Source organism: Schistocerca piceifrons, chromosome 7 (assembly GCF_021461385.2).
Source record: "Schistocerca piceifrons isolate TAMUIC-IGC-003096 chromosome 7, iqSchPice1.1, whole genome shotgun sequence".
Taxonomy (NCBI): Eukaryota; Metazoa; Arthropoda; class Insecta; order Orthoptera; family Acrididae; genus Schistocerca; species Schistocerca piceifrons.
The window spans coordinates 323,709,581-323,781,669 of NC_060144.1; positions in this window are offsets into that span (position 1 = coordinate 323,709,581).

Genomic DNA, 72,089 nt, shown 5'->3' on the forward strand with positions numbered 1-72,089 from the left:
ATATTTCAAGACCACATATCATCGCAACAGTTACTGAATGATACTGTAGTTTGAGATTTAAATATGTGTGATTCTGAAAGCTTCAGGATGTTGGAGTCTAACGTTGCATTGGCTGTTAAGTTATAAGTGAGATTAGTTTAAACGGAAAAGGATTGTTTTTGGGTTTGGAGGGGAATGTGTCAAACGAACTCGTCAGACGTACGACAGATTAATAGGTAACCGCAGAATACCAAAGCATGAGTATCACATTGCCAGGAGAGTGGTCCTCTTCCTGAAAACCATTAGTGCGTCAAGACAATATATAACCTTGCTCTGGGCGACAATACATAACCATACCCTTTATGAATTTAAAATAAAGAATTACGGGATTTGAAGAATCATGCTCAACACTGTATTGTACGAAGCATGATCGGAAAATAGCTTACTTCAACATTATCGCTGCAGTGCCAAAGAGAACGCGGAAAGCTAGTGTAAAACATATATTATCATCCCATTACCAGTTTTACCTTCCTGCACTGTTCAAGAAATTGATTTGGCTTTAGTGTTGGGTGAAGTGGCGCAATGGATAAGACGTCTCGAATTTGTGTTATTCAGATCGTTGTCTTTGTCTGTTGCTTTCGCGAGTCATTTTAATGGAATGTCGGCATGGTATCGTCTTAAAACTAAAAGTGATCGCAGATGATTCGCATCATCATCCAGTTACCCTCCCTGATACCAACACCTCAATCCCCATATCTACAGCTACATATACATCCATACTACGCAAGCAACCGAATGGTGCGTTATGTAGGGTACCCTGTATCACTAGTAGAAATTTCCGCCGGCCGGAGTGCCCGAGCGGTTCTCGGCGCTACAGCCTGGAATTGCGCGACCGCTACGGTCGCAGGTTCGAATCCTACCTCGGGCATGGATGTGTGTGATGTCCTTAGGTTAGTTAAATTTAAGTAGTTCTAAGTTCTAGGGGACTCATGACCTCAGAACTTAAGTTCCATAGTGCTCAGAGCCATTTGAACCATTTTAGAAATTTCCTTTCCTGTTATCCTCGCAAATAGAATGAGGAATAAACAACTCACTGTGTGCCTCTGTACGAACCCTAACCTCTTTCATCTTATCTTCATGGCCCTTACGTGAAACGTACATTGGCAGCAGTAGAGTCGTTCTGCATTCAACCTAAAATGCCGGTTCTGAGCTCCTCGAAAAGAAAGTCGCCTTCCCCCCAGTGATTCCCATTTGAGTTCCTGAAGCGTTTCTGTATACTTGCTTGTTATTCGAACATACCAGTAATATACCAGTAACAAATGTAGCAGTCCGCCTCTGAATTGCTTCGATATCTTCCTTTAATCCTACCCGGTGCGGATCCAAAACAGTCGAAGAGTACACAACAATGAGTTTCACTAGTGTCCTACATGCAGTCTCGTTTACAGATGAACCGCACTTTCCTAAAATTCTTCCAATTAACCGAAGTCAACCACCCGCCTTTCCCGATACAATCTTTAATTGCCATTCGCAACGTTACGTCTAGATATTTAACCGACGTGACTCTCATACAGCATACTACTAATGCTTTACTCGAACGTTATGGGTTTGTTTTCTCTACTCATCTGAATCAACTTACATTTCTCTACGTTTAGAGCTAGCTTCCATTTATCACACCAACTGTTGTCTAAGTCATCTTGTATCCTCCTACAGCAGTGTTTCCCAACCTTATTAGATCATTACCCCTGAGTAGAATCAGGCATTTGCTAGTATTCTTGCCCTCCTCCCCTTCCTCAGCCGCCATCTGTCACCACCCCTCTGCCCCCATACTAACATCAACTTTAATATCTAACTAAAACGTAGAATGAAAGGCCTTGCCTTGAACACTTTTATTTTTAAAATAATGATCTACGAATGATATTTAGCTTTCGTGTGTGTGGGGGGGCGGGGGGGGGGGGGAATATTAGAATGAATGACCAAGGAATTCGTGGTGCATCGCAAGTGCCACGACTTCTTCTCAGATATGAGGGTAGACATTTTCTAAGAAACATCTCCCAATTGCGGCACTTGCTTGACCTGGACACTGCAACCTCTGTTTGTTCGTGAATCGATAGACTGTTGGTCTCCTTTCTTCAGAACTGGCGCAAATTTTTACTTCATGGTATTAATGCTTCGTGTCTAATCAGTCTAATAATAAAAATAATAATAATAATACTGCGAACAGTCTTATGTAGTTAATGCCGTGTCGTCTATTACTTCATTTATCTTTTCGAAGCTGTGTTACTTCAGGTACTATATACAACTTCGAGAAGACATATTTTTGAGATATTTAGCATTTGTTACTCACATGTCTCACTTTTATCACCGGCGATGCACGGGACAAAGCTCATCATATGAGCGTAGTAAGTGGACTTTGTGATGAACTTATATTATCCACCGGATTAATGCTACTAATTGAGAAAAAGGAATTATTGATAACTTATATAATCGGTATTAGAGTCTTACAAAATTCCTATTATACTAATAATCTTATAAAAATGATTTAGCTTAGTGACCCTTAACAGAATCGCATCGTTTACCTTTTATCCCTCAAAAAATTTCATTTTACCCCTCAGGGTAATTACTTTCGGTTGTAAACCGCTGTCCTAGTCACTCAACGACGAGACCTCCCATCATCACAGTATCATTGTACTATTTCTGTTTTGCAGCGAGAGCAGTTGAGAAGGCAGCAGTGCGAAGATGACGTAATGTGGCGTGAGGTACCGATGACAGATGGTTTGTTCGGTACGCGTATCGTGATGAAGACCATCAAAATTGTGGTCCTTCTCCGTGATTGGCTGATGCATTCGGAATTTGCACGCCAAAACGATTGTCTTCTGTTACTAATATCTGCAACACTAAAAAGCATATTTACTTGCATTTCAAAGAATCTCTCAATAGTGTGCTGTCATTCCATTGGTTCACAAATATTAGCAACCAGCAGAATAATAAACAACTGCTAAGCGAAAAGGCAGACGAAGCACTTCGGATGTCTTCGGATCACGCCTAAGTTGGATGGCGGGCGAAGTGATTTGGCTGTGAGATCATTGCTAGTTCGGCAGTGTCGGAGGACAGACATGTTGTCTGCCGCGGTCGGTGTCGGGTTAAGACTTTATTAGCAGTGTATGGTTATTTGAACATGTAGTTGAAAATTTTGGAAATTTGTGGTAAGGTCTTATAGGACCAAACTGCTGAGATCATCGGTTCCTAAGCTTACACACTATTTAATCTAACTTAAACTAACCTATGCTAAGAACGACACACACACCCATGCCCGAGGGAGGACTCGAACCTCTGAGAGGGGCAGCCGCGCGGACCGTGACGAGAGGCCCTAGACAGCGCGGCTACAACGCGCGGCTCATGTAGTTGAGAACAGTGTGATATTAATTACGGAAATACTCAGTTCATTAATTTGTTGAAGAACAGAAATTATTTGTGACTCTAAAGTGGAATGTAATTGTGCAGTTTGTCGTATTCTGCAAATAAAAAACGAGTAGCATCCCGTATAAGAAAAATATCACATAACAACAATTTCTCGCTAAGAGTTTCTTACAGCCTCAAGATGAGGGATTGACGACCTGTGTGCTGTTTTCTGCAGTGGTCAACAACTATAGAAGACTATAGGTGGGTGAGCATCAATTAGAATTTAAGCATTCCACCCAGGGCGGTGGAAGGAAATAGGCACCACGCGTGTACTGAGATCCTAATACAAATGAGATCAGTGACATGTCATGTGTGGTAACACAGAGGAGGTATGAAGGAGAGAAATTTTCGAGGGAAGCCGTTTATCATACGCACGTACCAATGTCTCCCTCTCAGCCTCTCCCAATCTTTTTCAACTTGCCGTATCATCAGCGAACAGCCGAACACTGCTGCTTACCTGTCCACCAGATCATTTATGTGTTTACAAAATAACTGTGCTCCTATCGCGCTTCCACGAGGTACTCCCGACGAAAACCTTGTCTGTGATGAACACTCGCCGTCTACGACAACATACTGTGTTCTGTTACTCATGAAGTCTTTCGAGTCACTCACATATCTGGCAACCAAATTCGTATGCTTCTACACTCGTTACCAGTCGGCAGTGTGGCACAGTTTCAAACGCATTAAGGAAATGTAGAAATATGGAATCCACCTGTTTCCCTTGATCCATGGTTCGCAGGATCTCATGGGAGGAAAGGGCTGAGTTTCGCACGAACGATGCCTTCCAAAACTAGTCTACACATGCACAACTGTATTAGTTGATCAACAGTGTAGCGGGCGCGTCCCTTCTGTTCTGTGTTTGCGCTGCAGCGGAGCTGCAATAGAGATTAGGATGACGGAGTGGCCGATTGATACCTGTGGAATCGTTCGAGCGTTGTCCGTCGACTACGTGATTTCCATGCAAGCACCTCGATCAGGGCGATTACAGCCCGTCATCAGCTGTAGTGCTTGGACGGCCGCTGGCTTACGCCGGGTGCGTGGCTGATTGATCCGCTAATTGTCAACGACATGAATCCCTCGCGGCCCCGGAGTAAATGGAGTGTCCTCGAGCTCGACAGACATTAGAGATATGACAAAGCTGCATCTAGAGTCTGACGTTCATAGTAGCTCTAGAATCCTTATATAGCTTACAACATGATACTTCATATATTTGTAATTGATACGTAACCAAAGTAATATGCATACGTATTGGTATTTTAAATTAATTATAAGTGCTCCGCCGTACATTTCTATCTATACCTATGTGAAAACTAATCTGAGGACTTTGACATATTTTTACTAATAAACAGCCTGAATTGATGAGGAAGGTTCCTGCATATAATTTATTGGCCTACGCCAGATAAATCCTCCAGTCATAGATACTTAGTGTTACCTGTGCGATGCTTGGGCGCGTTCCTAGTTATGAAATTGCTGTAAGATACCAAAATTCTTCGATAAGTAGCACGCACCACTTATTCGTAATTCAGGCTTTTACTACATTCACGTACCCACTCTGATAAAGGCATGATGCTAGGTGTTACTTCTCATTTAACTATTAAATGCTGCTTCTTCCCGTTTCCTTCGCATATGGAGCTTGGAAAGAATTTATTTAAGCCGCCGAGTGCAACTGTAACAAGCCTAATCTTTTCTTCACCGTCCATAAGGGAGCGTTACTGAGGAGTTCGCGATATATTCCTGATTTCGTCACTGAATTATGGTTTTGTAATACTGTAACCAGGCTTTTGTTGGGATTGTTAACGTGCATCTTCAAGCATCTGCCCGGTCAGGGTTTACAACATCCCCGTGACGCTCAGCAGTGTATCAAACAGACCCGTGCCCATTCGTTTGCCTTTCTTTGTCTACTTTGTACTGATATGTGTGCCACACAGCATTATTCAAGTATGGGTGACAACTGAAATTTGTCTCGACTGGCAACTATGCCTTCCCAGTACCCAACAAATCTACCGTAGAAGATACACCCTTGCTGGCTGATTGGACAACTTAGTAGGAGCAGGATCTGGGAACTAAACTTTAAAAAGGGATTAGTATCATCTCAAAAATAATAATAGCTTAGTTTTATCCGTTTTTTGGTTCCACAAGGCTCGCATAACAACGTCTAATCTCCTAATAACACCTTTATCTTTTACAACTAAATTTATTCCCATAATTAATTTAACCAGTCTGAATGAATCCCAACTACATCAGCTTCATTGTGCAGTTAGATACATTGGCGAGTGTTTACCACTTGCGTGCGCTTGTCTAATATGACGAAATAGAACGCACTAAGAAATGGATACACAATGTCTATCTTTACAGAAGGCAAAACATAAGAAGTGGGACTGACATGTAAATATGATGTTATCTGTGACTCTATGTAACTCACTGAATTACTACTTAATACTCTAAAATGTGTGTATGAAAATCCTTACTTTGTTCATTATTAGTTTCGGCTCATTGACGAGTCATCTTGAGATCAACGAAATTATTAATTAGTTCAGCTCGTATCAGCCGCCAGGCATTACACATCGTCATAATCTGCGTAACGCCTGATGGGTGATACACCCTGAATCAAGTAATTTTTATTAACCTGAATATGGTTCGTCAATGAACTGAAAACAGCATTCAGTAAATAATATTAGCTATCTAGGACTTTTATCCACACGTTTTAACATAACAGATCGCCTGTCTTCCGGTTTTACAATGTCAAATAACGACTTAAGGGGACATTGAATGTCCTATGCCGCCAATGTTAACTTATCGAATTTTGTGACCCATTATCTTGGAAACTTTTTAAGACAACAATTTACAATTTTCCATAATTATTGAATGCACCTTTCTAGATACATTGAACTAAAATTACTACTATGTTATCTTTTTTCCTCACTCAATTTTTTTGACAGAATTTTGTCGTAAATGAACATCAAAACAAAACAACTAAGGATATTTCAATTATTCTAGTTCCATATTTGTTGAATCTCACACTTGGCATGCTGTGAAAATTTCGTGACTCTACTATCAGTACTTTTATAGAAAACGGGTCATGTATTGGAAAAATGTATTTCAGAGATATTGAGGTCTAAAACATTTTTTATTGCAAATCATTATACAGACTTACATTTCTGCGTCTTTTATGCACTAGAATTGCCCTGGTCCATAGTGTCTTCTTCAGTATCACAACAGCCCAGTGCTTGCCCCCTCCGTTTCGTTCTTGCTTCTTTTGTCATTTGCTGAGCAGCTAATTCTGCTTCACATACACTAATTCATCCATTTCCGTCAGTCCTTTAGCTGGGTTCTGTCCAAATCTTACCCTTAACTTCTCCAGAACCTTAAGTCTTTCATAGTTCCCACCATTAAAAGTTGTTGCAGCATAGACACTGCTAACTTTAGAGTCATAAGGCCAACAAGTGCATTTTTAGGGACACAGTACCACACAACATTACTGAAGGACTCATTCACATTCTGGGTCTTTCCATCTAAAATCTTCTTTAGTAGTTTAGGATTTGCCAAATCACTGTAAATAGGTTTGACTGCCTCAATTATTGCCAAACGAAGAGAAAGTTTATGTGTAGATTCATGCAGGCTGCCTGACAATTCAGCTTGCCTTTATTTACACCAAGTGTTTGGTGGAGGTGGACACAAAGCATGACATTGCTTCTCATCGGTTGATATTCGATGAAAGAAAGTGCTCCACGCAGCTCTTTTCATCTTCTCTAAATTGTCACAGTTATCTCGAATGGTTTTCCCATAATATTCCTGTAATTCATCAGTTAATTTTTTCCTTAGTCTTCCAGCATTTCCAGTTGAAACTATTTTTAATGAAAGTATATATCCGGAACACAGTAAGAACTAGATTTAAAAGTAGGTTACCTACATTTTATGTCTTGAATGTATGGACTGTTTTACCATACAATCAGTAGGCACAAGACCCAGCATTTCACCGCCTTCTAGGCTGTGTAGTTCCCAAGACATAACTGCTCTATTGTTGCAATATACGCTTAGCTGCGAAATTTGACAGTCACTTTTCAACAATCAAAATATTATTGGTAGGTCTCACAATTGTCTGATTTTAGTGTATTATCTACTAAAATGTTCAGGATGTCCAAAGTACATTAAGGAGTAGAAAACAGAAAATGTCAAATTTCAATGAATTTGACATACAATGTACCCTTAATAATACATTAAAAATTTAAAATTCCTGTTCACGATGGTTTCGGAATATATAAGAGATATTACAAGAGTCTCACCTCCTTTACCTGTGACTGAGTCTGTATGGTAATTCTGTTGTGGACTGGCAAGACAGCCAATCCACAATGACGGATAGCCGAAAGGCACGCGTTTAGCTCACGCAGGCTGGCGTGAGGTCTGGAACAGGTCAAGGTCTTATAGTAGCAAAAATAGTACGTGATTTCTGGAATACTTAACTTTAATCCATAATTGGTGAACATCGGTCTGACGGTACATGCATCACAAGATAAATAGCAAATGATAATGGCGCCTTGCTAGGTCGTAGCAAATGACGTAGCTGAAGGCTATGCTAACTATCGTCTCGGCAAATGAGAGCGTAATTTGTCAGTGAACCATCGCTAGCAAAGTCGGCTGTACAACTGGGGCGAGTGCTAGGTTGTCCCTCTAGACCTGCCGTGTGGCGGCGCTCGGTCTGCTATCACTGATAGTGGCGACACGCAGGTCCGACGTATACTACCGGACCGCGGCCGATTTAAAGGCTACCACCTAGCAAGTGTGGTGTCTGGCGGTGACACCACAAATTCTATTTCATATCGCTGCAACTTGTTGCGCTTAGGTATTAGGCAATCGTATGAACAGAGTGGTTCTACTTCTGACTCACTCATATTGTCGTCGACGTTAATTTTTGTTTCGTGAAGTAGTTAATTTTACGTGAGAATGTATTTCAACTTCAGAAACTAGGTCTCTATGGGTTCTACGTTATGTGACATACATTTTTTATCTTCACTTGGAATGTCCTTACGTTATATGACTGTGAATCCACGGTTATTCAGAAGCAATCGATTTCTGAGATCTCACCAGTGCGAGTGGCGGACAATCGTCATCGTCCACTGCTTATAGGAACTAAATGGATCGATGACAGGAGACTGTATGTGGCTTCAGTCAAATCCCACAGTTTTGTTTATGATTACATAGGCATGAAGTGGACTGTTGGAAGATAATGGTCATAATGGAAAGAAAAGATCCGATTCTATTCGATTAGAAGATGAAAGATGCAGTTCAGAAGCCTTTCGCGGGTTTTCATTACGTTGAACCATGGAGGCTCACAATCGATTTCGTGTGCCTTGATTTTAGGCATTATTCACTGACGCTACTATTGTCAGAGCCATCGATTGTAGGTTGTCGCTGACTATCTCTGGCAGAGCGAGAGCTACAGTGCGCCTTGGACGATGTTGGTGGGGCAGTAAAAACGAGGCAACGAGTGACAGCGGGTTAGATGGCATTATGGGCTCAGTTCCAGACATGGTGGGTCAGTGGGGCGTTACATGCCGAGACTTATGTAACTGGTGAAGCCAGAGTCAATACACTGAGCTGAGTACGGCGTTCTTCTGCCTGCGCCCGCTGATTTGTTTGACTTTGATATTCCATGCTGTGCAGGACCGGGTACTGGGAGCCATACTGGATATTTCGGGGATTATCAAATATCTGCCACATCGTGGTTTTATGAGCAGTATTTTTCATACTGAAGTACCTGCCTCTGTTGCCTGCGTTTGATGACTTAATGAAATATTTTTTCGAGCGTAATTATCTGTTGCGTCATGTTATTTATGTTTCTGATCAGTTGAATATTTGTCTGTACATGTAACTGTGGCTGTATTGAGGATTTCTGTGTACCACAGAGCTTGATTATAGTACATTTGTGTTGTCTATACGCAGTGTGAAAGACTAAATTCAGTGGTTAACCCTAATGTCAGATTTCCCTATTGATATGGCCATCAGATTTCTTGTGCTGTAGTATTACGGGAAAGTGTTTTGGGAATAAGCCGTGGTAAAAATTTTACTAGCTAAATTGCGACCTTAAGTGTTTTAAAGGATTTTGCATTTAGTCTTTCATTTTATATTCTGTTGGCCATAACAGAAATTTCCTATATTTAACATACGTGTTAAAATTGTGTTGTAGATTTCCATGTCTAAACACCACGGAAAGAAGCAATGCTTGTAAGATCTAATTATTAAGTACCACCTCGTAGAGGAAAGCTTGTCACCTTCCTTACATAACTGTTTCGTTCGTGCAAGGTTCCTTGTCATATGGTTTGGCTAAATTACTTTCAGATCTGATTCTCTGGGCATTTATTAAGTTTTCCTGTATCAAATTGTATTCAGCTAAGTGGTTTAAGAGACTTTACCTTCGCCACTATTACACGTTATTAATATTTTGTAAATTTGGTTAATAGGAAAGTTTTGAAATTTGTTGACATATTAAGAGGCCTTATGCTGACCATTTCTCAAAAACGTGACTATTAATGTTTGCTTAACTTGTTTTTTTGGCCTATTTTTCACCTACGTGGTGTTTGTTAACATCCCTACTTAGCCTTTTGAGCGTTGCAGCTGGTTTTTCAGCGACTTGCAGCTGCGGAGGTTGTTGTTGTCCCGCACCGCCTTGGTGTTTATCGTCTGCCTCTGAGGTGCGTCTGCGATGCCTTAGCACGCTAATTCACGTGCGTTGCCCTCTAATTAACTGTAATTTAAGCGGAGGTTGTACTATTTATCGTTCTGAGCTACAAAACATTATTTAAAATTTTACTTTAAGCTGTACATCACCTTTGGAATATGTTTGTATTCCCTGTGTTGTGAATTATGGGTACTAAAGTTTTTTCTAAACTTCCTTAAGCACAACGTACTGTCTTGATTATTATCTTATACAAATATTTCCAAATCATTTAACCGTAATTAATGGTTTGATCCTGAATTAGGATTGTACTTGCCTCACGTATAGACAACCTTAATCCTTTTTGCTGTTTTGGTACTTGATTTAATTTTCTGTAGATTTTATGCTGTGTTAAGAGCGTGTTTTATTATTTTAAGAAAAAGTTAATGTTTCCAAAAATCTTTGGAAGCCCTTAAGTAACCTTTTCTTAATTTGTCTTAAAGATATCTTTGCTGTTGTCCTTTGAGCAGCTTCTTTTTTATGAAGAAACTACATTTCTTTTAAAAATGTTATTGTTTTATATTTATTCTGCCACTGTGTTTTGTGGCTTGTTGAGATAAAATCATTTGTTAACGCCGATTATTGCTGTACGCCGTTCATAATAATTTGTGGTTATCGTAATTACTCTTGCTATTATGTGGTGGTTAAATAAATGTAACCATTCAAACGACAAAGAAAGTTGCTATTGTGAGCTCGCCCTTACATGCCTTCCTTGTCCTACCCCGTCCTGTGTTTAGGGATGTGATACATATCTCGTGGCAATATTGAAAATCGACATGAAATATAATGAATCGATGAAGTCGGCAGTAGTAAAATTGAATGGAAAAGTTCATTAGCTGGTCTCTGGAAAAGTGCACTGCAACAGCCCGATTTTGGAGTTTTATATTAAAGAAGAATAAACGGGGAAACATTTTGATACAAATCGTTTTAATATTTCTCGAAGTATTGGCAGTTACAGTTTGTAAGTTTTTGATTCAATTCAACATTTTGTGGAAACAGTTGTTCCACTTTAACGTTAGTACCTCAAAACGTGGGTTTACAAGGATTACACTTCTTGATAGTATTGTCGTAATGAAGAACAATGTGAAGTTTCCAGCCACTGATTTGATTTTACCGATGATTTGTGGAAAACAAATTGCTGTACACCACACAGCATTCACCGTTATCTGTACGCTTAAAAAATTGTACTAACGTGTTCACTGTAACTCCCCCCCCCCCCCCCCCCCAACACTCCCTCCCATTTTATACAACTTGATTACTTTAAACTTCTCGTTTAGAAGAGTGTTTCAGTACCTATCTCGTTGTATTAGCGAATGTGCAGCATAGGTGAACATTCCTTCACAAATTGACTCCACAAACCAGCTGAACAGCAAGGAATATATGTTCTATTACAAAAGAATCCGTATCTGAAGATTGATATATCGTTGTCTTTGACTATTTAAATTCTTATACAGGGTTAGTAAAAAGGAAGGATACATCCATTTAAGGCTGACGGTATTGGTGACTTTGAATAGAAAATTTCATATCGATATATGCCCTATTTCGAATACTTTCCAAGATAGAATACATTTAGTAGCACTTTCATACGTTTTTCTTGAACAATTCTAAAACCGTGCCCACCAGCGAAAATGTATCACTGTACCAAAAAAATTAAACAACGTTAAATTTTCTACCAGAAACGTCTAATTCATCTGTTTCCCTAGGACTAAGAGTTTGCTTGAAGAGAGTGTGAGAATACAATAAATCTCGGGCGACGCGCAGGCGATGTAGTTTACGTTCTTTTTATAATCCGAATGGAAGAAGTTTCCCGACTTTTGATAGACTGCAACTATCCTATGTGAAAGAATTCGTCTTAGCTTGTTCTACACTACTGTAGTACACTGTAAACGATGACACAGTGTGAATTAGACAGAAAATAAGTAACAATGTACATTAAATATGTTCTATGCCGGAAAGTAGTCGGAATATGTGATGTGTCCATATGAAGTTTTTTTCGTTCAGAATGTCCAATGCTACCACCCCTTGAAGAGCGTACGTTTCCTTCTGACTCGACGTGTATTGATCTTATCTCTTAGATATGCCTGTGGACGAACTATAAGTGCTAAAACCTGTTTTCATTACCATCTTGACTTAATGGAGAAAAAAAGGGAATCCAAAATTGATCACAACGACAGCTACTTATTCGATGGTCACGGTATACTTTCTCATATACACTCCTGGAAATTGAAATAAGAACACCGTGAATTCATTGTCCCAGGAAGGGGAAACTTTATTGACACATTCCTGGGGTCAGATACATCACATGATCACACTGACAGAACCACAGGCACATAGACACAGGCAACAGAGCATGCACAATGTCGGCACTAGTACAGTGTATATCCACCTTTCGCAGCAATGCAGGCTGCTATTCTCCCATGGAGACGATCGTAGAGATGCTGGATGTAATCCTGTGGAACGGCTTGCCATGCCATTTCCACCTGGCGCCTCAGTTGGACCAGCGTTCGTGCTGGACGTGCAGACCGCGTGAGACGACGCTTCATCCAGTCCCAAACATGCTCAATGGGGGACAGATCCGGAGATCTTGCTGGCCAGGGTAGTTGACTTACACCTTCTAGAGCACGTTGGGTGGCACGGGATACATGCGGACGTGCATTGTCCTGTTGGAACAGCAAGTTCCCTTGCCGGTCTAGGAATGGTAGAACGATGGGTTCGATGACGGTTTGGATGTACCGTGCACTATTCAGTGTCCCTTCGACGATCACCAGTGGTGTACGGCCAGTGTAGGAGATCGCTACCCACACCATGATGCCGGGTGTTGGCCCTGTGTGCCTCGGTCGTATGGAGTCCTGATTGTGGCGCTCACCTGCACGGCGCCAAACACGCATACGACCATCATTGGCACCAAGGCAGAAGCGACTCTCATCGCTGAAGACGACACGTCTCCATTCGTCCCTCCATTCACGCCTGTCGCGACACCACTGGAGGCGGGCTGCACGATGTTGGGGCGTGAGCGGAAGCGGCCTAACGGTGTGCGGGACCGTAGCCCAGCTTCATGGAGACGGTTGCGAATGGTCCTCGCCGATACCCCAGGAGCAACAGTGTCCCTAATTTGCTGGGAAGTGGCGGTGCGGTCCCCTACGGCACTGCGTAGGATCCTACGGTCTTGGCGTGCATCCGTGCGTCGCTGCGGTCCGGTCCCAGGTCGACGGGCACGTGCACCTTCCGCCGACCACTGGCGACAACATCGATGTACTGTGGAGACCTCACGCCCCACGTGTTGAGCAATTCGGCGGTACGTCCACCCGGCGTCCCGCATGCCCACTATACGCCCTCGCTCAAAGTCCGTCAACTGCACATACGGTTCACGTCCACGCTGTCGCGGCATGCTACCAGTGTTAAAGACTGCGATGGAGCTCCGTATGCCACGGCAAACTGGCTGACACTGACGGTGGCGGTGCACAAATGCTGCGCAGCTAGCGCCATTCGACGGCCAACACCGCGGTTCCTGGTGTGTCCGCTGTGCCGTGCGTGTGATCATTGCTTGTACAGCCCTCTCGCAGTGTCCGGAGCAAGTATGGTGGGTCTGACACACCGGTGTCAATGTGTTCTTTTTTCCATTTCCAGGAGTGTATTAGAGATTGACATGAGGTATTAATGCGCAGCGCAAACACCACTTCTCACTCTGCGATGCTCAGTCTACTGCGCTGGACGGCGCTCTGAATAGCAACCAGAAACACGACAAAATAATTACACGTATAGGCACACCTTACCAAATAGTTAAAAAATCGTTTCAGCGATGTAGTACACCTCTTACGCACGACGCAGTAAGTGAATTATCAACTTGTATTGTTCACGAAGGCTGTCATACATAGTGATCTGAAGGTATGATGAATCTCTACCAGACAGGAAATTTCTCCCAGTACAGAACCAATCATCTCTTGAAACAACATCGCAATCTTAAGTCTGCGCCACTACATTAAACCTGTAGAGCGTCATCCCTCCAAAGTTGGTCGCGGCCGCCATACGGATACACCAACGAGACAACTGATTACGTCGCTCACAAGCAGCACTTAACCCGTTTCTTAACGAGCGGTTCCTCACATGTACATCCTTCTCCGCACTATACCAGTCAAATACTCTCCGCCTATATCCGAAGTCCACTTCCTTGAAACAGTTTCATTCCGTTTCAATAGTGTATTCGGAGCTGGAAGTTGACCTGCAGACAGAACACATCCAGTAGAATCGTACCAGCTCCAATATCAAAATCTTCTGCAGCATAACACCTAACCAAACGCCGTCATTGTCTTCACATTAGCATAAACAGGTTTAATTAATAAATTCCTTATCCGTCTTTCTTTGGCTTCCACTGCGTCATACGAAAAATCTGAATGGCTAAACAGAAACAGATTTGAAGCCACTGTCTGTCCACCCAGACAGAAGAATGAAAATCAATAAAAGCCGTTCCCCATAACGTCTCAGAAGCTAGATCATTAGATATTGGCTATCTACACGAGCTCCGTACGAGTAATAGACTCTGCCTAGTTGAAGTGGTATGTGTGCCTCTTCGACATACTGCCGATATCCATACAATACGTACAACCACATAGGAGGGATATCCCTTTTTTCTCACCAATTCTGAGGAGAACCTCCTCATTCCGTACCTTATTAATCCATCAGACTTTCAGCAACACATCGCAAACGCTTCCATTCTCTTCTTTTCCGGTTTTCTCACAGACCATGATTCACTGCCATACAATGTTGTGTCCCAAACGTACATTCTCTAAAATTTCTTCGTCAGCATACTAGGAGACTTTTCTCGGTCACGAATGGCCTCTCCGCCTTTGCCTTTTACGTCCTCCTTGCTTCGTCCGTCATCTACTGTTTTGCTTCCAAGATAGCAGAATTCCTTAGCTTTGTCTCCTTCGTGGTCACCAATTTTGATATTAAGTTTATCGCTAATTTCGTTTCTGCTTGCCGTTACTCATTAGACCGTTCGTTCCATTCAGCACTTTCCGTACTTCTTTTTCATTTTTACTGCGGATTGCAATGTCATTTGGGAATCTTGTCATTGATGTATTTTCGCCCTAAACTTTCGTCCCATTCTCGACACTTTCTTTTTTCCGTCGTCGTTTGTTCGATGTCTAGACTGAGCAGTGGGGACGAAAGTATAATTTACTGCCATACACTCTCTTTTACCCGATCACTTGGTATTCCATTGTTATTGTTCCCACTTGATTCTTGTGCAAACTGTGTATTATCGAGTGGAAATCGCAAGGGGGGTGGGAGGGGGATGTGAAGGCAGATGTCCCCAATGAGAATTCATTATTTAATTTACGAAAATGAAGAAGACCTATACCCGCAGAGTCTAAATTTTAAAACATAAAATGTCTTGAATGTTATCACAAGAATAACCTGATAATATCGATAAAATGTAAAGGCGATAGAAAATACCCGTATACGTAAATCGAGCTGTAAGATGAGCTATAGCAGTGATAAAATTAGAAGGTTTGAACTGAAATTACAAATTATTTTGAGACATTTCTTTCTTTGAAGATGTACGAAAATTGTCGTGTAACTGTCTTAGAACTGTGCAGTGCGTGGCCGAAATTGAAGGAATGCCTGCTGTTGAAGAACACATGTTAACACATGTTTGTAGCTACATAATCTTTCAGTATTTGCTGAAACAACTGAAGCGCGAACTTTGATGTATACCTTTACTTTGTAAGTAGGCTGTTTGGGTTTTCATGTTGGTAACGCCACGCAACGCTCTATATGAGAATCACTGACTGTGCCCTGTGCAGTCTGTGGCTGGTTTGCATTGTTGGAATTTGCTGTTGTAGTGTTGGAGGTTGGCTGTTAACAACGCATAGCGTTGCGCAGTTGGAGGTGAGCCGTCAGCAGTGGTGGATGTGGGGAGAGAGATGGCGGAGTTTTGAGAGCGGATGTTCTGGACGTGTGTCCATCAGAGACAGTAAATTTGTAAGACTGGATGTCATGAACTGCTATATGTATTATGACTTTTGAACACCATTAAGGTAAATACATTGTTCTCTATCAAAATCTTTCATTTGCTAACTATGCCTATCAGTAGTTAGTGCCTTCAGTAGTTTGAATCTTTTATTTAGCTGCAGTAGTGGCGCTCGCTGTATTGCAGTTGTTCGAGTAACGAAGATTTTTGTGAGGTAACTGATTTGTGAAAGGTATAGGTTAATGTTAGTCAGGGCCATTCTTTCGTATGGATTATTGAAAGTCAGATTGCGTTGTGCTAAAAATATTGTGTGTCAGTTTAGTGTTGATGAGAATAGGTAAAGAGCTAAACGTCTGAGTACGTTCAGTTCTGCTCAGCTGTTTGAAAATCAAATAATGTAAGAGGTTTATCAGCACAGTAATTCTTTAATTTTTCTAAGGGGACGTTTCACATGTCGACCCTTAGCCGAGGATACCTCACTAGAATCTTCTGATTTTTCTTGTAGTTTCTGTAATTAGTGTAGCTATTGTTTATTGCTAGCGCGTAATTATAGAGAGAATTTCCTTTGTAGTTGTAGATTTTCATTGTTGTACAGTAAAACAGTTGTGGCATGCATGTAGATTTGCACCAAGTATTTCGCAGCTGCGCTTGCAATTAACGAGGTATTATTTCCAGTGCTATGTTAATGTGTTTTCTTATTTTGCTCTTCAAATTGTGCTTTTCTGTGTTATCGTGTGAAATATCGTGACAATAATGGCGTGTGAAAAACGTAATACTAGGCTCCAAAGTAAACTAAGAAATGACAGTGAAGACGTAATGAATTAACTAATGTTCAAAGTAGTAATTTGGTAACTGTGCATACGGAAATGGGTAGTGAACAGGGAAGCATTATCGATCGATCAGTCGGCAACAGCTTACCTCAGGAATCCGAAATGACAGGACACAATCTCGCAAATACTGTAGATTCAGGTGTTGGTTCCTCACCGTTTTCTCAAATAAGTCAAGACACATTTTCTGCTTCTCAAAATGTGGATGTTGCATGTGCAAATGCCGAAAACCACTGAGGAACATGTTTCAGACACCAGTGCATTGTTATGACAATACAACAAATGGATCAAAAGCTTGAAAAGTTAGACGAAATGGAACAAAGTCAGAGACAAACACAGCAAAAGCTTCAAAAGTTAGACACAGTGGAACAAAATCTTCGAAAGTTAGACACAACGCTTGAACAAACACGTGAAGATTTAACTACCGAGTTACATAACATCGAAGCGAAATGTCAAAAATTCTGTAATGACGTAAAAACACAAATTTGTGAGCATTTACAACCTATTTTTTCGCGGCATGAAAATGCATTACAGACTCACGAAGCAGCCATAAAAGAACTGAAAACTATTGTTCATGAAAATCACGAGACCTTGCGGGCTAAAATTGACTCAGTTGCATCTACCAATTCGGTTATGCTACTTGCAAAAACTCAGGAAAACTTAAAGTACACAGTAGATACTCTGAAAATTGGTTCACAAAGACACATGGAGGAAATTAGCTCATTATCAGAGAAAGTAGACGAACTTTCGGATCAGCTAAACAATTTATCTACGAAGGTAGATGATAATGTGAATGACACAAGACCGGTAGTCTTTAATGATACAGAAGAGTACGAACAAATTAGGAAATTCAAACAAAATCAGAATCAAATTAATACGCAACACCAAAGAGAAATCCGGGAAGTACGAGATCAGTTGACACAGGTAATACAAGAATTACGTATTTCAGAGGACTCTCGCGCTCCAATACGGGATGAGGGACATAGAAATACGGAACAGCCACAAAATAATAACACAGGGCACTTAGAAAATTATGAAACAAATTGGCTAGGTACACCGAATTTTGAGATGGAACCGCCGAAACGACGTAAGAATGACCGACATACGACTCGCCGACATGATGATTTTGACTATAAGCTGTTTATTACTACACATAAATTCAAAACATTTAAGAATTCTGGCAACGACATTCATCCGCAAGCGTGGCTTCATCAATTCTCTCATTGTTTTCCTCCCAACTGGTCATTAGAGCACAGATTAGAATTTATGTGTGGCTATTTAGAGAATGAATCAGCTGTAAGAATGCGATCGGTCATTCACGATTGTCACAGTGAAGGAGAATTTTATCATGCCTTCCTCTCAGCATATTGGTCTCAAGCTACACAAGACCGAGTAAAACATAGCATCATAATGACTAAACATTTCGAACAATCTGAATTTTCCGGTATTGTGAAATATTTTGAAGACATGTTACACAAGGATCAGTACCTGTCAAACCTATACAGCCCCTCAGAACTCATCCCCATTTGCTTAATCATATATCCTGAACATTTACGACATATTATTTTGGCAGGACGTTGCAAAGACGACATTGAAGCTTTTCAGGGACTCTTACAAGAATTGGAAATTGACACTGGCAATCGTGGGACACGAAAGCAGGAACACAACAATTACAGGTCACATCTGTCACAATTCCCCGATAACAGAAACAATAACTGGACACGACAAGGCTATTCTTACAATGTAAATCGTGACCAAAACAGACACCACGCATATGACAACCATTGACAGAGTAGTAATAATTACAGGGAAATATCACATCTCCGCGGCAATGACTATCACAGAGAGAATCAGAGAAACAGACAATATGGGAACCAAAATAATCATTATCAAGGGAGACAGAATAACTTCAGATGCAATGGTCCACCGCGCAGTTATGATTCCAGGAGAAATTCTCCACCATATGACCGACAAACAAGAAACTATGTAAACTACCGACATGATGACAGCTGATATAATCATAACGACAGACCCGAATTTCATCAGAACTGGCGGGATTCAAACAGGGCAGGGCCCTCTCGACAAGGTGGATTTGTAGAAGTTAGGTCTCCTAATCCCAATAACGACACGCGCCAACAAAGAGACAGACAACGACTCGCACCGCAGGCAGCCACGTGCGCCAGCTGGCTCAGCGAAAAATAAGATAGACGCTAACCTTGAGAAAAATTTTAGCATTCCATACCGACGTATACAACATGATAATTACTTTGAAGTTGGAACTCTGTGCACTAGAAAGGGTAAAGGATTGCACCACATTTCACATGTAAAACCGTTTCTTGAGAGATAATCTCCTTTTTAGGTTAGTCTCTGCCATAATATTTTTCGCTTCATGTTACTAGTACGCTTTGTCACACTTAGAAAGTGTTAACATGCAACAATGTTTTTAAGTTAACTATCCAGTCAAGAACCTAGGCTACTTATTTAGACAGTAATTACGAATGCATTTTTATAGTGAACAGACAACACATTGTTGTTGTGTGTACATTCTTCTTTTTTGGTTGCATGATTATGTAACGACTATAAGGCTTACATACTTGGAACATATACAAGTACTGCTAATGACATTGTAATGCAACATTTTGGTTTACTTGAACAGACATTCTTTATACGAAGTACTTTCTGTGAGATTAAAGATGACTTAGTATTTGGTTTCTTTGACAGCTACATGATTATATCACGATGCTACTAATGTGTGACACAATTTACACTGTTGCTTTTGTGCTGTCTCTGTTTTATATCTGCACAGTTTTTCTGAATTCTTCTGGAAAGTAAAATATATTTTAGTAGTAACTTTTGTGGTATAGCTACAATGAGGCAGCCTTTTTTGTAGCACAACAATACTTTACAGTGTAGTACTTTCTTGATCACAATACTGTACGTAATAACTAAGATATCTATACGAATAGCATTTAGCTTTTGTTTGTTGCGAGGTAAGTACATTGACTTCCACCAAACTTTGCTTACAGACGACGATAATTACGAGACTTGGCACATTTTTTACCCTTAAGTAGTGACAGAGATTATGTTACAACAAGATGCACAATTTAGGGCAGCAGTACACGTATTTGAGTGATTAATTTTGTACTTAAAACATTTATTTTTAAAGATTTTTGAATTACAAAGAAAGTTTTCCGTAATACATTTCATTCTATTGCTGTAATCTCTAACACCTGAGGTTATAATTACATTAATCCTCAGGGGGATACACGCTTACTTTGTGTACCACGTGTTTGGCAAGCAAAAGGAGCCCTAGCTAATATGGTATTTGCTTATACAAATTTACACATCGGTACCATATTTCTCTAACACAGAATTACACATCTCTCTGATTATTTAAGACAGAAACAAACATTATTTTTACTACATCAGTGACAGATGTTTACGCAATTATTTCACACTTATGAAATTGTATTTTGTCTGTACTGTGTCAACTGTTCATATTTTTTTGGAACCATTGTGATACTGTGAGAGCTTTGAATGATGTGTTTCGTATGGGATCATGGTTTTTGAAGTATATTTGAGGTAGATGATTTGATTGAAGGTTTTGAAATTATTGTGGAAAGCTACGACGTTTTTGAGATTTGACTGAGGTTTTATGATGTTATTATTATGACGACAATGTGTATTATGCTGTTGAGGTATGTTTATGATCAATAGCTGATGATGCCGTATATGAGGAATGTGATTACATGTTTATATGTATATGAATTATGAATAGAAGTTAAGGACTCTGGTTTGTGGAAAAGGATGTGAATCGTACTTTAAGAGTTATGAAATGTGTGTATATGCGTGAATGTATCACAATGCCGGCGAAATTTTTTGGCCACTGGTATATTTATAGGATTTTTTTTCTACTCATTTGTAACGCAAATTCTCGACCTGTGAAATTTTTTTATATGAGACTGTCACTGTAGTGGAAACTGCTGTCGTAAATATTTCGGTAAGAAAGCTAAGTGACTTTGACATAATGCATTGTGGGCGTCCAGCTGTGCCAGCTGCCTGGAGAAACAGCCATTAGGTGGAGAAAACAGAGGTCATTAACCTCACTATTGACATTCCTTTGTAGAAAGCATTACAAGTACGACACGCTCATTACTTGGAAACATATGATTACTCGTACGTTGTGCTACTTATTGAAATGCATATGAATTGATGGGAAATATTTTTACATCTGCACACGTGATTATGACAAGTGTCTTTCTTCGAGAGTTGAGAGAATTTCTACTAACTTATGAAATGCCACATGACTACTGAATGATATTTTTATTCTTTGCTTTACATAGTTGCTTATTTCATTTGATATCTGGTTTCCAGCTGTGTTGCAGCATTAGTTTTATAAAATAAAGTTAAATGCATTTGCTAATGTGAACACTTTCTGTCAACAGATCTATTAAATAATAATTTTATGATCCACATTCTTCGAAAAAGGAGCACTTGGAAAGGAAATAACAATAAGAAGGGACTAATAACAGTAACTGCATACATAATTCTCTTTTCAAGTACTTGGTAATTTTTTGTGGAATAAGTTGTGGTGCACTACTTTAATGACATAGACACTAAGATGTGAACAGACATTTCCCTTATCTGCATTGTTGTCTTTAGTGTACTATTTTTTCTGCTTGTGTGTTTGTCATGTTTAGGTATATGTTATTGCATTTGCTGCTGCTGTTTGCCAGGCATAGTGCTACTGAATTTCACTTTGTATTACTCTGTTAAGCCAGTTTTACTACTGATTTATTTTTCTTGTTTGCTGCACATTGCCTTATATTACTTGTAATGTTGCAGTTCCTTTGCTAATTGAGGTATATCGCTGCTTGCTTTGCCAATTTGCATTTTTTGTCATTGCTGTTTGTGTTAGTTGTTTTGTGCTGCTGCATTGCCTTGTCCCTTAGTTTAGCATCTGAGCTCAGTAGATTTAAGTTAGCTTAAGAGGGGGTAGGCTATATAAGAGAATGAGTTGTGATCAATTGGAAGAAATGCATTGACAAGGTAGTGAAAAAATGTGAAATAAGAGGTAACATCTATAAAATGAAGTTTTGGGTTGGACTGCAGTACCAAATGTCACACTGAAAACAAACCCTGACCTGTCCTTTGTGTTATTCCACTATGTGTCTGTGTACCTTGTGTATTTGTGTTTTTCCTGTCTTTATGTGTTTATCTGATAAGACATATGCTGTAGAATTTTTCTAATACTCAGCAACTTTCACTATGATGAGGAATACTGTTATCCTCAAATATAATTTGCATTTATAATATGTTATTTACTTTGTAAAGATGTTTAGACATTATTTATTCTATATTGTTTCAATTCTCATGTGTGAAATTAATGTTTCAGAAACTATACTCATTATTTTATTTATTTACTTATGTCATAATTCCTGTAACACTGATGTATATGTTTATTTCTATTCTTTTGTAATGCCCGTATTACTACAAATGTTATCTGTATTGTTATGTTCTTTAATGATGTTTTCTGTACGTTTGTGATTATATTCACATGTTATGAAATTCTAATTGACATCAGTTCATCAAATTAAGTTACATTTCACTGCACACGTTTCTGTAGGTCATAGTATATGTACATTATGTGAAAAAAAAAAAGAGGACTGTTAGTGTTTGGATGTGTGTTAATAATTCAGCAAGGGACTGATTAACAGCATTGCTGGTTCTAAGGACAATTTTAAAAACTTTGTGAGTGCACAAGTGGTGGTTTATGGACTTGCTATATTGCCTGCAAGACTCTTCGAAGGTGATTGTGCACCTACACAGTCGCAACAGATGGCTGCTGGCCACCTCTACAAGGACTACAGTGGGTCTGCACCTTTGATGGCCCACTAATACCATTATTTCTATTAGGACTGCAGTGGGTCTGCACCTCTGGTGGCCCACCAATACCGTAATCTCTACCAGGACTACAGTGGGTCAGCTCTGTGATGACCTACCTACCAATATTCTTCAAAACTTCGACTGACTCTGCTGTAGGTTTGCTCTGTTGTGGCCCATTACCTGTCTGCATGTCAAGAGTCAGCAACGTCTTTCCATTGGAAGGCCAACACTACTTCTTTAAGACTGCATGGAAATCCACTACTTCCATGAACATTTTCTTTTACTGCTCAGACTATGTGCATAAAATTGTAATTAATACTGAGATGAATGACCAGGACTGTCTTTATGGACTGTGAGAAAATCTTTGCTTTTGACCAACAGTGTATGAATAAGTGTGTGCATATGATACCTTTGTTATTGTAATTATGAAAAAATTTTTCAAATCTGTATTGGCCACTGCCCAAAAGAATTTGTAAAATTTTTTGTGGGGAGCATGGGGACTATGTAAGTAGGCTGTATGAGAATCACTGACTGTGCTGTGTGCAGTCTGTGGCTGGTTTGCATTGTTGGAATTTGCTATTGTAGTGTTGGACAGTTGCCTGTTAACAGTCCATAGCGTTGCGCAGTTGGAGGTGAGGCGCCAGCAGTGGTGGATGTGGGGAGAGAGATGGCAGAGTTTTGAGAGCGGATTTTCTGGAAGTGTGTCCATCAGAGAGTGTGTCCATCAGAGACAATAAATTTGTAAGACTGGATGTCATGAACTGCTATCTATGTTATGACTTTTGAACACTATTAAGGTAAATACATTGTTTGTTCTCTATCAAAATCTTTCATTTGCTAACTATGCCTATCAGTAGTTAGTGCCTTCAGTAGTTTGAATCTTTTATTTATCTGGCAGTAGTGGCGCTCGCTGTATTGCAGTAGTTCGAGTAACGAAGATTTTTGTGAGGTAAGTGATTTGTGAAAGGTATAGGTTAATGTTAGTCAGGGCCATTCCTTTGTAGGGATTATTGAAAGTCAGATTGTGTTGCGCTAAAAATATTGTGTGTCAGTTTAGTGTTGAGCAGAATAGGTAAAGAGCTAAATGTCTGAGTACGTTCAGTTCTGCTCAGCTGTTTGAAAATCAAATAATGTAAGAGGTTTAACAGCACAGTAATTCATTAATTTTTCTAAGGGGACGTTTCAACTTTTAAAAACTAATCCAAAATGTCGAACCACATCTATCAATATTCCGCAAGTGGATTGTACATTTGGCACAATGACGACTCAAAATTTCAATATTTTTCTTCCAGTACCCACACCTGGTATAGTTTAACAACATTAGATGATAGTGCAATGACAATAAGCAGATGAACCATCAGTTTATTTTCGACAGATACATTCTTGAGCAATATTCATGCGTTCCTAGAGGCAAGTGCACTGTTCTTCTTGGCAGCTTGAAAAGAATTATCAATGTATCATAACCTGAAGTTAAATAAAAATTCAAACATCTTATCCACTAGGGCATCAAACATATCCTTCGGCAGTACTCCTTCATGACACTTTATAAGACCAAAAGGGTGTTATCTCTCCTGTATCTTCAACGGTTTCTACTTTCTTCTTTACTCAATATTTCATATGTTAGAATTTTTAGTGGTACACTACTTGTCCTGTTGACACAATGAATTCATTTTGTTGCGAATTTCAGTGGCAGTGTTGCAGAGTACATAACAATCTTCCATATCTTTAATGCTGATATCTCTGCGTTTGTTATCACAGAAATTGCAGTTTCTAATACCAGAATTAATGTCTGCAGCGTTGCACCTACTATTGCTTCGACACTCTCTTCGATTTTCTGTATTTCAGAATCGGAACAGCTTGACATTTACGAAGGACATTTCATGAATGTCAAACTAAAAATGCAGTATTTGTGAATTAACACAAGTAGAAAACACAAATTTAGTGACACTGTAATGTAAACCCGCAAGGCATAGTTTTCTATTGCAGAACGACAAAATGACTTAAGAATGGCCTAGAAAGCTAAAATTAACTGTGAACAAATAACATCAGTACATCAGAAGTTTGTTTATGTCCACCTGAATGTTTATTAGAGCATCATGCAAATATTTGAAGTAAATCAGTCAAGAATTTTTCTGAATTTTTGGTAACACAACATTGTCTCTTTATACAGTACTACAGAATCATAGATTTTATTACTATTTTTGTGAGACTATCAGCTCTGACATATTTATTTTGCTGTTCATTGTAAATTAGGGAAGGTAAAAGTAGGAGTTAACTTACTTTGAAGGAGGATTTGCTAGTCTTAGACTGTTTTATAGTCAGGATTTACTTATTGCATTCCTTTAGGATGGATGTACACTGCATTTGTTTGGTTGTGGGGTTCCGATATATTAAATGTTTAGTGTATAGTATAAAGTGAATATATTGTACTAATTGTTTAAGAAATATCAGGCTTGGTCAAGAGGGGCTTATATTAATTTGTGATATTTGAATGATATTTTGGTCAGATACCAATGGCAGTGTTTGTATTTGCTAATAGTATTACATTTTCTTGCAGTGCTGGAAGATGTACGAGACAAGAGTTCAGGGAGAGCAAGCAACAAACACAGTGCCAGTGATGTGGGGAAACCAACCTCTTGGTTTTATGCAGTAGACAGAAACATCCTGATGGGATGTCAGTACACTCGGTATATCACTTTTGACATATTTTGTTAAATACACATTTTTATTGAACACATAAATGTATGTATTTTGTATTTTTAATATGTTGAAGCATAACAGAAGAACTTCGCTAGCTACAAAATTTCAAATATTAGTAGGAAAGTGTGATACATTTAAATTTTCCTAAGAATTAAATGCGGCCGGCTGGTGTGGCCGAGCGTTTCTAAGCTCTACACTCTGGAACCGCATGACCGCTATGGTAGCAGGTTCGAATCCTGCCTCAGGTATGGATGTGTGTGCTGTCTTTAGGTTAGTTAGGTTTAAGTAGTTTTACGTTATAGGGGACTGATGATCTCAGAAGTTAAGTCCTATAGTGCTCAGAGCCATTTGAACAATTTTGAACCAATTAAATGCGTTATTTTTCATTTGTGTGACAGATATTGTGTGGAATTCTCTTTTCTTTTTTCACTTCAGTGTTATTCTGTAGTAATTACGCAATGTTTCTTTCCCCTGACATTAACAGTGTTCTAATTGAAATAGACCAATATAAAAGTAAGTAGGGTAGTGAAACATAGCAGGTAGCTGCCCATGTATAAATTTTTGCATGCTGTTTTACTATAACATAGTTTTTTTGGTGTGGTTGTGTAGTACCTTCGAATCTCTTTGTTTTCATGCACATTCTGTGTGTAAGTATTATTGTTTGGGAGTAAAGAAGAGATGTGTTGTGAACATGTCGTGGACAGACGAAAACTAATATTTTCAGAAAGTTTGTGTTACCATTGTTACTTGTGATTTGAATTTTAGCCGACATAAGGTAAACAATAAAAACTGGCTTCGAAATTTAAATCTGTCCTCGTTTCTTTGATGACATGCCATGTACAGTATTTAAGAAACTGGGATACTGTTACAGAGTAAGCTAGCTGCAGAGCAACGAGGGGCATTTCACAGACTTAACAATCCTGCATAAAAACATGCAGTCAATAAAAACTAAAATACAACTATTAGAAGTTGATCTCTAATCTTTGAACTGTGCAGTAGTTTGTGTTACTGAGCACTGTTGTAGAGACACAGAAATTCAGTAGATAGTGTTATTATCATATGAAAGGTAAAATTACTACTGCAGAACTGCTTCAAGGGGTGGAACATCATATCATACATTTATATCAGAGAACGAACGAAGTTCAAATCAAGACATGACTTCAGTACAGCAAGTGAAGACAAACACGTAGAAATATCAGCTATTGAATTAACAGGGCTCGATATCACCAAGAAATTAATCATTTTGTATGTGTATAGATCTCTCAGTGGTATTATAGACACTTTTTTCAGTAAATTAATAAAAGTGTTAGATAAAGTCTCAAGTACAAAGGCCAATATAATTCTATGTGGGGCCGTTAACATCAACACTAATATTATAAATGAATCCAGCAGCACATTCATAAATATCATTCAACATTTTGGCATCTCCCTATTGGTCAATAGTGCAACAAGGGTTACTGCAATGACTGCATCAGTAATTGACCATGTGGCACAAATATGGACAGGGAAAAATGTGATGTAGCTGTTAAAGATCTCCAACTATCAGACCATCTCTGTCAAATAACAAGAGTAAAATCAGGTATCGAATCATTCCCTGAACTACAAGCCTACAAATGACACCTATCAGAAATCAAAATAAAAGTTTTTCAAAGAAGATAGCAAAACAAAGCTGGGATAAAGTGTATAAGGAAACCAATGTCAATATGAAATCCTCTAAATTCTCCATATTATTTAAATTAATCTTTGAAACGGCATTTCCAAAAATATGCATGTCTGTATTAACATCTCACAAAAACAGACAGATAACGGCAGGTATTAAGATGTCCTCCCAAACACTTAAATACATAAGTTCACTGAAAAAGAGACACAATCATCCAGAATTCTTAAATTTCTATCATAGATGCAAATTGATTTATAGGAATGTGCTGATTGCTGCAAAAAATTCCATTAATGACAAAATAATATACAATGCAGAGAAAGGCAAAGTTGTCTCAGATGTTATAAAAAAGAAAATGGGTAGAGACAAAGAAACGCAGAATACCATACTGTTAAGGGAAGGGGATAAGGTAATAAATGATGCACAACACATAGCAAACTAAGTTAATGAGCATTTTTCAACTATTGCAGAGAAGTTATAGAAAAATTCCCCAAAACAAGTATAACACCTGTAAATAATGTTGCACTAAATAATATGATGTTACTTCCAACCACAGAGAATGATCTCAATAAAACTGTTCAAAAACTAAAAAATAAAAGTCTGTTCAAAAAAATGGCTCTGAGCACTATGGGACTCAACTGCTGAGGTCATTAGTCCCCTAGAACTTAGAACTAGTTAAACCTAACTAACCTAAGGACATCACAAACATCCATGCCCGAGGCAGGATTCGAATCTGCGACCGTAGCGGCCTTGCGGTTCCAGACTGCTGCGCCTTTAACTGCATGGCCACTTCGCCCGGCAATAAAAGTCTGTAGCCTTAGCTGAAGTATCAATGTGTGTACTGAAACAGTGCATAGATATTATACAAGGCCCCTTAACAAATATTATAAATGAATCCTTCACATCAGTGACATTTCCAGTGCAGTTAAAACAGGCAAGAGTTGTACCTTTGCTTAAGAAAGGTAATGCAGAAGATGTAGAAAATTACCGGTCCAGTTCCCTGCTGTCACCACTCTGAAAAACAATAGAAGCAATCATGAAAGACAGATTAATGAATTACCTGAATAAATACGATTTTTTAAGGGAATCACAGTTTGGTTACCGAAGTGGCAAAAATACAGGGTCAGGTATAGTAGAATTCACAAAGGTTGTACTTTATGCTTTTGATAAAGATGGGTGTGCCACAGGCATATTTTTGGAGCTTTCTAAGGCCTTTGATACAGTTGATTACAAGATTATATTAAATAATTTAGAAGCATTAAGAATAAGAGGGGTAGCTAGTGACTCGTTTTGATCATACCTAGCAGATAGGGTACAAAGAGTAGAGATGACACATACTTCAAATAGATCTAAACATTTAGTAAAACACTTATCAGAACCAAAATACATTAATATAGGCGACGAATGCTATTCCTGATATACATCAATGACTTTCCCTGTAATGTTACTCATGGCGAAAAAATTATCTTCACTGATGACAGCAATATTATAGTCACTGCGAAAACAGGAGAACTCCTTACAGAGAAAGCAAATGAAGCTCTCAAGGAAGTTTACAATTGGTCAATAACCAATAAAAAAGCAATGAACATTAAGTAAACGAATGCCACGAATTTCTGTTTCTAAGACGGACAATGACAATGTTAAATTAAATGTAAATGACACCTCTATAGACTGTGTAAGAAATGCGAAATTTCTAGCAATAAATATTGATTCTCAGTTGAAGTGGTGTGAACACACGAAGATACTTGCAAACAGAATGTGATCAGCATGTTATGACCTTAGTATTCTGTCATCAGTGTGTAACATGCAGTGTCTTTCAGTTACATACTATTCATATGTACACTCAATTCTTAGCTATGGCATTCTTTTTTGCGGTCAAATTCACAAAATATGAGCACAGTTTTCAAACTCCAGAAAAGAGTCATAATAATCATAACCAAAAATGGTAGTTGAGCTCATTGTAAAGATCTGTTCAAAACACTGGGGATTTTAACTGCTCCATGTGAATACATTTGCCAGTCAGTTGCACACATAAAAAATAACGTTGGTAATTACTGCAGAAGCAGTTCTGTCGATGAGCATGGAACCAGAGCTAGGCCCAACTTACATTTGCCAAGAAAAAATAAACATGAAACTCAAAACTGCATTTTCTACAAAGGAATAAAACTGTTCAATAAGTTACCAAAAGAGATAAAAGAAAATGCAAAAATATGCTTATTTAAAAAGGCAACTAAAAAGTAGCTGTTATGCAATGCATTTATACACTGAACGATTACTTATATAAAACAGAGTAAGGGTTTGGCAAAAAATGTTATACAAATAAATAATAATAATTAGTATAAAACATCCAAAATTCCACATAACATCTTCATACTATGTTTTTTTCCTTATTTTTTCCTTTTCTAGAAATTCTTACCCCCAAGCTAGGTATAGCACAATACCAACACCTCTTCCTCTTTCTGAGCTCAACATCTCACTGATTATAGAGGGATGCTAATTCAGTTTTTCAGGATAGCAAATGGGAAGTTGCGGTACAGTAAATGGCCCAGAGATCACCAGTGCATGTGTGTTTGTAGTGAGTGAAGTGTTATGAAACAATGTGTGTATAATGTATGCAGTGATTGATAGTGAGGTATGAGTGAATATTGTGGAAATTTATTATTTAAAAAAATTTAAAAAAAAGTATTGTATACCAGCAGTAAATCTAATGATTGTCTCCAACTAGAAGTCTGTAAATGTATGTGTATATAAATTAGTTTATTTAAAATTCGTCTAAACTGTAAAGGCTTTGACATGTCCTACATGCTTGTAAAAAAGGATCAACAGATGAATTAAGCTAATACTACCAATAATAACAATAATAATAATAATTATTATTATTATTACCAGCTAGTTTATAACTGACAAAGAAAAGAAGCAAACAGAAATTGCAGCAAATGAAACTGACAAAAGGGAATACAGATGCCCAGCAAATGAGATTCGCAGTAAGTGCAAAGTATCAAAGCACGACTGGAGAGATGTGAAAACAAGTCTGTAGAAATATGCTTCAGGCCACCTGTTGGAAAACCAGAGACCATTTGAGATAAGAGAAGCATCTGTGTAAATACTATGAACTCCAGTGTGAAGTTAGTACTAAGCAAAGAAGGAAAGGCTGAATGTTTTAAGGATATAGGTTTATTAAAAGTGGCACAAAATTGAAGACAGAATAATAGAAAAAGGATGAAGTTCAGATAGCAGACAGGATACTGTGTGAAGAATTTAAGAGTGCGTCCATGTATAACGTTTGGTTGTTCTGCAGATTCTATGAACTACTGGCATCTTGTGCTTCAATGACGCTGGCTGTAAACGTAAATGAGGGGCGAGGGAAAAGACATGTACAGCAATAAAATACATGTTTTGTCGAATTTTTTTCAGCTGCAAGAGATATCATTTAAACACTGTCTCATGACTATAGATGGTGAATACCTCATTTATGTACGTCTAAAAGTTTTGACTGTATGAAAATGTGAGTGTGCTGCACTTGTCGATTGCTTTAGTTACACAACAGTATTATTAGAAGTTCGTTTTTATTTAGCTTATGAACTTGTTGTTAATAAAATTCGTTTACTCATTTACAGCCTCTTAGCATTTCAGAATTCTGAGAGTTGTTAAAGAGCAACTGCATGTTGGCAGAATTTTAAAGACAACAATGAGTAAAACTAGGACAATGTTGAAAGTTGTTGGCCACACTACTTTGACGTGCTCTGTGGCTCACACTTATATTTAATACTCTTATACTAGGATTTAGTTGTGCAGCAGGATTACGATGAATGTAGTTAGAACGGAGTATTTGTCGGAACATGGCACGGAAATCAATTGTGGTTATTTATAATTTCTTACGGAACATACTACAATAAACGTTGTGGATGTTAACTCGATTATTAAACGAATCTCTCACTGTCATCCACATCCATGTTGTGTTCTTAAAGGCGCGATCCCGAAAAGGTGACAGTGACCTACCACAACTGCAGATGGCAACCGGCAACGCTGCGACCTGCAGTCGGTGTGTTGTGGAACCGCAGCGACAGACAAGCAATGGAGCCACTTGTAGGAACTTCACGAGGCGAGATGTCTGATAGTTCCACCGTGGTTATTGCGCTGTTATTGGAAGAAGGAGATGATGACATTTTATTGCGACATTCCAGGAAGATACGAGAGCTTTAATGCTTCTATATAAAAGCAGAACAGCAGAACGCAGTTACGCAGCTTTCATAAAAAAAAATATTTGTTAAGTGATGAAAATATATTCAGGAGCTATTGTCGTTTAAATAAAGGTTTAATTAAAGTATTATAAAAGAAGACACAAAACTGCAGTGCCTAAGGAATGCAATAAATGCAGAAGAAAAATTAAATTTGACGCTGAGGTAAGTCCACAAAATTTTATACGGTTTTACGTTGTGGTGCAATTCTGAGACTATATGATAGAGGTGTGGAGGTTGAAGGGTCGCTGCTACCACTTGGCAGATGTTCTGTTGCACCGTGTGTCCATTATTTCATAATCAGAAACGATATTACTACTTTTTCTTTTGGCTTCTGGAGGTAAAAGCCTACAACTGTGTTCATGAGATGAAAAAATAAGTCAATATCATCATCTTTGTGTTCCATGAAAGTCTTTAATAAATTTTGCCTACTTTCGCCCCTTTCCTTCTTCATTTTTAATGTTGTTTTATCATTACTATTCGACGCGCAAGTCGCCGAAGTGGCGTCAAATCGAAAGACTTGCACCCGGTGAACGGTCTACCCGACGGGAGGTCCTAGTCACACGACATTTTTTTTTATCATTAGTACACTACTGGCCATTAAAATTGCTACACCGAGAAGAAATGCAAATGATAAACGGGTATTCATTGAACAATGATTGAAGCGATTTCATAAATTCACTGTAGCTCCATTCATTGACATATGGTCACGACACAATACAGATACGTAGAAAAAATCATAAAGTTTTGTTCGGCTGAAGCCGCACTACAGGTTTCTGCCGCCAGAGCGCTCGAGAGCGCATTGAGACAAAATGGCGATAGGAACCGAGAAAGCGTATGTCGTGCTTGAAATGCACTCACATCAGTCAGTCATAACAGTGCAACGACACTTCAGGACGAAGTTCAGTAAAGATCCACCAACTGCTAACTCCATTCGGCGATGGTATGCGCAGTTTAAAGCTTCTGGATGCCTCTGTAAGGGGAAATCAACGGGTCGGCCTGCAGTGAGCGAAGAAACGGTTGAACGAGTGCGGGCAAGTTTCACGCGTAGCCCGCGGAAGTCGACGAATAAAGCAAGCAGGGAGCTAAACGTACCACAGCCGACGGTTTGGAAAATCTTACGGAAAAGGTTAAAGCAGAAGCCTTAACGTTTACAATTGCTACAAGCCCTGACACCCGATGACAAAGTCAAACGCTTTGAATTTTCGGCGCGGTTGCAACAGCTCATGGAAGAGGATGCGTTCAGTGCGAAACTTGTTTTCAGTGATGAAGCAACATTTTTTCTTAATGGTGAAGTGAATAGACACAATGTGCGAATCTGGGCGGTAGAGAATCCTCATGCATTCCTGCAGCAAATTTGCAATTCACCAAAAGTTAACGTGTTTTGTGCAATCTCACGGTTTAAAGTTTACGGCCCCTTTTTCTTCTGCGAAAAAAAACGTTACAGGACACGTGTATCTGGACATGCTGGAAAATTGGCTCATGCCACAACTGGAGACCGACAGCGCCGACTTCATCTTTCAACAGGATGGTGTTCCACCGCACTTCCATCATGATGTTCGGCATTTCTTAAACAGGAGATTGGAAAACCGATGGATCGGTCATGGTGGAGATCATGATCAGCAATTCATGTCATGGCCTCTACGCTCTCCCGACTTAACCCCATGCTATTTCTTTCTGTGGGGTTATGTGAAAGATTCAGTGTTTAAACCTCCTCTACCAAGAAACGTGCCAGAACTGCGAGCTCGCATCAACGATGCTTTCGAACTCATTGATGGGGACATGCTGCGCCGAGTGTGGGAGGAACTTGATTATCAGCTTGATGTCTGCCGAATCACTAAAGGGGCACATATCGAACATTTGTGAATGCCTAAAAAAACTTTTTGAGTTTTTGTATGTGTGTGCAAAGCATTGTGAAAATATCTCAAATAATAAAGTTATTGTAGAGCTGTGAAATCGCTTCAATCATTTGTAATAACCCTGTATATTATACTAGAACTGACATGTGATTGCATTTTCACGCAATTTGGGTACATAGATCCTGAGAAATCAGTACCAAGAACAATCACCTCTGGCCGTAATAACGGCCTTGATACGCCTGGGCATTGAGTCAGACAGAGCTTGGATGGCGTGTACAGGTACAGCTGCCCATACAGCTTCAACACGATATCACAGTTCATCAAGAGTGGTGACTGGCGTATTGTGACGAGCCAGTTGCTCTACCACCATTGACCAGACGTTTTCAATTGGTGAGAGATCTGGAGAATGTTCTGGCCAGGGCAGCAGTCGAACATTTTCTGTATCCAGAAAGGCCCGTACAGGACCTGAAATATGCGGTCGTGCAATATCCTGCTGAAATGTAGGGTTTCGCAGGGATCGAATGAAGGGTAGAGCCACGGGTCGTAACACATCTGAAATGTAACGTCCACTGTTTAAAGTGCCGTCAATGCGAACAAGAGGTGACAGAGACGTGTAACCAATGGCGCCCCATACCACCATGCCGGGTGACACGCCAGTATGGGTATGACGAATACACGCTTCCAATGTAGTTTACCGCGATGTCGCCAAACACAGATGCGACCATCATGATGCTGTAAACGGAAACTGGATTCATCCGAAAAAATGACGTTTTGCCATTCGTGCACCCAGGTTCGTCGTTGAGTATACCATCGAAGGCGCTGCTGTCTGTGATGCAGCGTCAAAGGTAACAGCAGCCGTGGTCTCCGAGCTGATAGTCCACGCTGCCGCAACGTCGTCGAATTGTTCGTGCAGATGGTTGTTGTCTTGAAAACGTCCCCATCTGTTGACTCAGGGATCGAGACGTGGCTGCACGATCCGTTACAACCATTCTAATGAGGTTTACATGGAAACAAGTACTTTCATCACACATCTCATGCGGTATACGCCAGGACTAAGGCATTCAGAAACAAAGGGAATTCTCAGGCTTGAAACAAAACTTGCGAAATCTAATTTGGTTTAAAAAACAATATATATTTAGAAATGGTGTAAACAACAGATATGAACGAGACAGCAAACAGGTAATGATGTAACTACATACACTTGCATAGGTGACAAAAAGGTTTCATTTTCTTAAAATAAATTAGATAGAATACCGGCATTAACTCATGGAATAAGAAATTTCTATGCAATGTGTACGAGCATCCAACTTCCGTAAAAACCACGTAAGTTTCGGCCTCATTAACTATAACCTTGTAACACAAAAATGGGTCACTGGTCACCTACAGCCACGAGGTACACCGGACATCAAGTTCACATACACAAATTACTCTCCAACATGTTGCGAGGACATCACATATTTCGGCATAACAAATTCCTATACACTTACAAAATATCTACAGCCATGGTATGGGCACGATAACGGTATTAAATCGCACAACAAAACAACGCAAATGTTTCTGTATTTATCTGAACACGGCAGTCCACAACGCATTATACATGCATTATTATAGCTACAATAAAACAAAGCGAGACATAGCATTAATACAGTGCATAAGCCAAACAACGCGACAAGTATTAGTTGGCTATAGGCCACGTGTCATCAGAAGAACGTGCCACTATAAGACAAGTCTCTAGTTAGTAATGTGATAAACCATTCAGCAAAATGTGATTCAAACAGATAACCTGAATTGAGGTTGTTAATGTCTGGTGAAAAGTTCATTTCTTCTCCTGCGTGAATTTAACGTAGCGTAGTGACTATCACCCAACTGTGGCGGGCTTGGCCTACCCCGGTTTTATCTTATTCATGAGTGCGCGGTACACGTTTTCGCTCGTCGCTGCTAATTCCGCGTAATGCTGGCTGCTGGCGACAGTAGTGATCCCCATAGATTCAGATATAATGTTTCAGAGCTGCGGACTCTGCGTGATGTCTGCTCTTTCGGACTTACGCAGTGTTCCGGGTGGCGCACGCGCCTAGTAAGGAGGAGATCCCGAATTCAAATCCCTGTCCTCCGTTTATTTCGCGCAATGTGCCTCTGCAAGTGACAGCAGTGATCCCCCTCAGTTTACGTATACAGTCTCACAGCTGCCGAAGACGGCCGGAGTGGCCGAGCGGTTCTGGGCACTACAGACTGGAACCGCGCGACCGCTACAGTCGCAGACTCGAATCCAGCCTCGGGCATGGATGTGTGTGATGTCCTTAGGTTAGTTAGGTTTAAGAAGTTCTAAATTCTAGGGGACTGATGACCACAGCAGTTAATTCCCATAGTGCTCAGAGCAATTTGAACCATTTTGAACAGCTGCGGATTCTGCATGATGTCTGCTCTATCTCCATATAGCCTTACTATTCGTGGTGTAGGTAGGTTTCCAACTCTTGCATTAAAATCAACACATCACTTCTTTTTGAAGGTCATCATAAAAAATGTCAATGTTGTCCTTCCCTCGTCTGGGTCTTATACACCTATAACTGTTAGACGATCTCTTTGGATTCGAAAACTGAGTTCATTATTCTGTCGTTATGAAATGACCATCTAAAACAAACAGTAGGAAAAGCTGATGCCAAACTGAGATTCATAGGAAGAATCTTAAGGAAGTATAGCTCATCCTCGAAAGAACTATATTTCACGCCAGTTTTTCGACTAATCCCTGAGTATGTTCCATCAGTCTGGGATCCTTAACCAGGTAGAACTGATAAGAGATGGAGACGTCTCATCACAAAATCGTTTGGTCCGCGATAATGTTACAGAGATGCTGAAAAACCTCCAGTAGCAGACACTACGAGAAAGGCGTTGTGCATCACGGAGAGGTTTATGATTGAAATTTTGAGCGAGCAGATGCCAGGAAGTCATACAACGTACTACTTTATCCTACAAACATATTACATATTTAGAAATTAGAGCTAATATAGAGGCTTATTGACAGTCTTTTTCCTCATGCAGAGAAACAGGGAAGGGAGATCTGTTAGTGGTACCAAAAGGATCCTCTGCCACACATCATTAAGTGGCTTGTGGATTGTGATGGTGAACTAGATTTCCGTGGCACAATGCTAATATTCCTCGACAACCTGAATACTTTTTCCATTGAGTGTTCTTCCACATGAGAGACTAGACGCATGAAACCGAAAAATTACTTAGGCTTTTCAGTAACTGGATAGAGAAAAAATCCTGTAGTGTGCGCATATAAGAACGTAAATTTATGAAGAAATTTTCGTTATGTTGCTTTTTTCTAATAATGAAAATATCAGATTTATAGGAGGAGAAAATGTTTTTGACGCACATACACACACACACACACACACACACACACACACACACACGCTATCAACACATATATTTGACGTATTTTCTCCTTTGCCCTCTCTGTGTCCACCTCTTTGTCACCTCTTGTCCATCTTGTCACCTCTCTATCCATCTCGTCTCCCTTCTCTCTGCATCCCTCATCTACTGCTTTCCATTTTCTGAGCCCCCTCTGACCATATCTGCCTCTCTTCTCTGTCCACATCCTCCTTTACCTCCTCTTTATTCTCCTTCTCCTCGATTCCTTTCTTCCACCAGCCTCCTGCATCTTCGCTTCTTACACCCTCTTTGCCAATTTTCTTCCCCCAACTCTGCCCATACCTACACCATCCTCTGCCAGTCCCCTCCTCCACAGCTCTCCCTGTATATCTCCTCTTCTATGTAAACCTTCCGCTGGCATTCCTCTTACTTGTAGCCAATGCAAAACAGGCAGACAATGCAGGTGGATACTGCTCCCACGAACACCAGGCGTGTAGGGAAGCCTACATGTCAGGAGGGGATGGAGGTAAGAATGGCTTATGCAACTGATGTATAGGCTGCAATGCAGAGCAGGTCGATAAGGCAGGCCAATTCTATGGCCACAACAGACCTCACATACCGTCAGACTACATGAAAGATGCTCGAAAATCTTTATTTTTAGCCCCTAATGCTTAGGCTGGCCTTAGAAACAGGTTACCCCAAGGCAGGCCGAGATACTCTAACACAAGATGTCTGTCATGCATGACAGCTTATTTGGAAAGTGCCAACAATACACTTTTTAGCCTGTACCTTCGATCATATTGAAGATATGATGTTATAAACACAACAGTGCTGATGCTCATGAATATTGCTGTTTGTAGGCAGTCCGTTTATTATAGAAGATTTAGATTAGAGTTATCATGTGGTTGGTGCTAAAAATTACAAAACAAGAAAGTAGGGAACAAATATACGTTGGCTGACAACATATTGTAAAATCAAATAATAGCACCACACAGTTATGTACAATATCACAGCAGGTAATGGTATTTCAGAATATCACGTAGTAAAAAATATTGGTTGGTGTTGAATAGACAGGAGTCTATAATGAACTGAAGCCGTTGCTTAAATGCTTGAACAGGAAGAGAATGCGCCAGGGAGATGTGGTGCCCTCGACCGAGGTGCAGTGAGTAGCTAAATAAAGATAAAGCTATATTATCTTTAAAATAATTTTTAAAAATGCACTTAACAATAATAACCACAATTAATTATTAAAAATGGAAACAAAGTTAATGTGTGAAGCTACAGGCAAAGTCCACTTAGTGATACTAAATACAGGATAGCGTAATACGCATTTTTGCATTACAAACTAATGAAAGAAGATCCATTTATAGTTGTATACAACACGAAAAGTACAATTTTCAAATAACCTTCCCAAATAATTAAAATTTAAAGGAATGAAAATAGCACAATAAGACCTTGTGTGCCCTCTCTGGGCATGAGAGCTAAAACCGTACAACTCGTAAAAGTACATGTCCGAGCTTACAGTATAAACATGTGGAATAAAGCAGCATTTCAATGGGGTAAGATATGAAGCCAGCAAGTGAGTAAATGAACAGATAAGTAAAGGAATGAAAATACACACACCAAAAAATATTTTGCATCACCCTGGTTCCCAGAACTCCTGAAGATAGACGTTGACTGTGGATACTGCATCACAGAAACCATTTTACTGTTCAGAGATGTCACTAAACCCGACCAAAGATGTTAACAACCACGCTTGAGCAGCACCTATTAGACAGAGAGAAAGAGAGTCCAACAGCCGATCAGTTCCAGTCATTCCACCAGGAAGGAGGTACATGGTTCGTGTTGTCTGTAGTTCAATCATGCTTAGACAGTCAATAACGTCCGCATTGTTACTTTGTGCCAAGAGGGTCTCTCAACAAGGGAAGTCTCCAGGCGCCTCGGAGTGAACCAAAGCGATATTGTTCGGACATGGATGAGATACAGAGAGACAGGAACTGTCGATGCTATGCTTCGCTCAGGCCGACAAGGGCTACTACTGCAATGGTTGCCGCTACCTTCGGATTATGACTCAGAGCAACCCTGACAGCAACGCCACCATGTTGAATATAATGCTTTTCGTGCAGCCATAGGCCGTCGTGCTACGATTCAAATTGTGTGCAATTGGCTGCATGATACGCAACTTCATTCTAGACGTCCATGACGAGGTCCATCTTTACAAAAATGGTTCAAATGGCTCTGAGCACTATGGGACTTAACATCTGTGGTCATCAGTCCCCTAGAACTTAGAACTACTTAAACCTAACTAACCTAAGGATATCACACACATCCATGCCCGAGGCAGGATTCGAACCTGCGACCGTAGCAGTCGCGCGGTTCCGGACTGAGCGCCTAGAACCGCTAGACCACCGCGGCCGGCCCCTCTTTACAACCACGACACCACGCAGCTGAGATGGGCCCAACAATGTGCCGAATGGAACGCTCAGGATTGGCATCACGTTCTCTTCACCGATAAGTGTCGCATACGCCTTCAACCAGACAATCGTTGGAGACGTGTTTGGAGGCAGCCCGTTCAGGCTGAAAGCTTTAGACACATTGTCCAGCGACTGCGGCAAGGTGGAGATTCCCTGCTGTTTTGGTGTGGCATTATATGGGGCCAACGTAAGCCACTGGTGGTCTTGGAAGCGCCGTAAAGGCTGTACGATACGTGATTACTATCCTCCGACCGATAGTGCAGCCATATCGGCAGCATATTGGCGAGACATTCATCTTCATGGACGACAATTCGAGCCCACATCGGGCATATCTTGTGATTGACTTCCTTCAGGATAACGACATCGCTCGACTAGAGTGGCCAGCATGTTCTCCATACATGAACCCTGGGACTGAAAAGGGCTGTTTATGAACGACGTGACCCACCAACCAATTCGAGGGATCTACGCCAAATAGCCTTTGAGGAGTGGGACACCCTGGAACAACAATGCCTTGATGAACTTGTGGATAGTATGCCACGACGAGCACAGGCCTACATCAATGCAAGAGGACATGCTACCGGGTATATGAGGTATCGGGGTGTACAGCAATCTGGACCACCACCTCTGAAGGTCTCGCTGCATGCTGGTACAACATGCAATGTATGATTTTCATGAGCAATAAAAAGGGCCGAAATGGTGTTTATGTTGATCTCTATTCGAGTTTTCGGTAGAGGCTCCGGAACTCTCGGAACCGCGGTGATGCTAAACTTTTTTTGATGTCTGTAGTACAATAAATATTGTGTGCCCTCTTTGGGCGCAAAATAAAATCTTACAGATCGTAAAAATACATTGGTGCCCTCTCTCGGTTAACAGTATAAACATGTGGAATAAAACCGGGTATGAGGTCAAAAGATATAAAGCTAGAAAGCGTCGTATAAAAAATTAGCCAATAAGTAAAATAAAGGAATGTAACAGAGTTTTGACAAATAAAATATGTTGAAGCAAAAAGCAACTGGGAGAGGATGTGGTTCTTTTCAAACGTGCTCTTTGTTTTCAACTGTACGCCTTCACTGGGCTGATGTAAGTCACGGAACTTGCTAAGGAACAAGATAGCTATGCTTAGCGTAATTTTTGTGTCCATAGAATCAAATAAAAATATGAAAATGGTATATTAAGTCAAAATTGTATACACAAAAGCTATTATGTGCAGACTTAAAGTGTCAAGGAATCAAAGACACGATTGATACGGGGTAAGACAAATAAAAGGTGCTCGACGCGCGGATACGATTGTTCGTGAATGTATGCATATAACCACCTTCGTGATGTTCACACAACGTGTACCCCGCCCCGTGATCCATACCGGTTCAGAACGTTGTGAGGGCTCTATTACTGTGGGTGGAGCAGTGCAGAGGAGAGACTGAGGTTTGCCGCATTATTGTTCCCATATTTCATCAGACGCAGACCTTGGCTCGATTCATTGCAGACCTTTTGAAAAATTTGTGGCAGCATTAACAGAGGAAGAAAAGACATAAGTTACTTCCAACAGCATTGTTGCCATACAGCCGACCGAACCGTTGAGTACATTTGAACAAATTTAACGCCTGATAGAGCTGTTAGCAGAGTTCCCTGCCCTGGCTGGCCACCCAGGTCACCTGATCTGTCAGTGTGGGACAACGTTTTGTGGGGAGCCCTCAAGTCTAAGATTTATAGCAACAAATCTCATAGTCTTCAACACCTTCATGAGAACATTTCGGATGACATTGCAGCAATTCCAGCGATCCAGCTACCATCCGGCCTCAGCAACTTGCTGAGCAGGGCCCACAAGTGGCAAGAGAAGACTGGTGGTCAGTTTTAACATCTGCTATGGTCAAGTCGGTACTTTATTTCCTTTCCTGTGCTGTGTTTCTTTGTACCCTGTAACCCTTTCCTCTGGGCCACTTTTATTTGTCGCAAGCTGGACTACCGATCTGCGCCGTATTGTAGCGATAACAGAATGGCCGGCAATATATAAAGCAATAAGACAGATCTTGATTTGGGCTGTAAATCAATACTGTGATTTTGTTTTTGAATCGTCAGTCTCCTGACTAGTTTGATGCGGCCCGCCACGAATTCCTCTCCTGTGCCAACAACTTCTTCATCTCAGAAAAGCACTTGCAAAAAATCTTCAAATGTGTGTGAATTACTAAGGTACGAAACTGATTAGGTCATCGGTCCCTTGACCTACACACTACTTAAACTAACCCATGCTAACAACAACACACACACCCATGCCCGAGGGAGGACTCGAACCTCCGGCGGGAGAGTCCGCGCAATCCGCGTCATGACGCCTCAAACCACGCGGCCAATGCGCGCGGCAAAGCACTTGTAACCAACGTCATCAATCATTTGCTGGATGTATTACAGTTTCTATCTTCTTCTCATTTTTGCCCTCTACAGATCCCTTTAGCACCATGGAAGTCATTCCCCGATGTCTTAACAGATGACCCATCAAAAATGGTTCAAATGGCTCTAAGCACTATGGGACATAACATCTGAGGTCATCAGTCCCATAGACTTAGAATTACTTAAACCTAACTAACCTAAGGACATCAAACACATCCATGCCCGAAGCAGGATTCGAATCTGCGACCGTAGCAGTTGTGCGGTTCCGGACTGAAGCGCACAGAACCGCTCTTCCACAGCGGCCGGCTGATGTCCTATCATCTTGTCCCTTCTCCTTTTCAGTGTTTTCCACACATTTCCTCTCTGATCCTGCAGAGATCCTCCTCATTCCTTAACTCATCAGTCCTCCTAATTTTCAACATTCGTTTGTAGCACTACATCTCAAATGCTTCGATTCTCTTCTGCTCCGGTTTTCCCACAGTCCATGTGATATTTTAATTGGTCTTAAAATGCGTTACATATTGAGACATAGTAGATCTTAAGAGGACGAAAACAGTTACAAAGTAACAAAAAAAACCGTGCTCGAATACTGACTTGTTAAAAGACCAAATAAGTAACTGACATGAGTATTGAGCTATGAAATTGGCTCTAGTTACACTTTTCATTGTACAGCATGTTCCTTAAAAGTTCCCAAAAGTTGCTATTTTGTGGCAAAATCTGCTCATTCGTGAAAAATCATGTGACCTGTAACTGAAAAATTGTCGCAATGATCTCTTCATTAGTAAAAGATTCCGGACTACTCCCCAATTCGCAACTCCAGGAGAGGACTATCAAGGGGCGGGTGAACATGAGAAAGATACTGAATAACAAACGGAAGGATAGTGTTCTACGAGACAGGGTATGGAATGTCCCGAGTTTGAACTTGGTAGGGAAGCTAGAAAATCTGAAACGAGAAATGTGAAGGGCCAACCTACATTAATAATCAGCATTGGCGACAGAAGACTTCTGGCATAAGAAGTCACCCTCATTCTACCAATGACCTTGTCAGAGAGAGCGAAATGGTGGACAGAGCTTCAGGTCATTCTCTTGTCCTTAGGGTGGGAAACTTCCCCTTAAGACAGAAGAATCACATGTGATCAACGGCATAAGGACGCAGAAGGCAAGGAAACCACTGCATTAAAGACACATAACGTATATCTACAGGACATGTGACCTGTAATTCTGAAAGTGTGATGATGACCTCTCCATTGACAAAAGATTCCGGAATAGACGCACATTCGGATCTCAGGGAGGGGAATGACAAGCGAGAGGTGGTCACGAGAAAAATATTCAATAACCGACGAAAGGATAACATTCTACGAGTTGGGGCGTGGAATGTCAGAAGCTTGAACGTTGTAAGGAAGGTAGAAAATCTGAAAAGGGAAATTCAAAGGCTCAATCTAGATATAGTAGGGGTCAGTGAAGTGAAATGGAAAGCAGACAAGGATTTTTGGTCAGGAAGGTATGGGGTGATTTCAACAGCAGCAGAAAAGGGTAGGATTCGTTGTGAATGGGAGGGTACGGCAGACAGTGTGTTACTGTTAACAGTTCAGTGACAGGTTTGTTCTTATCAGAGTCGACAGTAAACCAACACCGACTACGACCATTCAGGTATATATGCCGACGTCGCAAGCTGAAGATGAAGATACAGAGAAAGTATATGTGGAGTAATACAGTACGTAAATGGAGATGAAAATGTAGTAGTCATGCGGGACTGGAATGCAGTTGTAGGGAAAGTAGTAGAAGAATAGGTTAAAGGAGAACATCTGCTTGGGACCAGGAATGAGAGAGAAGAAAGACTAATTGTAATAAATGTCAGCTACTACTAGCGAAAACTCTGCTTAAGAATCACAAGAGGAGAAGGTATACTTAGAAAAGGTCGAGTGATAAGATTTCATTTAAATTACATCATGGTCAGGCAGAGACTTATAAATTAGATAGTGGATTGTAAGGTACACCCAGGAGCAGATATAGCCTCAGATTACAATACAGTAGTGATGAAAAGTAGGCTGAAGTTTATTAGGCAGAAAGAATCAATACGCAAAGAAGTGAGATACCGAAGTAGTAACGAATGACGATATACGCTTGAAGTTCTCTAAGACTATAGATACAGCAACAGGGAATAACTCAGTAGGCAGTACAGTTGAAGAGTAATGGACGCCTCTAAAAAGGGCTATCACAGCAGTTGGGAAGAAAAACAAGGAACAAACAAGGTAACTGCGAAGAAACCATGGGTAACAGAAGAAATATTTGAGTTGATCGATGAAAGAAGGATGTACAGAAATTATTAGCGTAATTAAGAAATACAGAAATAGAGAAACAGAAGTCGCTGACGAATGAAATAAATGTGAAGTGCAGGGAAGCTAAGACGAAATGGCTACATGAAAAATGTAAAGAAATCGAAAAAGAAATGATTGTCTGAAGGACTGACTCAGCATGTAGGAAAGTCAAAACAATCTTCGGTGGAATTAAAAGCATGGATGGTAACATTAAGAATGCAACGGGAATTCCGCCATTAAATTCAGAGGAGAGAGCAGATAGGTGGAAAGAGCACATTGAAAGCTTCTATGAGGTGGAAGATTTGTCTGATATGATAGAAGAAGAAACAGAAATCGATTTATGAGAGATGGGGGATCCACTATTAGAATCAGAATTTAAGAGAGCTTTGGAGGACTTAAGAGCAAATAATTGAGAAGGGATATATAACATTCAATAGAAATTTCTATCATCATTGGGGAAAGTGGCAATAAAATGACTAAACAGGTTGGTGTGTACAATGTATGAGTCTAGCGACATACCATCTGACTTTAGAAAAAATGTCAAGCACACAATTCCTAAGAGTGCAAGAGCTGACAAGTGCGAGAAGAATCACACGATCAGCTTAACAACTCATGCATCCAAAATGCTGGCAAGAATAGTATACAAAAGAATGGAAAATAAAATTATGGATGTGTTAAATGATGATTAGCTTGACTTTAGGAAAGGTAAAGGTACCAGAGAGGCAAATCTAACACTGCGGTTGATAATGGAAGCATGACTAAAGAAAAATCTAGACACACTCATAGGACTTTGTTGGTCTGGGAAAGATGTTAGACAATGCAAATTGGTGCGAGATGTTCGAAATTCTGAGAAAAATAGGGGTAAGCTATATGGAGAGATTGGTAATACACAACATGTACAAGAGCAAAGAGGGGCTAATAAGAGTGGACGACCAAGAACGAAGTGCTCGGATTCTGTAATTTTTCGCCTGTACTGTTCAGTCTGTACATTGAAGAAGCAATGATGGAAATAACAGGAAGTTTCACGAGTGGAGTTAAAGTACATTGTAGTGGGCACTTCTACCACCGAATGTATCGGGATGACCAAATGTAGCAGGAAGAGGTAGAAAGCACCGTATTAATACTCGTCTGAGCTTTACAAGTGATTTATTGTTTCAAACTACAGTGCCATGTTCCCCTCCTCTGCATCTGCAATGCTAAGGACACCACTTCACTGTCCGTAAAACGGCTTGGCACAGAATGGGTGCCTCAGTGGCCCATGCACGCACTGTGTGTCAGCCTTGTACGCCAGTGGAGTACAGCATCGTCAGGATGCCAACAGTCGACTCAGCGGTCTGCATCCCTGTCGACTCAGTGCTGCTCGGTGTGAGCCGCAGGGAGCCATTTGCGTCCTTCTCGCCGCCATGGCTGAGATCGCAGTGACAACAAGCGCCCGCGATCCAGAGTCAGAATCTGTGGCCCTCGCCTCGGGATGCCTCTGGCATGTGTTGTAAGCCAGGACGACTGCCTGTGGTAGCGAGCCATGGACTGGCCCACCGCTGGCTGGCTACAGACCCCGCGTCGGCCTCAGAGGGTCGAACTAGCGACCCGCTATGGATTGGAACGCTGGCGCCCCATCTGCTGCTGTTTATAGCTGGTGGTGTGACACGCCCCGCCATCCAGGAGAGCTGCCACACTTGAATGGAACTGGTTAAAAACCTGCACCTATTTATAAGCAGCTGTGTGCCTCTGTTTTGCCATACGCGCCGCTTCGCGTCACGTACTCATAACATGCTAGGTTGGCCAGTGGGCCCCTTCTGCCTGTTCAAATGGCTCTGAGCACTATGGGACTTAACGGCTACGGTCATCAGTCCCCTAGAACTTAGAACTGCTTAAACCTAACTAACCTAAGGACATCACACAACACCCAGTCATCACGAGGCAGAGAAAATCCCTGACCCCACCGGGAATCGAACCCGGGAACCCGGGCGTGGGAAGCGAGAAAGCTACCGCACGACCACGAGCTGCGGACTCCTTCTGCCTGTGATTTGCGACATGCAAGACCGTTACGTATATTCTTTCAGCAATTTGACGTCCCTGTGGCCTCTATTATACTTCGGAACTGTTGGTATGCATAACTCACCGCAATCTAGCCCACACCTGGCTGTAACTTGTGCTCAGAATATTGCACGAAACTAACTTTCCCTATCCTGCTACAATATCAATGATACGATTTGCTGATGACATCGCTATCCTGAGTGAAAGTGAAGAAGAATTACATGATCTGCACATTGGAATGAACAGACTAATGAGTACAGAGTATGGATTGAGAGTAAATCGAAGAAAAATTAATGAGAAGTAGTAGAAATGAGAACAGCGAGAATATTAACATGAGGATTGATGGTCACGAAGTACATGAAGTTAACGAATTCTACTACCTAGGCAGCAAAATAACCAATGATGGACGGAGCAAGGAGATCATCAAAAGCAGACTAGCACTGACAAAAAGGGCATGCCTGGCCAAAAGCAGACTAGCACTGGCAAAAATTGCACTCCTCTCCAAGAGAACTCTACTAGTATCAAACATAGGTCTTAGTTTCAGGGAGAAATTTCTGAGAATGTATGGAGCACAGCATTGTGTAGCAGTGAAACATGGACTGTGGGAAAGCTGGAACAGAAGAGAATCGAAGACCTTGAGGTGTGGTGCTACAGACGAATGTTGAAAACTAGATGGACTGATAAGGTAGGGAATGAGGACGTTCTGCGCAGAACTAGGGAGGAAAGGAATATGTGGAAAACGCTGACAAGGAGAAGGGACAGGATGATAGGACATCTGTTAAGACATCAGGGAATAACTGCCATGATGCTAAAGGGAGCTGTAGAAGGCAAAAACTGTAGAAGAAGTTAAAGATTGGAACACATCCAGCAAATGATTGAGGATGTAGGTTGCAAGCGCTACTCCGAGATGAAGAGGTTGGCAAAGGAGAGGAATGCGTAGTGGGCCGCATCAATTCAGACAGAAGAATGATGACTCAGAATAAATAAAATGAAAATGAAATGGAAAGAAGACAATATTTTTGTACAGGTTAGTATGGTAATATCAAGAGCAGCAGAAAATGGTGTAATGGTAGTAGGAATTGTCATGAATAGGAAGGTAGGGCAGAGAGTGAGATACTAGGAACAGTTCAGTGGTAGGGATTTTCTCAGCAGAATCGACAGCAAGCCAACATCGACTAGTTCAGGTATATGCGCCAATGTCGCAAGCAGAAGATGGAGAGATAGAGAAAGTATATGCGGATACTGAACAAGTAATTTAGTACGTAAAGAGAGATGAAAATCTAATAGTCATGGAGGATTTAAATGCGGTTGTAGGGGAAGGAGTAGAAGAAAGGGTTACACGACAGTATGGGCTTGGTGATAGGAATGGGAGGGAAGAAAGTCTGATTTGGTTCTATAATAAGTTTCAGCAAGTAATATCGAATTCTGTGGTACAGATCACAAGAGAAGGAGATGTGCTTGGAAAAGACTAGGAGGTACGGGAAGACATCAGCTGGATTATATTATTCTCAGGCAGAGATTTCGAAATGAGATATTTGATCGTGAGGTGTAGGCAGGGGCAGATACAAGAGGTCTGTTCATAAAATTCCTAAACCATTGCCAAAATATTTTTTTGAGCTTATTTTTACTTATTTTGCACTTTCTCCTTCGAAACACTCTCCTCCACAATTGATACACCGCTCCCAACACCGTTCCACTTCTGGAAGCAGTCTTGGTACGCCTTTTGCTGGACCGCGCGAAGTGCCATCTGTGAATTCTCTTTTATCCCGTCTGTCGTTGGAAATATTGGTCCTTTCAACAGGATTTTCAGTTCTGCAAATAAAGTAAAGTTCGCAGGGGTCAGGTCTGGAGAGTAGACAGGATGAGGCAGCCAAAAAAAAAAAAAAAAAAAAAAAAAAAAAAAAAAAAAAAAAAAAAAAAAAAGCTCTAAGCACTATGGGACTTAACACCTGAGGTTATCAGTCCCCTAGACTTAGAACTACTTAAACCTAACTAACCTAAGGACATCACACACATCCATGCCCGAGGCAGGATTCGAACCTGCGACCGTAGCCGCCGCGTGGTTCAGGACTGAAACGCCTAGAACCGCTCGACCACAACGGGAGGCAGCACAGTGATTGCGATTTTTGTGCCGTATCTGGCACCAACAGGGATGAATATACAGGTCATTATCGCGATGCAAGAGCTATGAACTATCTCGCCACATTTCAGGCCGCTACCTTCTCACATTTTGTCGCAGGCGTCGCAGCACGACCATGTAGTACGATCGATTAACAGTTTGTCCCTCTGGCATGAATTCATTCTTCAGAGTCAAAGAAAACTATTTACCGTGTCTTTGACATTTAATGTGACCTGACGAGCTTTTTATTGTCACAGGGATTCTTTCTCGACCCTTTTTGTAGAGTGAACCTTAGTCTCAACATCATAACCGCAGATCCACAGCTCATCACCAGTTATGATTCTCTTAAGAAACATTTCTTTCTCATTTGCGCGATCCAAAAGCTCTTCACTGGCGCCGCGCGAGATTTGCCGAGCGGTCTAGGGCGCTGCAGTCATGGACTGTGCGGCTGGTCCCAGCGGAGGTTCGAGTCCTCCCTCGGGCATGGATGTGTGTGTTTGTCCTTAGTATAATTTAGGTTAAGTAGTGTGTAAGCTTAGGGACTGATTACCTTATCAGTTAAGTCCCATAAGATTTCACACACATTTGAACATTTTTTTTTCTTCGCAGGTTGCGACACGAAGGCCTTTCTGGTCTTGACTCTTGAGCTGTGGGACCAGTGTTGCCATCTCTAAAAAACCCGAGTCGCTAGATTCAATATCAAAAGTCGCAAGAAAGTCGCTAAAACTGATTTTACCAGGGGTGTACTGAAAATTTCGTCCTGTGAATGGTGCAATAAGCCATTGGGGGAGGGTGGGGGGTGGGGGTGGGGCGTAATAAAATACTAATAAAAATTGTCTCATATACGTAATTGCTATATTGTCTTCATTAAATGACGCATCGCTTGCAACAACATACATATAAAATACGCTAACGTTTAATTAAACATGTTATCATAATTGATGCAACACATAAATTGTTGCTTCAATCACAGTAGTCAAATATACTAGAAAAATGCAACTGTATTTGTAATAAAAGAAAGCAAGAACTCAAATTAGGTTACAAAATATATACACTCCTGGAAATGGAAAAAAGAACACATTGACACCGGTGTGTCAGACCCACCATACTTGCTCCGGACACTGCGAGAGGGCTGTACAAGCAATGATCACACGCACGGCACAGCGGACACACCAGGAACCGCGGTGTTGGCCGTCGAATGGCGCTAGCTGCGCAGCATTTGTGCACCGCCGCCGTCAGTGTCAGCCAGTTTGCCGTGGCATACGGAGCTCCATCGCAGTCTTTAACACTGGTAGCATGCCGCGACAGCGTGGACGTGAACCGTATGTGCAGTTGACGGACTTTGAGCGAGGGCGTATAGTGGGCATGCGGGAGGCCGGGTGGACGTACCGCCGAATTGCTCAACACGTGGGGCGTGAGGTCTCCACAGTACATCGATGTTGTCGTCAGTAGTCGGCGGAAGGTGCACGTGCCCGTCGACCTGGGACCGGACCGCAGCGACGCACGGATGCACGCCAAGACCGTAGGATCCTACGCAGTGCCGTAGGGGACCGCACCGCCACTTCCCAGCAAATTAGGGACACTGTTGCTCCTGGGGTATCGGCGAGGACCATTCGCAACCGTCTCCATGAAGCTGGGCTACGGTCCCGCACACCGTTAGGCCGTCTTCCGCTCACGCCCCAACGTCGTGCAGCCCGCCTCCAGTGGTGTCGCGACAGGCGTGAATGGAGGGACGAATGGAGACGTGTCGTCTTCAGCGATGAGAGTCGCTTCTGCCTTGGTGCCAATGATGGTCGTATGCGTGTTTGGCGCCGTGCAGGTGAACGCCACAATCAGGACTGCATACGACCGAGGCACACTGGGCCAACACCCGGCATCATGGTGTGGGGAGCGATGTCCTACACTGGCCGTACACCACTGGTGATCGTCGAGGGGACACTGAATAGTGCACGGTACATCCAAACCGTGATCGAACCCATCGTTCTACCATTCCTAGACCGGCAAGGGAACTTGCTGTTCCAACAGGACAATGCACGTCCGCATGTATCCCGTGCCACCCAACGTGCTCTAGAAGGTGTAAGTCAACTACCCTGGCCAGCAAGATCTCCGGATCTGTCCCCCATTGAGCATGTTTGGGACTGGATGAAGCGTCGTTTCACGCGGTCTGCACGTCCAGCACGAACGCTGGTCCAACTGAGGCGCCAGGTGGAAATGGCATGGCAAGCCGTTCCACAGGACTACATCCAGCATCTCTACGATCGTCTCCATGGGAGAATAGCAGCCTACATTGCTGCGAAAGGTGGATATACACTGTACTAGTGCCGACATTGTGCATGCTCTGTTGCCTGTGTCTATGTGCCTTTGGTTCTGTCAGTGTGATCATGTGATGTATCTGACCCCAGGAATGTGTCAATAAAGTTTCCCCTTCCTGGGACAATGAATTCACGGTGTTCTTATTTCAATTTCCAGGAGTGTACATACCGGAATGTGAGCTATTCATCGTCGTCACTCAGAAGATCGAATAACTCTTCTGTTTCATGCTCTGACAATACTGTAGTTGATGTAGAGGGTTGAACGTCGCTCAGAAGATGATGTTGCAGTTCGACTAGTTTTGTAGCAAAAGAGTCATTTTTGTTCGTTCCAATAAGCTCCAATACATCTGACGGTATGTCAAAAAATGCACAATCTTTGTTTTGTTTCTTCAGCTGGTCTCTCAATATGATGAAAGCATTAATTGTCTTTAACGATAATCTGTTACGTTGTTTGGTTTTTATAATGTTCATAGAACTGAATATTCTTTCCGTTTCTACATTTGAATGCGGTAGGCATAGAACAGTCATTGCTAGCTGTGAAATCAAAGAAAAAGGATTCTCCCCTGCGGCACTTTTATACCGCAAAACCTGACTCCAAAATCGAACAGTGTTAGTAGTGTTATTCCACCTAATGAAGTTGATATGATGCCATTCTTGCAGCATACTGTCTATGAAATCGCCACTAAATGGATCTGAGCACTATGGGACTTAACATCTATGGTCGTCAGTCCCCTAGAACCTAGAACTACTTAAACCAAACTAACGTAAGGACATCACACAACACCCAGTCATCACGAGGCAGAGAAAATCCCTGCTCCGCCGGGAATCGAACCCGGGACCCCGGGCGCAGGGAGCGAGAACGCTACCACACGACCACGAGCTGCGGACAAAATCGCCACTAAAACCCAATTCTTTGGCTGCATCCGCTACAGCATTATTTTTCTTCACTTTTAGTGTTTCTTCAACATTCAGCACTGACATTTTTTTCAGGATCGTAACGTTACTCGGCATTCTTTGTTGAATTTCTTTTATGAGTTTCAGACTAAACTGAATGCATCTCTTCTTCAAATAAACTTTATGTTCTTCAGACAAACTTGACTCAGACAATTTCTGTTCAAACATAATGCCAAGGTTCGGATTTGCGTACATACATTCACTTGGAACTGGTGTTGTCAACAAATCAACAGCTGGAAAAACTATGTTTTGTCCGAGTGACTGCATGAGAAATACAAGTGTATCTAGTAGTTTAGTGGGGTCATTGTCTTCTTCTTCAAAAGATTTTATTACTATTTGTACGTCTTTTAAAGCATGTTTAAGGTAAAACATGTAAAGGTGATTTGAGTCGTCACAATACATCTTGTACAAAAGATCGGCAGTATAACAATTGTCTTGAACCATGGCAAGTGAAAAATGTAGCTTTAGTTTTTCCCACTGCTGCAGAATTTTTCGTATTGCTGGTTCAATTGAAAGCCAACGTGTTGCACAGACCTTCAAAATTTTTAGTGGCTGTTTTCCACAATTTATTTTCTCATAAACCTTTTTCTATTCCTCTTGTCTTTTGGGTGAAATGGAGAACCAATTGTAGGTTTCCCGTACAAGAAACTCTGTGTTTCTAGGTATGGTATTCACTGAGGCGTGCGAAACTGCAAGCTGAAGAGAGTGACAAATGCAATGGATCAATACCAAATGCTTCAAACCATATTCTCTCTTGAGTTGTTCGAAAATCCCATTGTTTATTCCAACCATTGCAGAAGCATTATCTGTGCCATTTCCTACCATATTAGCTACTGGAAGTTTGAGATCTTTCAAAGAATTCACAAGAACAGCAGCCAGATTACTTGCATCTGCAGTTCCTACTACAGCGAGTTTGAGAAATTCTGATCAAATGGTTTGGTTGTTTACACTATAGTATCGTATAACGATACCTAGCATTTTAGATATTGATACATCTGTGGATTCATCTATTAGTACACTGTGTTTTTGGTTACCTATATTTTCAGCCAATGATTGTGTAAAATATGGAGCCAAAACTTCAGTTATAATGTTAGTGCACTTTGTACGATGTAATTGCATGTTTTTAGCGCCCTCATCACCGGAAAACACCTTCTTGCACAGTATTCCTAAATGATCTACAGCTAAAACAGAACAATGTTCAGCAATAAATAAAGAAAGGGCGCCTTCCGCTCTGCTTGCTATTCTAACTGTAGTTTTCGGAACAGTTTTCACAGGTAAGGTGGTTTGTGTTTTTTTTTAAATAAATTTTTTGTTTATGCTTAATAGTTTTCGAATGCTTTCTAATATCACACAATTTAGCATAAAACTCTGTTGCACATACTTGACATCTTGCCTTCGATAAGTCTCCACCGACTGGTTTCAGCCACCCATTGAATTCAGGTTCTGCTTCCCAAGCATCCCGATATTTTTGAGCGTACTGCTTCTTCTTCTGCGGTAAATCCATTATGTAAGCCACCACAACATAAGTTTCACCAATTTATAATCACTGAAAATACATTAAAACTCAGGCGAACTAGAGGTCATGAAAGAATCTACTCACTCGGTAACTCGATATCAGTCCTATTGTTCATTGTTTAAAACGTAATGTCTGAGATAACCCCACCGAATTGTTCTTGTGTTACCACTGTGCATGTAGTAATCATTTGACTGCGAGTTAACATTTCGAAAAATTGGAGGTTGCTGGACAGAAATGTATTTTATTATACTTAATATTACATATGTTTTTGTCAATTCGAAAAATAAACGAACTTCAAAAGTTGAAGAATTATAGAGCGTTACGCTATCGACGATAACAGGCTAGTGGGTAATGAATAATGAATTGTTCTATAGTCAAGGTTTTCCTACTCTGTAGGCAATTCCCACATTCAGAAAATGCTGAACAATGCTACATGATCTGCTAAGAACTTAATTTAACTTAGTAAATCTAGAACAAAGTCAGTGTAGTAACCATTCTATAGTTAAAATCTTAGTTTTGTTAATGAAATTGCTGGCCCAAAATAATTTTGATTTGTACTCCAAAAGTCGCCAGATAAGTCGCTAAATAATTTTTGTCGCTGAAAAGTTTTTTTTGTCGCTAGGGCAAATGTCGCCATTTCTAGCGACAAAGTCGCTAAATTGGCAACACTGTGTGGGACGAACTTAGTGGTAACACGATACAATCCGAGAGGCTGTGTCATGAAATCACGACGTAATTCAACTGAAATGATACGTTCTTCTGCAATCTCTCGGACAGCTGATCTTCGATTGGCACGCCCATTTTTGTTGACGTTCCTGACATGAGCATCGTCGGTAAACGTCGAAGTGCGTCCTGAACGAATGTTACCTTTAGCTTCCGTTCGATAATTTTTAAGCCGTGTGAACCATTCGTAACACCGAGTACGGCTTAAGCACTCAGCATCTTAGGGTTTCCGCATCATTTTGTTGTCTCTGTAAAGATTTCCCTGAGTTTCAAGCAAAATTTAATGCAGACTCGTTGCTCCTTTAACACTGCCAACTCGAAATTCGCAAACTGTGTGACACAACGTTCTACTCAACAAGCACTGAAAAATAACCAACAGACATATAACAATGAAACTTCCGACAGTTACACATTAAACACAGGCGTGTGCAGGAACGCCAACCGCATTTCGCTCCAGCACGCTGTGGTGAAGTGAGAGTTATTTCATGACGTCACATAACAGGAAAATTACCAACGCATCACAATGGCATCAGTGTCCTCTCTTCAGCCGGTCGGCACATCGTGTCCGGCTCCCCCCTCCGCCCCGAGCGCTGGTGTTGCGAGTTGGCGAAAGTGGCCGCAGGAGAACGCAGGAGAATGTATCACAACACCATTGGCGCGAAATTACGAATGTTCCAGAATTTTTTGAACAGACATTGTGGACTCAGATTACAATTTAGTAATGGTCAAGTGAAGGCTGAAGTTTAAGAGAGTGGTCACGGTGGAATCAAAAGGCGAAGAAATGAGATATGGAATTACTAAGATATGAAGAGGGACGCTTGAAGTTTTCTGAGGCTATATATAGTGCGACAGTAAATATCTCAGTAAGTAGTTCATTTGAAGAGCAATCGACATTAAAAAAAAAGGGGGGGAGGCAAAAATAGTTGGAAAGAAATATGTAGGTACAAGGAAGGTAACTGGAACGAAACAATGGGTAATGGAAGAAATTACTCATTTGATTCACGAAGGAAGGAAGTAAAAAGATAATAAGGAAATTTAGGAACACAGCGATACAAGTCAGTTAGGAATCAAATAAATAGGAAGTGCAGAGAAGCTAAGGCGAAATGGCCTCGCGTCCGTCGGCCGTCGTAATTTAATATATTATTATTGTTATTATTCTTTTTTTGATTGTTGCCGACTTACGTGGTGGGTCTTAATAAAAATGATATTTCATTCAATTTTGATTTACGGTTAAATGCTTTCCTGAAGTTTCCCATTTTTAACAATATTAATCTTAAATTATTTGTTACGTTAATGAATGTTAGACTTGCTGAATCTTAAAACAGGAGCATATAAGCTGAAAAATGTAATAAACTTTTCATATTAATTTCCTCGGCTAGTCAGCTCACTTTAAAGCAAAAGATCTTTAGTTATTAATTACAACTGCGGCCCACACACGCGCGAGAGTATTTTTTCTTACCTCCGTTAACCATTGTATTGTAGTCGGAGTCCTGGCTCTGGCTCTCGGCTGTGGTACGAATAATAAGAATCTTAAAGCTACGTATTTCTGCAACTTCGTGCGGCTGTGGAGAAAAATTAATATTATGTTAATAGCGGGCGAGTATTTCCCTTCCGCTAATTTTTCATAAGTTAATATCGCCACGTAATGGCGTCGTTGGCTGCATCTGCCGCTGCGAATGTTGAACTGTAAATTACTTGAATGCAGGTTAATTCAAGGAAGGCGGACATGAAATCGGGATCACCTCTTACAAATTAAAAGTACACAATAATATTAAATCAGTATATTATCTGCTTAACTCATACAAATATGCTTACATTTGCCAGCACTCGAAAGATGTCCGTCTACACGCAATCAAGACAGGAGAAAAAGTGAAGACGACTAAAAAATTAACAAAAGAGCGTATCTTGTCGTCTCTTTAGATCGCTTTGTTATATTTCTTTGCATTCGAAACTTAGACAGAGAAATTATTGTTTTACGGCTACATGATAAAAATATATTATTCAATTTTTAAATGTCTCTTCTTTATAAATACTGTTTTTTAAGTCTTTTCGTAATATAGTACTGGGGACGCTATATTGCCCCACGAAATGTTTATGCCATAAAAAATGTTCGTGTTTTTTGACATAAATATTTCCTCTTTCCTCTCCACAGTGTCCACACGCACATTTTTCTTTCACAGTCTACATATGTCACTTCGTATGTTTAAACCGTTGTAATTACTGAGGTGTGTTGCACACAAAGTGTAATACAGATGAAGTTATCTACATAACAATGTAATATACAAGTGGTTACATATACAGTCATGTACAAAAGAAAAGGACATAGAATACAATTAGTTTCATTTTGGCTGCTTCTTCTTAGGGTTGCAACTTTTGCAGTGCTCAAGGTATACAATCACGAGTTAGTCTGTAGTACTTGAAGTCCCAGGGGTGTCAACTGTTCGCTCCCCATTTGGCGCGGCCGTAGGGTAACCCTGGGGAAAACCTCGGCGGAGCGACAGACTAACTGCTTTGGTTACTTTCACTTAATTGTTTGTGGGATGTCATTGGAGTACAGGATGTGCATACATTACAAATAATTTTTTGTTGCACTATGCAAAAAATGAGGCAATCATAATAATTGATTGCGGTGTCGTTGATGATCTACGCCGCGACGTTTAGCTCGCGACGGCGCCGGTTGGTGTGTTCGGTGCTCGGCGTTCGCGGCGGCTGCGGAGAGGTCAACGCCCGCAGGAGGGCCAGCGTGTCTCTCGCCGTCGCGGAACGTCAGAATCAGCTGATAGGCTGCACGGTTGGCGATACGTTTCTGTCTCAGTCGGGCGTGGCGGAGTGGGATGATATCCGCCCCCCCGCGCTTGTTGGCAGGAGTCAGCTCTGCTACGCATCTCCGACGTAGTACATGAAACATACACACAACCAACGTAATATTTGTTTCCCGCTGCAGATGGTCACGCTAGTGGGAAACAAGCATTTATTATTGCGGCAGTTGTTGTTATGTTTTCGCCAGTTGCCGCCTTGTGTGGCCGAGTGGTTCTAGGCGATTCAGTCTGGAACCGCGCGACCGCTACGGTCGCAGGTTCGAATCCTGCCTCGGGCATGGATGTGTGTGATGTACTTAGGTTAGTTAGGTTTAAGTAGTTCTAAGTTCTAGGGGACTAATGACCTCATATGTTAAGTCCCACAGTGCTCAGAAACATTTTTGCCAGTTTCCGAGTGTCAAGCCAGCACTGTCTTGCAGAATACATAACATGGATCTTCTCCCGTGAATGAAGTTTTGATGCGCCATTGTTTCCATCACACGTCAGTTTTTGTCTTGATAAAATTATTTATGTTTTCGCCGCACTCGCAGGCACTGGTGAGTGTCCCGATACGAGCTTAGCACAAACATTCGCCGTTTCTGCGGTCGCTGTTTTGCAACAGTCCACGCATCGCATTCCAATCTCGCATTGTTGTACTCACTGAAATTACAGTCTGTCCCAAAAATATTGACTGTGGGTTCACTTCACGTTAACAATTCACATTTATAAGCAAATTCACAGTTTTTCGTGCGTAATATTGGCGTTTGGCGTACTTACCGCTGTTGAATGTTCAATACTAGCACTTCACTGTCCGTATCACAGTTTCACCTTCACAGTTTTTCACACTGCTTAAAGTACCGTAACTGTTTCGATTAGTTCACAAACACTAATGTATTTCATTCAGTCTGAACTGGATTTTGGCTCGTGCTGGATTTTACCAGTCTCTCGCACTAATTATCTCTTTTCGTTTTCCACTTAGAGTCGTACTTGCGTTCAGATTTTTTGACTATACAATTGTATTTCCGTCTCATCTGAGGTAAGTCCCCATGTCATGTCTGCCCACTCATTGCGTACTTGCCCTCCAGAGCCAGGCTCGACTTTACAAAACTTTGCCTCACGCATTATTGTACACATTTTATAATCTAGGCCTAGCGTGCAAGTTCCTAGATTAGTGTTAGATTTGTGACTTTTGTTTACACGATAAATTCGTACAAATCTCTGCCTTAGCAGATGGCAATATATATTTTAACAGTGCTTAGCGGTAGTCGCATTAACTGATTTGCTTTATACCTTGTCCACAACACATGAAGTACCTTGGGTGATGTACACCCTGCACTCATGTTGTTTAGTAAATTATGATTGAGCATATTTCAGGATCGGTAGAGACATAAATACATGGAACAACATATACACTATAATACTGAATTTCGTAAGTTTCATTACTACTACAGTTCAAAAATATTCATGACACACTAATGAAAAATTCTTTCATTAGATGCTGTTGAATTTATATATATATACATGTTTAAAGCATTTTTAAAAATGAAATTTGTAAATTATTCTTAAACCTATGCTCATTTTTTCCTTCAAAATGCAATTGCTTAAAAATACTGTTATTCCTTAACATCTACAAAATTGAATCGCACTAATCTTGTGTGCCTCATTGTCTTTAAATGTTACACTAAAATCTGAACATTCACACACAGAGAAAAATACAAACTTAACCTATTATTCACATATGTAAAAGGTGCTCTACTGCGCTAACTTCTTTAAGTCTTTGTAAGTATTTTTTCTTATTTCCTTCGTAATTGACTCCTCCTTTGATCACGGGATGGTGTAGTTTGCGTGACAGAAAGTATCGTGAGGTACCACTTCGATGTTGTAGGTGTAGCCCTCGATAACACCGGGTTTTTCCGAAAACACATTCTCATAATCTGTAAGTAGCTGAGTCAATTCGTTTTGTTGTGCTTCAGTCAAATGTTCCGACCCCCTGACTTTCATGGCTATCAGTTTCCCTTTTTCGCCTTTGTCTTCAGTAATAAATTCTTTATAATATGCTTGTCTTGTACTTAAGTCAGAATATTAATTCATTACCGGTATTCCTTCGAATCAAGACTGAAATTTCTGGCAATATTTACCGTGCACTTCCCGTGTCCTCAACAATGGCAAAACTACACGACTACCCTCATTCACAAGGCTTACTTCCCCGCAGAAGAGGTCGATTTTTGCGTCCCTCTGGCGTAAAAATTCCATCCCCAGGATGCAAGCAACACCTAATCCCTTAACTACTAGGAACGAGCTTTTCATTGCTTCATTTCCTACCGTAAACTCGACTTGCACCTGGTGCTTTATGATATGACATTGTGCACCTATTGCATCTGTTACATGACAATTCTTCACTGGCAATACTGGTATTCTATTATTTTGACTCAAGTACTTGTAAAAATTAGCACTCATGACATTGGTTGACGCACCGGTATCGACTATTATCTGTATTGGTGCTCCGTACATATCTGCTTGCAATATAGCCTGCACAAGACTTTTGTCGGTTCGGTTACATTTCTGCGGTATGTCTACAAGATCCTTTTCTATTTTTATTCCCTCACTGTATCTCAGCATACAAAGTTTATGGCTGTCATCCGTGAATGTGCCCTCACTACACCATCCTGCAGCCAACAACGGAGAGCGTATTGTGGCTGTCTTTAGTTTAATGGATGAGCATTAGTGGGTTGTCACTTCCACTAACCTCACATTGTTGTTCTGGTTGTTGTTGCTACTGTTGGGTTGGCCGCCCTGCCTCCCCGATGGTGATTTTGATATTGTGTATGGCTCTGGTTTTGCGGTGGTCGGTTGTAACTCCCTGGGTTGGCGTTCCATTGTGGCGCTGTGTTTTGTTGCCACTGTGGTGTCGGTTCATTACTACCACGCCACTGGTTTCGGTTGTTCCGCCATTGCGGATTGCCGTTACCATTATATCCATTAGTCATGCGTCCATCATGATGTCTCTCTCGATTTTGACGATTATAACCGTTGCCGTTATAACCATTGCCATTGTTTGTGCCTCGATTCTGTTGCCAGTGCTCTTGCCTATTCCCGTTACCATTTGGTACTAAGTTACTACCGTGACTGTGGCTGCCATTGTAATCGGCTTTTTGTTGATTACAGCCTGCATGGTTCCACTTGTTTTCGGTTTTCATATCTTCGATCAATAAGTCAACAGAATCCACTATTTCCATGAATTGTTCTATATCGTATTCCGGCACATTGATGAAATATCTTTTAATTTCACTGGGCAACTTCATTTTTATTAATCTGATTATGTCATGATCGGACATTGGCTCGTCCCAGTACCTGGTTTTGTTTATATACTTTTCAAAATATTTGCGTAATGTTCCCACCTTAGGATTGTACATTTCTGGACCGTACAACTTCTTTCATAGTCGTTCTTGGACGCTATCGGACCAGAATTTTTGCAAGAAAGCACCTTCAAACTGTTGCATCGTTAGACATTTTTCGGACACGTCGGTCGCCCACAGTGCCGCGTCACCTTGAATAAGGGAGACCACGAACTGTATTCTTTGTCTTTCCGTCCATGTCCTGGGAAACACATTCCTGAAGCTCTTAATAAATACAACAGGTTGGACATTTCGTTTTTCGCTATTGAAGGGTTGGAATGTCCTGTGTTTTATTACATTGTCCTCTTTTTTGCACATCTGATTGCTACATTCTGTGACGTTCATTACTTGGTGACGTGCGCTGCACGGTATCGCATCTTGTTGGTGCCCGTAATCCACATTAGGTTGCGGTTGCGCACTCGCACCCTGCATACAGTCTGCGTTATTATAGTAATCAGTACGCGGAGTTGGATTCATTATCTGTCCGCCACTGTTTACATTGATTTCCAACACAGACAGTCTCCGCGCGACCTCCTGTTGCCAATTTGGCAACTCCGCTGTCACACGGGACTTGATCTGCGTTAATTCGGCATGTAGTGCGGCAGCGCTAACGTCAATATTTACACTCGCAGCAGCAGTCGCTTGTTCTACAGCTGTTTTTACGTCGCTTTCAATCTTTGCAGATATCTCGCGATCCTTTACTTCTAGCCATTCATTAAATTCTTTGTCGACTTTTTGAGCTTGCACTTCCAAATATGTATCAATACTTTTCCGTGCATCTATCTCCACATTATCCACGCCTAGCCTGCGATGTCTGTAATTTTTGCATTTCGCCGGCTAAGCTTTGCACAAGATCGGATATTTCTTTGCACGCGTCCCGCATCTCGGCAACTTCGCTTTGTATACGGTCTAGTTTCGCTTCACTGCGCTGCTCTTGCTCACTGAGCTTTTGGGTAAATTCTTTCCCATGGTCATGTAGCATTTGCGTTAATTTTTTCTCCTGCTCATGTAGCATCTGAGCCAGTTTTTCGTCTCTTTGTTTTTCCCTCTGTTCTGACATTCTTTCTTTTTCCCTTTCTTTCTGTTCTCTTTGTTGCTCTTGCTCATAGAGCATCTGAGCCAGTTTTTCGTCTCTTTCCCTATCTCCTTCTTCGAGCCTACGCAGAAATGCTGCAGATGGGTCGGCAATCGGTGAGCATACTGGTGCCCCGCTTAATCTAGCACTCGATTGGCCCCCCTGCCCAGGCAGTGGAGTTGTTGTTATTCTATTCCCATTCTGATGTGGAGCGTCATTCACCGTCCACAGATCCTCGCCACCCGCTCCGGAAATTATGTTATCCGAGGCGGTGGCTTGGGATTCGTTTACGTTTTGCAACTGACCCTCACATTCCATATTAACAAAATTTTGTTCGTCTGGTACGGATGCTTTAGCTTGTCCTATCTTACCCATAATAAATTCACTTTAAGCCACTGACGAATCTTTAACAGTGATACACACACGAATAATTATCCTCTCCAAAAATAAACACATAAATAAACAAAACGAATAATTATCCCCTCCAAAAATAAACACATAAATACACAAAACACCGAAGGTATCTCATGTGCACATGGGTTCGATATTCCGCACAGAGCTACACAGGACGCTTGCACAATAGGCCTTACCTTACTTATTTTTCTTTCTCGCAATCCTTTTTCTTTTCTACACTTTTTCTTCTCCAGATCTCCTCAGGGTGTGGTTTTGTTGTTGTACATGTAAAAGAATTCATATAAGCATTAATATTTTACAACAATTAGACAAATACATAATTACATTCAGTACAATAGAATCATATTGATCGGGCCCCAAAGTTGCGGCGCCCATATCGCGTCCGTCGGCCGTCGTAATTTAATGTATTATTATTGTTATTATTATTTTTTGATTGTTGCCGACTTACGTGGTGGGTCTTAATAAAAATGATATTTCATTCAATTTTGATTTACGGTTAAATGCTTTCCTGAAGTTTCCCCTTTTTAACAATATTAATCTTAAATTATTTGTTACGTTAATGAATGTTAGACTTGCTGAATCTTAAAACAGGAGCATATAAGCTGAACAATGTAATAAACTTTTCATATTAATTTCCTCGGCTAGTCAGCTCACTTTAAAGCAAAAGATCTTTAGTTATTAATTACAACTGCGGCCCACACACGCGCGAGAGTATTTTTTCTTACCTCCGTTAACCATTGTATTGTAGTCGGAGTCCTGGCTCTGGCTCTCGGCTGTGGTACGAATAATAAGAATCTTAAAGCTACGTATTTCTGCAACTTCGTGCGGCTGTGGAGAAAAATTAATATTATGTTAATAGCGGGCGAGTATTTCCCTTCCGCTAATTTTTCATAGGTTAATATCGCCACGTAATGGCGTCGTTGGCTGCATCTGCCGCTGCGATTGTTGAACTGTAAATTACTTGAATGCAGGTTAATTCAAGGTAGGCGGACATGAAATCGGGATCACCTCTTACAAATTAAAAGTACACAATAATATTAAATCAGTATATTATCTGCTTAACTCATACAAATATGCTTACATTTGCCAGCACTCGAAAGATGTCCGTCTACACGCAATCAAGACAAGAGAAAAAGTGAAGACGACTAAAAAATTAACAAAAGAGCGTATCTTGTCGTCTCTTTAGATCACTTTGTTATATTTCTTTGCATTCGAAACTTAGACAGAGAAATTATTGTTTTACGGCTACATGATAAAAATATATTATTCAATTTTTAAATGTCTCTTTTTTATAAATACTGTTTCATAAGTCTTTTCGTAATATAGCACTGGGGACGCTATAATGGCTACAAGAATAATGTGAAAAAAAATTATTTTGGGAAGGACTGACTTAGCATAATGGAAAGTCAAAATAACCTATGGTGAAATATGGAGCAAGGGCGGCAACAAAAGAGTGCAACGGGTATTCCTGTGTTAAACGCAGAGGAGAGAGCGGATTGAGGAAAAGAATACAGTGAAGAGCTCTGTGAGCTGAAGGAGGACTTGTCTGACGACGGTAGAAGGAAAGAAGGCAGAAGGAACATATAAGACCCCCCAGAAAAGTCTAAAATCATTGCAGAAAGCGGCAAGGAAATAACTATGAAATGTATTAGACTGGCAATATATCATCCACACAGTTCCGATGACAGCAAGAGCCGACAAGTGCGAGAAGTATCTCACAACCAGCTTAGCAGCTAATGCGTCGAAGTTGCTGTCAAAAATAATTTGTAGAAGAATGGAAAAGAAAACTATGTATCAGTTAAATGACAGTTAGTTTGGTTTTAGCAAAGGTGAAGGCACCAGATTGGCAGTTCTAACGTTGTGATTGATAATGGAAAAAGCCTGCAGAAGAATCAAAACACAATCACTGGTTCTGTTGACATGGAAACAGTGGTTGACAATGCTAAATGGTGCAAGTTGTTTGAAATAGTGAGAAAAATATTGGTAAACTATGGGGGAAAAGGATAATACACAAACTACCAAGAGGGAACAATAAGAGCGGAAGGACAAGATTCAAGATAGCGGTATAGTCTTTCGCCCCTACTGTCTATACGTCGGAGAAGCAAGAATGTGATTAAAATTCATGGCGACATGAATGAATGATAAGATTCAATGATGACATTTTTAACCCCAATGAAAGTGATAAGGAATTGCAGGATCTGTTGAATGGCTGGAATAACTACAGAATATGGACTGTATAAACCGAAGAAAGTCGGAAGTAATGAGAAGTAAAAGGTATGAAAACAGCGAGAAATTTTACATCAGAATTGATGATCACGAAATAGAGGAAGTCGAAGAATTCTGCTACCAGGCAGCAAAATAAACCCATGACGGGCGAAGCTGTGACAACGTAAAAAGCAGGATAATACTGGCAAAAAGAACATTCCCGGCGAGAAGTCTACTGGTATCAAACATATAGGTCTTAATTTCAGGAAGAAATTTCTGAGAATGCACGATTGGAGCACAGTATTGTAAGTTAGTGAAACATGAACTGTGGAAAAACCGGAACAAAAGACAATCTAAACACGTGATGCGGTGCTATAGGCGGCTGTTGAAAATTGGATGGATTGATGGGGTAAGGAACGAGGAGGGTCTTCGCAAAATCGGCGGGGAAAGGAATACAAGGCTGACAAGGTAATACACCAGAGTATTTTTTTGATTCCAAGGGCTCCACGCCTTGCGAGAGCGTTGTACGCAGCTTTGTACCAAATTCCACATTACTGCCTCGCAACGGGTTAAAATGACGGGGTTTATAAAAAGTGATCCATTATTTTCCAAAGTGTGCATTACCTGGCCAATAAGCGCAACTAGAAACCATTTCACTAAATGCGATCTGAATATGAAGTTACATAACGTACGCACTTAATAAATATAAGGTTTCTAAGGCTAAAATATAACATTTTGCCATCACCTCGAGCTTCCAACATCATGCTACCTGTTGACGATTGGTTAAGTTCAGGTATTATGTCTTGCGTATTTCTGAGATGGGCATTGGTATGCTTCAGCGTGCAGCATGTACGGTGAGAGCGTTGCTTTCTAGAGCTACATCGACGTAATTCTACATTACATGGTTTCTGCAAATGCATATTCATGTTAAATCTTTCATGAAAATGTTTCCTCCGGAAACCATTTCTCACTCTTACGGACATTCATTCTCGTTTGGCAATCTGCTCACTTATCCTTTGTTCACACTCGCACGTGGAACGAGTCAGCTTGTTGCAACTAATCTGCCTTCAGCAGACGAAGTAGTTTCGTCTTTACATGCAGTATTCCTGTTACACAAGGTAGGTTTGAGTTGCAGATAACGTTAAGACAGGTGTGGCAGTCATGAATAAATCGAGATTTTTGCACTCTAATGATTCATTTTGTTGCTAGGTACAGGCAATAAACGGACAGTCGCATCTGCATTAGACGCGTCTTTTCGACAAGAAGAGACACATTTACCCTTATGGGTTGTATTGGAACCGTTGAAAATATTGGTTGTGGGATGGTTTCATTTAATTCACGTTGAAGACCCCATTTTACGTGTTCCGTTGTGATATGAAAGCCTACACTTTTATATAGTGCTTTAGGAAAGTCACTGCACAGCGGACTACGGACGTAGATGACGTTGCAGATTAGAAGCGAAATTTGAGCGAAAGTTGGCAGAATTAGTTTTCGTGGGTATACAATTGTTGTACACGACTGTTTTTTAATTAATTCGATCACAGTCTAAGATAACAGTCGCAACACCCCGTCCCGGTTTTGCTACACATTGCGATAACAGAGCTGCGAGCGACCAGCAGGTTATACTGTTGAGTTTGATGGCGTCTTGTGAGACCGAATACAAGTCGTAGTTGTTATAATGCTACGTAGATTGGTTTTTACAAGCAGGAGCGTCTGTAGCTCATTAACTTGCAGCAACGAGAAAAATAAGACACTACATTTATCTTTTTGCTTAGGTTTCCCAACAATCCTGAGTTACGAAATGCCACATGACAGAGAGTTTTTTTATGGTTCTCCTCTAAAGTACTGATATATAATGACGAACGTCGTTTTCTTTTAAGAACAGATAGCGATGGTATGTCTACTCAACAACGTGAAGTTTTCTCCACGCAGTTAAGTTCAAACCAGTAAATGTGGAACTTACGAAGCTGGTAAGCGACGCAACCAATCTCTGTTGATATAGTGTGGAGCCGGGACAGCGACTGGTCATATGTTTATCAAGGAAGATAGCCAAACAGCCGTACGTATTTGAGAAGTTATTTTATTTTATTTTGACTACCTGTTTCGGCATTTCAGCACCCCGTCTTCAGACTCAATATGCACACCACTTGTTGGTGTTCAGATGTATCGATACTGGCATACGGAACCATCAGTGTCTGGATATCGCGAATTCGTTATTCTAGTATTTCTTCGAAGACAGTGCTGTCATTAAGTCTTCGAAGGAAGCACTCGAATAACGAATTCGCGACATACAGACACTGATGGTTCCGTATACCAATATCGGTACGGCTGAGTATATATGTGAAGTGTATATGGGGCATGAAGATGGAGTACCAAAACGCCGAAACTGGTGGTCAAAATAAAATAAAATGACTTCCCAAATACGTGTGGGCGTTTGTTGATCTTCCTTGCAAAACAGAAGAAACCATTTCCACAATCGTTGATACATTGAGCCACAAACGGCAAGAATCTTCAACACATTTGCTTTCCAAGAAAGGGTAATCACATGTGCAGAAGTATTCGTGTATTAGGAAGTCGAGTAAATTTTAAGAACGTGCAAATCATTAGACATCATACAAAATTATTATATGTCATTGGAAGTGCCTGTCAGAGTGAGAACGGGCCACAACAGATATATATGTTCCTCATGCATGAAATATGTGTTTATACTTTCTCGCTTTTAGCAGAGTAAGCTCCAGTTATAAGCATATTCGAAAGTATTTCTTCGTGAATAAGCCGTAGCTTAGGTCACTGAATCCGTGAGATTCAGCTATTTTTAAAATTAATTAAAAATCACTCATATTTTCTGATATTACACAAACTCTCGGTGGCAAAAAATAAATAAATAAACGTGTCGTAAATCACGTAGAGAATGGTGAAAAACAAACATGATCCTTCTTATTCCTACAACGCATGTGACTGTTTTCTCAGCCAATGGGGTGCTTGTGTCGACCCACCTGTCAAACGGTAACAACTTCCGCATCAGTTTCGTGACCATATATGTGAGAGTGTGGTTCTACTTTTGCGTAACATTTCATTTATTGTTTGTTCCAGTTGATGAAAGCTACTGAATACGATGTGTTTATGTGTTCAGTTTTATGTAAATTATGGTGCTTTCAGCTGAGGAACGTATTTTTCTTGGTGAACTTGAGTTTCGATAAGGCGATAAATACCCAGATACAGTGCAGAGGAGTTTGCTGAAAAATTCACGGATACAGCTGAAACTCATTGTAATGCGGTTCGTCCATTTATTGAGAAATTTCGAGGTATAGGTTCAGTATTACATGCCTAACGAAATGGAAAATTACCTAAACTAACCCAGCGGAAGTTGTTGGACATTTCTGACTGTGCAGCAGAGCCTAGCAAAATCGATGCGCAAGTTGACACAATAGAAAGATACTGGATCTACATCGCATAAAGCCGTTAGGCTACCATTGAAGTTATTCCCATGAGAGCAGTGGAGGAATGAAAGATGCGAATCATTAAAAGCGAATCGGGTACTGCAAATGGTTTACACCTTTTGTTGAGAGGAATACCACTGATATTCTTGGCGTCTCCTGAAGCCTGACCACTCTTGTCATATTTTCATACAAAAACACGATTATTTTCTACGGAGAATCCTCATGCTGTGCCTGAAACGCAATTGCATAATGAGAAATTAGAGTGTGTGTAGCAGAATCCAGACGGCGCATTATTGGACCTTTATATTTTGAAGACAGTGAAAGTTACTGTTTAATGATCCACGATTTTATTGGCCAGCTGAAGAAAAACGAACTACTCATGGTTTCAACAACATGGCAACACTAACATCACTGGGCATCTTCCGGAAGAGTTTTTTGGAGAACGTGCAATCTGAAAAATCCTATGGCTCCGTCGCTCGGCGGACATTACTCCAGACCTTTTAAGTTTTCGTCTCTCAGTTGGAGAAAAAGGAATCGTTAAAGGATCAATTGGTTCCCGTTCGTCCGTCTGTTGAAAACCCTTCTTCTTTGCAACGAGTAGCCGAATCTAGATGAAATTTATTTCACATATTAAGGGCTGCTGTCCCTTGGCGGTGTACAACATTTAAGTTTCTACGACAGTGCAGTCAAAAGATACGGGCATTTATGTCACATACTATGATACTCGCAAACTCACTCATGAAAACCCATAGGGTACATCCCGTTGGTCTAGAACGGGGGTGCTCTGATCTTTTTAGTCTTAGGATGTATTACGTGCAACCTAGTCCATTTCTAGATCTACTGAGTTAAGAAATTCATAGAGGTTTAACCACAAAACAACACTGTAGTCAAAATTAAGCGTTTTATTTACACAAAATACATAAAAGATAATTTTATCTCGATTAAACGTTGTAGGCCTGCTAAATTTTCGAGATATTACACATTTGAAAAATTAATATATACACCATCATAAAGGTTGAAAGCAGTTTAGTGACACACTTGGCTTTGCGTATTATTGGCAGTGTGGTGAATAATTTGTCATAGCCAGTCTTACACAGTCTGAAAGATGAGAATCAGTTTATTTCTACACTTAGATTTCACTATGTTCATCGTTTGAAACGCTTCCTCACATAGATAAGTTGATCTGAAAGATGATAAAACGTACGATGCTATTTTTACAATGCAGTGTACGTTTTTACACTCATAATTCCCGAAAGTTATCTTCGTTATATTCTGACTTTAAGAAAATGTCATTTTGAAATCGAACATTTACTTTACAATTTCAGTCTCGCTACAAAAGAAAGGAGAACTCATTATGTTTGACAGATATTCCACATTCACTTTTCCGGAAGGTTGAGTTATGAAAGCTAAAACATGTTGTATTGCCTCGAAATCTGAAAATTGGTTTTCAAACTGTGTCTTAAGTGCTATCAGCATGGCCATATTCTTCTTTGCGTCTTGTTGATCCAATGGTGGATGTTGATACGACAGTTCTTATTCTATCTGAGAAAAGTGTTTCACATAATTACAGTTCGCGATTAGTAACTTCACCTGCGGGTGAAAGAACGTCGCTTGGCGCGACCGTTAAAGGACGGTTAAAAGCAGGTGGAGATGAAAGGGGCAGCGACATTGTTGTCAGGTTTACCACCTACAAACACCATGTGAAACATTTGATGTCAAGATATTGCTGTTGTACAAAAACAATTCATTTAAACAGATTTCGGACGAAAGTTTTAAAAGATCAACTCATAAAGTCATGGCGATAGATAGGTCGATCGCGATTGACCGGTTGAACATCCCTGCTATAGGAATCATAACTGGCAGCAACCAAGGTTTCATTGTACAAGTAAACGACAAAAACCAAACATTGTGACTCTGCAGTTATATCATATGAAAAAAAGATTTTTTGGCATTTGTTATATGACTTACTGTGTGTCGGTCCGTCCGTTCCGTTAAGCACCATTTTCTTCTCAGGAGCCTGTACACGTATCAAGTGGAAATGTATGTCTTTTGTTTACGCAAAAATCTTAAGCTTCTAAGTCAAGATAAAGCGATTTATGTCACATTTTGATATTTGTAAACTCACTCATGAAAGCTTATAGGGTACATCCCTTTGACTTAAAATCATTCAAGTTGGTAAGAAGAAACGTTTCACAGTACAAGTAAAGGTAAAAAAATTAGAAAATAGTTAATCTGCAATTACATGAAACGAAGAAGTATTTATTTTGTTATTTATTACCCGTCTTCAAACTTGAAATTAAAACATCCTCGAATAACTAGCCAATATCAGTATCGATAACAGGCATAGATCCTCTATTTCCGGAATGGATCAGCAATCTACACATATAATTAAATTTGTACAGATCCCTCAGTGCGCGAATTCTACTCGCATCAGGACTATTCTTCTTTGGAGAGCAGCAAAATTTTTAGTGTATCGCAATTGCCCCCGCATATCATGTGACTTAAAAACGTGAGATAATTGCTTACGTGAGACGCATATAACAATCGCACCTGGAAGAAGTATTCTCCACTAAATTTAAGCAGGTTCGAAATTATACGTCGGCTGTGGATGTGATCTCCAACATATGTTGCACAGCAACTTTCCGAACATCCTGCATTTCATTAACACCAGTCATATTGCGTTGTGGTTCTGCATAGGTGAAATTTTATTCAAATGCGAATATTTTTAGGGCATTGATAGCGGAACCATAACTGGTATTCATTCTTACGCTGAACCGTAAGAGGTAATAGAGTGTTTCAGAGTTTTATCTCGAAGCGGAATGTCTCGTGTTAGAGAAGCCCGCTGTCGAATCGCACCGACTCAATTGAGCCGTCTCACAGAGCTTAAAGCCAGAGATCCGGTAGTGTCAGCGGACTACAGAAGACCCGCGATTCGAGCATACGCTGAGACGTGTGTTACCAGCCCGACATCGGGGCTGGCAGGCAGCGTGCGTGCCAGCTCATACCCCCACTCCCCCCTCCCTCCCCCCCCCCCCCCGCACCTCCACCAGCCACCCCATCTCTAATTGAGCCCTGCGCTCGCGCCATGCTCGCTCCCGCGGGGATTATACACTCTACACTCGCTGGCGGCTACACGGGCAGCGTCAGCCTGCTGCTTCTTCCCAACGCACGGCGGTCTCTGATTGCCGTCTCTCGTTCGCCGGGATAATCCAGCTGAAAGCGCGATTCGCCGGCAATTACTCTGATTAATTCTTCCAGCGGATGTCGGCCCGACCACATCCATTAGCGCCTGCAAATTCTCCCCCGGGCGCCGTTCCATTAGAGCCTTATCTTGGGCCAGCTGCTATCGCGCGAGGCGCGATCGACACTCTCACAGACTGATGTCATGATTCCTCTACGTCGGAGCCTGTGAATGGCCCCCATCAAAGTGCTCACGCCACTTCGGAAAGTATGACTGCAGGTCACCAGTCGAAAGACAGCTTCAGAAGTGCATTTCCCCGTTGCATCGCGTAAATGCTCGTACTTAGAGGTACGACTGTAAGACTGAACGGCCCCGTCTAACTTCGGCATTACTTGGACTTTTTTTAGAAATATAAAACCTGGTTGATTTGGCGTTTATAGACTTTCGAAAAGGTTTTAGTTTGCAATGCCTCTCTATATTATTGGATGTATGTTAAAAAGGATGTAAGATAGGGACGTACGCCGAAGAAACAATGATGGAAACAAAAGAAAAGTTCAGGAGTGGGATTAAAATTCAAAGTGAATGAATGTCATTGCTAAGATTCGCTAATGACATTGCTGTCCTTAGTGAAAGTGAGGAATTATAAGATCTGTTGAATGGAATGAACAGTCTAATGAGCACAGAATATGAATTGAGAGTAAACCGAATAAAGACGAAAGTAATGAGAAGTAGCAGAAATGAAGTCAGCGAGTATTTTAACATCAGGATTGATAGATTCGAAAAAGACGAAGTTAAGCAATTCTGCTACTTACGCAGAAAAATAATCAATGACGGACGGACAAGGAGGACATTAAAAGCAGACCACCACTACCATAAACGGCATCCCTGCAAAAAGAGGCCTACTAGTATCAAACATAGTTCTTAATTTGAAGAAGTTTCTGTGAACGTCCGTTTGGAGCACAGCATTGTATGGCAGTGAGACGTGGACTGTTCGGAAAACCGGAACAGAAGAAAATCGAACTCTTTGAGATGTGGAGCTGCGGAAGAATGTTTAAAATTACGTGGACTGATAAAATAAGGAAAGACGAGATTCTCCGCAGAGTCGGAGAGGTACTAAGGTACGGAAAACACTGACAGGAAGAAGGGACAGAATGCCAGGACATCTATTAAGACATGCTGCAATAACTTTCATGGTGTTAGAGGGAACTGCAGAGCGTAAAAACAGTAGAGGGAGACAGACACTGGAATACATCCAGGAAATAATGCGGGATATAGGTTGCAAGTGCTACTCTGAGAAGAAAAGATTGGCACTGGAGAGGAATTTATACTGACAGTGGGCAGCATCAAACCAGTCAAACGACTGGTGACACACGCAGATCCCTCCTTAAGCTCGCTGCCTGGCTCATCACTCGACCCTGGAGCAGCGCTAACAGCGCATAGACTCTAAACTATAGCGTCTGTGACGTTAACGTTTATGGGATAACGCACTGATACAAAAGGCACCCTTTCCCTACATACCACCCCAACAAACTGTGCTTCAAAGCAAGCGTTTTTTAGAATAAATTCCTTTAATGTTCTGAAGATGTCCACATTCATTTATGCGTCGTGAACACTGTTTCTTTGCTTACGACGTTTTACAATATGTGTTTTAAAAAATCCGTTACAAAATTCTACAACGCCTTCAATGAAGAAACAATGTTGACGACATGTGAAGAAAGGATGGCAGGCATCCTCAAATGTTATCATGGAAGAATAAACGTCTATAAAACCAATTGGTTGCATCTGATTCATTACAGACTGCCTGCAGTTTCGGCAGTTGCAGACGTCCACAACTAACAAGAATTATTTACGAGAAAGAATGCAAAAACGAAATATGACAATGAGATAGGCAACTAAAGTTGGAAAAGCAAGTTGTAGCAAATTTACGATTTTTGGCCACAGTCTGGTGGTTCGAGGATTCGAATTTTAGTTTGTTAATATTCACAAACACAAACAGTAAGCATTTTGTACATATTCGTCCAAAAGTACTTTTGATGACCGATCGCATAGGCGTGGGTTCTATCTGTAACCGTAGGTTAACATTAAA